Raw genomic sequence first — 72,089 nt, forward strand, 5'->3', positions numbered from 1 at the left:
TAAGAAATTATTATGGAAGTCCGGCAGCAAGGGCTTCCATTAAACCAAAACCACAAAATCCGTACCACCAATATGAGTCATTCGGAAAAAAGATTAATTTGTTTAGATGAGTCCAGTGGCCACCCTACCGGACCGATAACGCTTTCTTTACCACAAGGCCCGATACCCAAGGATTCACGGGAAGGGTTGGCGATAGCGAAGCGTAGAGAAATGGACGCAGGATTCGATAATGCTGTCGTACCCAAGACTTTCCTTGATCCAAATTATCACATTTATCCAAACCACCTTACGGCCACGCACACATTTTAAGTGGTATTCTAGAGTTTACAAGTACGTCTTCAGCATTCCATTGCCAATCAATGTACAGATCCATGCTTATATACATCCACCTTTTCCGCCTCATTAGAGTTTTTGCAAATCATCTCATCTCCTCCCCCACCATGGCTACCACTTCCTAGTTTGTTTTCCTCTCAGCTCATTCTACCTTACCATCCTTCTCCACGCCCATGCATGAAAAACCTCCATTATTTACTTTATCTCCTAAACATAACTTTCTGACTCATGTATGTATGTTCACATGCATATGTGTACACACACTCCCCCATGTATACATACACACACATACACATAAACATACACATGTATATGCCCACAAATATACGTCCTTGTACCCCTTACCCTTAATTCAAACGACTTTTCTTCACTAAAATTGACGCATTACGAATTTCGATTTTATATTCCGTACTCAGGACTCTCGGGAAGACTGCTTCTGAGATCTTACAATATATTTTACGCATACGGCAGAATAATATCTATTGGGTACTTAATAAAAGTGTTACTAGACGGAGCAAATAGTTTAATTCCTTCTACACCAATTCAATTACAGATAAAGCAGATAGAATATAACCTTCTTGTGTATCAAGCCAAATAATATTTGAAAAACTAAAATATTACTTAGAGTTAGTCATAATTTGTCTCCGATAATAAAAGTAATCTCCTTCTGTTTGGAGTTATTTTTCCGAGAAATCAACATTGCTGTTATATAAGTTAACTTGGGAAATCTAAATCAAGTTTTGCTGAATCCTTTATGTAATAATTACACCTGTAAGGGATGGAGCACTGAAAAATCGTTTGTTCACACTAGCAAAAGTATTTCTTTACGCGATATTAAAGTGAACATTTTGCCAAATTAGAATGTTTAGCATCAGGAGCTGGGAATCTACCCTGATAAACTACTTCGTGACTTTCACTTTAATACCATACACGAGTAAGTAGTTTCTATCACATTTTGGGTTGCAAATAGTAAAATAAACTCAGATAAAGAGGGCATGCGTGATACGGGATGGAGAGAAAGGGAACGGTTAAGGGAATGTGGACAGTAGAGGGTAAGATGGGGAAGAAGAGGTAGGGAGCTGAGGGAAGAGCCCTGAGGGAGGTCGCGCAGGGTATTAATTCGAGGAGGGAGGGACGGAGGAGGTGGAGAGAGGGAGGAGGAGGAGTGTAGGAGAACAAGGGGAGGGAGTATAAGCACAGAGACGGCCGAGTCCCGGGATATACCGCATTGAAGCCGGGGAAGGCGGAGGGGTTTAGGGGGAGAGAAGGAGAGAGCGATGGAGGGAGGGAGATTGAGACGGAGGGCGGAGAAGGGCACACCATGGGGAAAGGGGAGAGTTGCGGGGGAGGGGGAAAGGATGTGTGGAGAGGGAAAAGGCGACAGAAGCTATGGGTATTGGAACGGAGGGGAAAGTGAGCCGCGAGGAGTGAAAGCAGAAGGAAATGAAGAAAGAATGGAAAAGAAGGAGGAAAGAAGATGACGAAATGCAGGGAGGAGGGATGGGGAAATTAAAAGTTGCCAAAGGAAAGAGGGAAATCAAACGTCTGGGAAAAGGAGAGAAGCGGCACAGAGTACCGCCACCAATGAAAATGATCACAATGGGAGATTGCAAAACGGAGAGACGAAAGTTGAGTCGGTTAGCAACTCCATGAGAACGTGATTAAATTTGCTGTGGGGAAATTTGAAGAAAGCGTACAGAAGGGAGCATAAAGTTTCCTGTAATTTGAAGCATTAATCAACAGGCACGTCACAAGACCATGTGGGACTAAAACTTGCACAGAGTGGGAAAAAAAGGAGAAATATTTTGGAAGCACTTACTTAAGGAGCCACCGCTGGAATGACTCGAAGAACTTTACGCCAAAAATAAAATCGCAAGTAATCGCAGCAATATCCGTAAAAGGACCTGATGAGATAGGTGATAAAATGTAAGAATGTATGCCTTGTAATGCTGTAACTGAACTTATATTTCACTTTTGAACCTATACATATCCAGCCAACACCTTGTTACATCTACGGTGAAAGGAAAAAATGTAAGGATGGGGTAAGACCAGATATCTATCCATTTAAGAAAATTTGATAAGAGGATTTAAAAATTCCCAAAACCAAGAGCTTCTATGGTGGTCTCCCATCTCCATCTCATTTTTTCATATTTTTTTAATCTAAATCTTTGAGCCATTATATTAGCATCGACATCGAATTTTCTTAACGGATTCCAAGGACATTAGCACAGAAACATAAATTAATCTACTGATTGCAATTATATTACTATAGAAGTAAATATATGGCAAATTTTTTCTATCATATAATCAGCCATTGTTGGTGATAGTTCTTGCCACAGAAGTGTAAAAATGACCTCTGTAGCCCTCTCGGGTTCCAGGGAAAACTGCAGCAAAAATAATAAATTCTAACTCTATACCCACTCACTGAAAATGAGAATAATCATATCACATCCTAAATTTCCCTATTGCATTTTAATATGAAAATTAGTCACAGCAGGCTGAGGCCAATCTTTCGTGCAATAATTTAACTTCTTCAATAATTAAACTCCCCTGGGATTGACAATATCCTTTCCGTACCTCGGAGGTGGATTGGTCTACCGAATAAGCTCGAGCATTACGCCGACGTAGTGCATTTCGGGAAATTGGACGGCCTCGTTGTTCCCCGGTAGAAGAGACACTCCGCAATCAAGCGAACCGGAGTGACTTAACATGTCTTGACCCAGCCGCCTTCTCTCGAGTTCACTTGGCTCTGTTTTCGAGAACCATTTCAAGGAACCATCCGACGCTCAAGTGACTCCCACGGCGAACTTAATAAAGGGTTTCACCCAGCGCTGGGTGGGGAGTAAGGGCATAATGATAAACTGAAACCTTCTTAAGTAAAGACCGTAAAGAAATGCGGTCATTAAATCGCAATAAATGCATCGTTGCACAATTACAGTTATCGAAATAAGATATATGAAAAGAACGAAAGATGAAGGAGTTTTTTCGAAAAATTTAACACTTTCAGCTTAAATTAATGTCATATCTCTTAGAAAGTAATAAATTCTATCTAATCACAACGCTACGCACAACGAGATAAAATATTTGTTCACGAAATTTAAAAAAAATTCTTCGTCAAGTAAAAATCTATGAATGAAGGCCTTTCAACTTGCCGAATGCCGCTGAGTAACAGCCAAGCAAAATTTTACGTGTTCCTTAAACACGAAGCTTATATTTTCACTTATAAAATATAAAATAACCTTCCAATTAAAGTATTACATCATGTATGTATAGTTTTTTTTTCTTCCTTGTATTTCAATTCAGTGACAGAGACGGTAAGGGCAACGGAGCAATATAAGAATGCAAACTTTCATCCAAAATGTATAAAAATGCACAAAACATTGGCTCCCGGAAATCATATGCATCGATATCCAGTGACTTGTATTGCATTAAGTAATTAAGCGTTAAGAGTAAAGGACATGATGCCATAAGATCCCTAATTTCAGATTGCTTCCGCCTGGCAAATAATTAATTGAACTATATGGACAGATCTACAGTTTAAGAAAATTTGGAATATATCATTCATGAATTCAACTGACAATGAATCAAATTGAAATTTTTAAGTACTATTTTGTACAGTGAATAAGTTTCATATCGGTACCAAGCTTAAAGAGTTATGAAATAGTTACCCAAATAAATCGAACAGAGTCGAAGAATTGCAAAGCATTTTAAAATAATTTCGCAGCACAAATTAATATAGAAGCAGCAACTCGTTGCCACAATGGGAGGGATACGCGGGACTCTCGCGTTCGCCAGCCAGGACCAAGTATTTAATTTGGTCCACATGGTTTCTTGGGAATATTCTTAATTTGAAAATCTCCGCAGGGTAAAATATAAGTGACTGGAGAAAGTAAAACAATACGGCAGAGAACTTTTATTCTGAGATTTTGTCAAGTTACATTAATTAAAATTTAGCTGCAAGAATAATTTTAATTTTTCAAAAATGTATCGACAAATGAAACTCAACTTTTTCAGACACAGTTAAAATACCTGGCTAATGCTTGCTCTAACCACAAAATATCGAAAATCTTCCTTTGTAATTCGAGTCATGAAGTATTTCAGGTTGCAATACGGATAATTAAAGGCCTATTCACTTAATGACAACCAAACCCCTTAAAATGAGTATGAACACCGGACAGGTTCGCACTGAAGATTAAGTTCTATAGTTGCATGGCATTCTTTCCGTGAATGAGGGAAGCAGAGTTTTCTTTTACATATGTCATAATGTGTGGGGCGCCACTAGGGGGTCTAAAAGGGGATGTTAAAACAGGAGCATAAAATATTTCATCATGGAAAATTCATAATTTATTTTATGATATATTCACAAAGGAAAATGACATGAAAACAAGTTCTCTACAGCTTAATTAATTTGGGCGGGCTTTGCCCTGATCTAATTAAATTCACGAATTATAGCTAGAGAAAAACAAGCTTTTAAATTACCACTCGGAATTTGTCTGTTTCTCTCATTTCATTTGGACTGTCTAATTAATTAAATATATGGGTTACGGTAGTCCAGGGGTAGAGCGTTGGAATACTGACTGGAGGGCCCGGGTTCGATTCCCGGGCAAGCCTCTCTTGGCACCTGCAGCTCAACCCAAACTGTGTGGTTTTTCGGGTTCCAGATCTTCCTGGGAAATCATAACCAGCACAGGGAAAGGCACTAGCCCCCCTACCGTGATATGTGAATTTCACATGCCGCATAGGGCTTAGCACTCGGTGAACTCTACCATCACCTACCAAACCGAGCTTGGGGTCGGTCACTGTGTTTACGGTTTGTATATACGAGGGTCATCCGGAAAGTAGTACCCGTTCGTGCCGCATGAAGTGCTGACGACGCGAGTAGCCGCTGGACGAGGTCAGATAGCTTCAGTGGCTTGTCTGCCTTCTCTGAGCCAAGTTGCGTGACGCTAGCATTGCCTGTGTTGTTTCTGTGATTGTTTACAATGTTTAAAAAAATTGAGAACGCCGCCAGTTGTGAAGTGAGGGCAGTGATTAAATTCCTCAATGCAAGAAACGTTCGCCCATGTGATATTCATCGCCAATTAAAGGAGGTGTATGGAGACAATGTAATGGACGAGTCGTCTGTTCGGCGGTGGTGTCGCAACTTCAACATGGGGAGGGGGAACACACACGACGATGAGCGTTCGGAGAGACCGTCTGTCATTACAGACCAACTGGTGAGCTCAGTTGACGAATTCGTGAGGAACGATCGGCGCGTCACAATTGATGACATCTGTGAGCATTTTCCCAATGTTTCTCGAACAATTGTTCATGAAATTGTTAAACACCATCTGCATTATGCAAAAATTTGTGCAAGATGGGTCCCTCGCGTATCTCAATGAGCTGGCGGCGAAGGACTATGCAGCAGGAATACAGAAACTTGTCACACGTTATGACAAATGCCTTAATTTGCTTGGAGATTATGTTGAGAAGTAGTTTAAAGTATCCTCTTTCAAATAAAATTTTTTATGTTTGTTAATATTTACTTTTGTGTCTTTATTTCACGAACGGGTACTACTTTCCGGATGACCCTCGTGTGTGTGTGTGTGTGTATATATATATATATATATATATATATATATATATATATATATATATATATATATATATATATATATATATATATATATATATATATACACACACACACACACATACATGGGTGGCCTGAAAGGTTTCCGAACTAACAAAGATACAAGACATTTTTTTCTGAAATTTTCGAGGTCGGAAACTTTTCAGAAACTTTATATTTATAAACAAACACACAGACATTCAGGTACACATATTGCCCTCGTACTCCGTAAGTGTCAAACGTAAACTACGCGTTTTTTGCTATTTCCCACGGCATTCGTCTGGCCCATTTCCTATGGAATTTTGAAGAGTATCGCAATCTACCACAAAAATAATAATTCCCAGATAAAGAGAATTATAGACTATTACTTGACATCAATGCATCACAAAATAATAAAATCCAAGAACCTTTAAATAACCAACGGTTCACTTGAATATAGAAGGATGTAGTGGGACGGAGGATTCTTCGTCGAAATCCGTCACTCACTCCCTCCAAGGGGAGGGCAAACCGGGCGGAAAATCACGCATCACAAGGGGAACGGTACGAAAAATGGGAATGGCAGGAGAGTAGGGCGAGGGCAGATGATAGCTGGACGGAAGGTAGGGAAGAAAAAAAAAGAAAAAGTACGGGAAGGGGATGAATAAAAATGAGAACGCATGAGGAATGCGAGGGCCGGGAAAGGTTGCGAGGGAAAAAGAGTGAGAGAGAGAATGGGAGATAAGAAATAAAGACCACGGTTGGTAGGCAACGGGCGAGAAAATTATTGCCTACGCTGATTAACTGAAATGCATTCCAGAAAATACGCCAAGTGGCCCGCCACTCAAGCGGAGGACAGGTTAGTTCCCGGAATGCGTAAATAGCCGGGAGTTGGAATGGGAGGGAGAGGGTGGGAAGGGTCGAGTCTCGCCATGAGGCTTATTTGTGTGCGTGTGGAACGGACGGAGGGATTCTTGCGTGAGCTCCGCCTTCGGTTCCGGGAGAGGAAGGGACAGCCAGGGAGGGGGGAACAGGAGGGAGTAAGTAACTATCCGTAAACCGGAGCCGGTGCGGTCCGCCCCGCGAGTGTTGTAAATATACACAGAGATGGAGGGAGACCCCGGGGTGCGCGATGAGTGTTGTCTCATTCCCACGAGGGCCGCCCGCCATTCCACATCCCTTCTCGTTAGTCGCAGCGGGTATGAGATTCCCAGTCGTCATCATTCCCGCAGGCACATAAGACGCACACGGTCGGCCTCGGAGAGGATTACATCTTTGGGATCGTCGTCGTCGGTGGGATAATCATATCCCCGCGAGGCGCCCGGGACTCGCTTGAAAATCGAATCGTGGAAGATTTCCCGCTTGTGTGCGACAGCGTTCCCGACCATTAGATATTTTTTGATTCGAGGAAGTGTTACGGATTTTTCGCGGCACCAAATTCATTTCTAAAGGCTTTGTTCAAGGTATTCAACAGTCTTCTTAATTTTTCCAAGCAGCAAGTAGTCTTCCTTATTAGAACGAAGTCTGTACATCGCTCGCATTACAAATGTGATTCAAGTAAAATTTAAGTACTTAAAGCAAGGAAAAGAAGTTTCCGTTCGGAGCTAAACTTAAAATTTGAATTAACTCACGCCAAAATGAAAACATTAACTTTGCGCTTCCAAAAGTTTAACTATGGCAACCGTTCAACAAGTTCCGCTACCCGGCAGATAAGCCACATAGTATGCAATATTCCTTTAATTAAAGCGTTATAATTACACAACTCACTCAATTCCCATCAGCACGCCTGACTCATATAAACCTATTCTTTGTCATGCTGAAGAAATAAAAACATTAAGTAAAATTTAAGACATTTAAAGAGGATTTAATGAGCTGAACAAAGCCCAAAACGACAAAATGGTCACTTGGCAGGGTGTCAATTTTGACCAGTATACAAACAGTTCAAATACCCTAAAAAATTTTGAATATTAATAATAATATTAATAATGATGTGGGATCAGGCTCATGTTTTTTCGGTTCCCACGTCCACAAAAACCTATCGCATACACGCTGGCTGATATCACTATAAAAACGAACAAAACGTGTTCAGGGAACCTCGAAACATATTCCGTTGAAAACCCGAAATTAAATTTTTTCGTGAAATTAATGTTTTCCTTCGGTATGAAAATAAATGCCACGTAAATATTCAAGCAGTCCTGGCCACAATTTCCGATAACTAGTTGAGTGTAGATATATTATATGGAGTATATTTCTCTAAGTTTTTTTGGCAATCGTCTACCGGTTGATGTTGTTTTCATTCAATCAAAAAGTACGAACTATATTAATATTAAGCGCCGGCTAACACCAAATGCATTAAAGGTATACATCCTAACATCTGCTTTAGAAAACATTCTTTTAAGAGTAACAGTTATTGCTTTTTTATTTTACATATAGAAAGAATAAAGTTACATTAAAATAGAAAATTGACAACAGTTGACACCAGACAATGTTCTACAGCTAGCGACTTTACGTGTCCTATATGAATGATTTCTGAGGCTCTATCTCTAAGCTTTTCTACATCTACAAATATACTCCACGAACCACAAAAAATGTGTTTGGCAGAAGGTGAAAGCAGCAGGTGGGACGGCTGACGGATAAGGTAGAGGAAGGGTACAGGGAAAATATATTCAATAAAAAATTCGAAAAAAAGTGCAAATTTGGATTCATGCTAGTAGAAAACTTAATTCTAAACAAATGTCATTTTCGCCCAATTAAGTAGTTCTACTTCTTGTATATTATTAACATAAAGGAAGGAATAAAAATGGATCGGCACTAAGTAATGCTTTCACTCATGTCTCATGATTGTCACTCAAGCGACAGACCACCATGCTAAGGTTGTATAGAGCTGAAAAGTAAGCCTTCTCGCATATTACGAGGGTCATCCGGAAAGTAGTACCCGTTCGTGAAATAAAGACACAAAAGTAAATATTAACAAACATAAAAAATTTTATTTGAAAGAGGATACTTTAAACTACTTCTCAACATAATCTCCAAGCAAATTAAGGCATTTGTCATAACGTGTGACAAGTTTCTGTATTCCTGCTGCATAGTCCTTCGCCGCCAGCTCATTGAGATACGCGAGGGACCCATCTTGCACAAATTTTTGCATAATGCAGATGGTGTTTAACAATTTCATGAACAATTGTTCGAGAAACATTGGGAAAATGCTCACAGATGTCATCAATTGTGACGCGCCGATCGTTCCTCACGAATTCGTCAACTGAGCTCACCAGTTGGTCTGTAATGACAGACGGTCTCTCCGAACGCTCATCGTCGTGTGTGTTCCCCCTCCCCATGTTGAAGTTGCGACACCACCGCCGAACAGACGACTCGTCCATTACATTGTCTCCATACACCTCCTTTAATTGGCGATGAATATCACATGGGCGAACGTTTCTTGCATTGAGGAATTTAATCACTGCCCTCACTTCACAACTGGCGGCGTTCTCAATTTTTTTAAACATTGTAAACAATCACAGAAACAACACAGGCAATGCTAGCGTCACGCAACTTGGCTCAGAGAAGGCAGACAAGCCACTGAAGCTATCTGACCTCGTCCAGCGGCTACTCGCGTCGTCAGCACTTCATGCGGCACGAACGGGTACTACTTTCCGGATGACCCTCGTACAAAAATTGATAGTGAGCACGTCTTTTAAAGAGGGCACGACCGATTGAAGCATGTAAAGCTTTTTGCAATAATGTTAATTCTGATTCGATTTTTTTACTTGCGTTTTCTTTAGTCAAATATGTATACCTGTATGGATGAGATACCTCTAAGTTCAAAGGCCTCCTATTGTTTTCTAGCACCTACTTACACAGTACTAAAAAAAGTTGATATTCTCAATGCAATATCCCTGCTGACTTAGAATTTTGTACAACGTCGACGCCATCAATCCATTGCCACCGAGAACAGTTCTGCAGGGATCCATTTTCACCAATGCAAAATCTCTAAGGGATGGTTGCCGAGGTTTCTCGTGCTAGTAGTCACACAAGGTTCCCCCTTCTTTAAACTTTTGCACCCATGAACGCATATTATTCACCTCCATTACACCATCAACTCATTCCACATGATTTTCAATTGGCGCTAAATCATACAGGTGGAGAAATCAGATAATACGATACGATATTCTTGTACACTAAAAGACAACTTTTTTAAGAACTGGAAAGGAATTTCTACCTCAAGAGACAGCTGCAAAAACCATGCGCTCTAAAATCTGCAGCCATATATGCCTTGAATTCATATGGATTATCCACGAATCTGCAGCTCCAAAAATTGAGTTTCAGTCCCGAGAAAGGAATTTGGTTATCTCAGAACTTGAACGTATCTCATATTATCGCGTTCATACTGTATTTTGAAATCCGTATGACTATCAGACCACTCATTTAAAAAAACGTGGTTTAGTAAAATAAAGCAGACACCGTTTTCCTAGAACATGAATTCAGTTTAATAGTTACAGTATTTTACTTCAGCATACTTTCTCGCTAATATGAATGGGCTGCAACTACTAAAATTGCCAATAATTCATTGGTATTGATTGGTTAAGTTCAATACCTTACTTAAGATCGTTTTAGCAGTTGCGGAAGCTAACCATTAGATTTCACAAATGTCGTAATCCTTGACCTGTTTCAACTAAATCTATAAGGTACCTCAAAACCACCACCAGGGTGACTGGCAGGGGGTGATTTCAAGCATGCGGCAACACTTGTATATGCATGGTGTGCATGTTGGTGTACGTATGCCTATACATTAGCTTTAAACAAGTGCTAAATATAAACTAGTTTAAATCGGTGGCGAATCTATAAGAGGAACTAGGTTGGGAATACCCACTATGCGACGGTTAAATTACAGGGTTAAGTTCTTGGGTACATTGAAAGAAGGTGTCTTTTACGTTGTTGTAGAATATGTATCCAAAGTATGTATTTACTCATATGTATCCATATATCCAATAACTACGGCATGAGAGTTCACGAAAATGAGGTTCGAGAGCTCATGTCTAAAACCGACAGGTTTTAGACATTTGTCTTTTTCATTCCAAGTAGTCTAGTATGTAGCCAGTATCTCTTCTAACCTTTATTTTCCTTCTGGCGACCGGCAGCTTATTAATATATGTCACACTTAGATGCCGTAGTGCATGTGCCCGTAGTTAACATCACCTCCACTATTTTATATGCTATGCATATTTATTGGTAACTAAAAATATGGAAAAACTGAATTTTTGATATCGCAAACCTAGCCATGGTTTGCAGGATAACATTTAGATTTAGATTGAGGCAATTCGGTTAAATGGCTTACGGTCTCTAAGCGTATATTTTACAGTTCTCACAATTTAATAAATATAATTAATTAAAGTATAAAAATAACATAATTTCAAATGTAATTTGAAAGATGATATATAAAACAATTTCTAAAAAGATAAGGCTCAAAGAAGAAATTTTTGTTTAGAATCAAATAAATTAGGAGATATTTACGTTAAAAGCTAATTAGCATATTTTGCAGGCTAAATTAAAATATTTAGCTTAAGTTCTAATTCTCAGCAATTAACGGCATTGAGAGCGCCGATTTGCAGGAAGAGAAGAGAAAATTACGGTTTTTCTATCGCCCCAACTTAGTTCAGCGATGTAGTATCTGGGGGTCTCCGCTACACCTCTGACTCAAAACTTTCAGTCAGACGGATGTTTGCAATGAAAGGAAGTTCTCTGCTCGCTGATTACGCTAAGCGGGTCTTGTAAGTTCTAGTCGCGCAGTGACATTGGGCAGAGAGTTAGTTAGGCTGCTAAGGGTGCGGTTTTTAGCCGTAAACGACAATAATATGAAGTTTTACATTTTTCATGAGTAAAGGCCATTGCAGGATCTTAACTTTGCCTTGAAAATAATACACTATATATTATACCATTATGTCAGAAGATCTAATTATTTTTTGTCCATGTTTAAAGTAAACTTTACGATACTTTTCCATATTCACGTTAATGAGTTGCTTTACGCGCCGTGGGTGTAATTTTGCATAGATGTGTTGGTTTTGCACATGATTTTGTTCTCTTTTACGGGTGGTAACCTATAAAATGTACATATTTATTTATTTCCCTATAACCCACAAGCCCTTGCGTTGGCTGGTGGGGTTATTATGTAGATGTAGATAGATGTACGAATACACACACACTTATATGTATGTATGAGTATACTACCTTGATCAAAAAGTTCCCGGAATAACCACCGTGTGGCGCTCCCATCGTTCCGATTTGAGTTCTGTTTTTTTTGTTAAATTGGTACATCTGTTGTTGATATTCCCTTTAAATCTTAGTGTCATCAACAGAACTCAAATCGGAACGATGGGAGCGCCACACGGTGGTTATTCCGGGAACTTTTTGATCAAGGTAGTATATCATTGATAAAATTATTTCAATTATTTCTGATAAATGTTTACCTAAAATGTGCTATGGTTTGGTGTAATTGTTTAAAATGGTGAGCTAGATATACATTTCATATTTTTTATTAAACCATATAATATTACACATCAATAAGAATCTTTAAAAGTCACAGACGAAAGAAGTCTGAGCAAAACAGATATAACCTCTTCACCGAAATCTTTTTGATCAAGGTAGTATAAACATATCAGTACATATTTATTTATTTCTTAATAACCATACATATCTATATCCACACACGTATCGCCGTCACACTCACAATTATTCGTCTGAGGATGGCTGGCTTGACCGTCGAATAGCAAACCATGTTCCTGAGTGTCCTTTCTTGATTTTTCTAAATTTAATCAGTTTTAAACTAGTTTCATATATATATTTTTGTAGTTTCTGAACAGAGTTTGTCTTCGAATGATGACTATATATGTACATATAGCAAAACAATCCCAACGAATGTTATTTTGCCGCGCTAAATACATTTATATTTAACCAATGCAATTCTTTCTATTTCTTTGGGCGTGAAATTGGCGACTCTGCTTTAAATGAAGCCCTAAATACCACAGTGAATTACAGTGAGGAAATTTAAAATTAGGCGCGAAAAAATTAACGGCTCAGAACTTTCACTTAAACTCCATCCAGTGGAAACTATCGTTAATTTGTTTCCAAAATACTATCCAATACATACGGAGGAACAGCAGCAAGAAGTATCATGAAAGCCACCTAATTAAAGAGTCTCGCCACCGGCCTAATCCTCCTCTTTGACACAGCAGGTTTGGGTCGTCCAGCTACAAAAGCCAGGAAAAAAGAGGACACCCGTGAGAAGAGAATTGTTTTTATACCCTCATAGCCTCGAGAACAAAATTTTTCATCCTGATAAGTATATAATTTGCTGTTTTTCTTAGGGGCCGATTGAAAATCAAATTGAACTGAACACATTAAAATCCTATCTCAAGGGATCCTCAATCGATGAAGATTTTATTTTTTATATTCCATGCATATAAAGACCCCGTGATTAGCATAGCTGACGTACACAAATAACCAATGTACCCTGCTCACTTTCTATCTACAGGACATCGTAATGTTTTGAATACATTACTTTGACGTGCATTTACTCAAATCGTATTTTTTTTAAATTAACATACACAAAAATACCAATAAAGCTTTTTATCTTATTTACTTTTTAGACATTTTTATATATTTTAATACCCTGAAAGCCACCGCTAGGGTGTGTAGCAGGGGGGTAGATACACAACAGACTAATTTGAACCGCATATTTTGACCCTACTGCGACCAGACAATGTTATTCTGATCCCTTATCGTTCGTGGAAAAAATGGCATCTTAAATCTATCTGTTGTATACTTAATCTCTCCAATTTTAATGAAATGATCTCTCTTACCGCAGTGAGATGGGGGAAATAATACATTTTCAAAATCGATGGTAAAGAGATATCCTTCCAATTTATACGAGATATTTAATTTGTAATTTAACCTTCGCTTTTGTTAGTGATTCCCAGCTTAGCTCCTCCAATATTATGGATACGCTACTAATTTTACCATAACAACATTCAAAGCTCCTCTACGCTGCACGCGATCAAATTTGGCAATTCATCCAACTTCGTGACGATCCCGTATTATAGCAGTATATTTGCAATGCGGCCTAACCAGTGAAGGATAACATTTCTCTTCGTCCTTTTCATCACGTTTACCCAACGCGTATCAGTAAGGGTAATGAAATAAGTTCATCTCTCAAGAGTGAAATTCCGGCGACATAACGTGAATGCGGAGCAATTCGAATTGAATAACAATAAATTAAATCCTGCCTCGGCATTACGAAAAACGTTTTCGCCGACCATTGACTTTTTCACTTGACCTAACCTTTTTGTCTCAGTGGCCAATGAAAGAAAACGACGTCGATTACGATCCACAATGCTCAGGAAAACGGTCGGCTGGGAGTTCATTTCTGTTACAATCGTTCCTGGGGACGTGCCATCGTAGCCAGCTCTAAAACCGAACTTATTATTCACAATTAAGTTACTCTAATGAAATTTCCTTCACTACTTGTAATGTTCCGGACCTGGAGATCATGTAGCAAATAGTATAGTGAACCATAATGGCAAAACATTCGTTTACTAGTGGAAAAGTGTAATCATGTGATCATTCATACATTCCAATTCCACCACATGACGCCTAGTACTACGTAATTCAAACACATCAAAACTCTCATCTCTAATACCAAAGCGTAACGTCCATCCATGCCTTAGAATTCGAACTGGCGACCTCCAGGCGATCCCGCCATTCCCGAATCATGATTTGGTCAATACTATTCAGGATTTTTTTAATAGAAATACATTGAGGAAGTGGATACGAATATCAACTGCCCAAGCCAATCTTCATGAGCTATGCAGATCATAAAAGAGCAAGTTTTGAAGAAGAAACTTTTCTAGAATAATATATTTTGGCGAATAATCGAGCCAATATTCCCCACAGCATCCACTATTTCGGTCCGGATATTTGTACCCTTAAATAATTTAATATAATAATATACCATAACGTAAGCAAAGCACACTTCTATAAAACCTTACTTTTAGTTATGGAGTTAGTGACCATAATAATAAAGAACTGAATTATGGAGAGCATAATTCTGCTAAAATACCACTTCGCTTTGGTTTATGGACGAATGTATACAAACAAAAGAAAACAGAGGTCGTCTGGGCATTACGCGCGTGGTGACCTCGTCTTCCTCGGAGCAGAAAGAGATGAAGATTAAGGATGAACGTAAAATGGAGAGAGGGAAAAATAATAAATTCGGGGAGAACTAAGGAAAGAGTTGGGCCCGAAGTGGGTAGGGAAGGGAGTGGGGAGGAAGAAGTAGGGAGATTGTTTTTGGTTGTCCCTCGGCAACCATGGCAATACACAAAGCTGGAGAGGACCAGGAAAGACAGAAAAGAGAAAAAGTCCGTAGGAAGAGATAGGAGGGCGAGGGGGGACAACACTGAAAGAAAAAGGCGCAGTGAAGGACGATTTCGGGAACAAAGGGGAAGTTGGATGTTGGAGAGGGAAAAGCGGGGCAGAAGAGGAAATAAAAACACTAAAGACGGGAAAGGGAAGCTCTGAGGAAATAAAGGGGGCAAGGGTACAGATGGATAAATATCTTTTCAGGATCAGATAGACCCTACAACTCAACTCTCCGATCCAACCCGTTTGGGCATGCCGTCAATGCAAAATAAACAAAAATAAATGCATAAATAACTTATTGATGCAACGATTCAAATTGTTCTATTTTCATTGATATTCAGATATATTTCCTTCACATTTTCTCCTGTGAAGAAGAATTGAACAACGCGTAGAAATAATTTATTGGATAAAAAAGTACAATTTAGAATCAGAATGCGAATTTTAAATTAAATTATTTTATATATTTAGCAATGATTCATCTTCGCTATTTCAATGCGAAATCGGTAATAATTCATGTATGACTGTTTAACTATGATATTTTCGGAGTAGAGGAAAAAATCGCGGTAAAAAGACGGAATCGAAATTAAATAGCAATATCGTATCCACCTAACCTGCGGATGTAGATTTTGAACGACCTCGGTAAGAAAAACGCAACACAACTCCTGAAAAACCTACCCACGGAAATAATAGATTCATCCTTTACAACGCACTATTTTCCATAGAACGATTCATGTTTCAAACCCCCTCAAGCAGTCCATAATGCCGTGCTTCGTCATACTCTTCGTCCCTTTTCCCCGCCGCAACAAAAAACTCCTTTCTTCCTCAACATCTCAAACTTTCCGTCAAAGAAACTCTTCAATTTTTTCAAATTTCATCCATCTAAACTTCTACCTGCCCCAAATCCATCTAAAGACTTCATCATCTTTAACCACTCTCAAAATCCTTCAATATATGTCTATCCAAGTTGCTGTCCCGTGCCCCAACCATGAAAATTGTTCCATTTTTAATGGTGAAGAAGTCTTATCATTTCCGTTCCATCAAGTATGCCTACGTATGCAATACCTTCCAATATTTAAACCTCATCCTTCGAAAATCATGCATCTAATTTAAATACTAATATTATCTATTCACCCAAAACACTGCTTCAAAGCTCAACATATTGTTACATTTTTCTACTTCTAATGTATTTCATTACTGTTTTTTTTGTTAGCATTAATATTGTATCCATTCAATATCCCTCAAACCGTTTCCATAGAGTGATAAACAAGGAAAAAGATCCTTCATTGACTAGCAAACAACATTAACATTCGTTAAATTAAATCTTTATTCAATCCCAGCGCCACACGATTTCCTCGCCGCATTAATTGAAAAGCACGGTCGGTAACGTTTAATTACGTATTACACCCTTGCCTATCTTTATCCACGCTTATATTCCAACTGAAACCACAATTGGACCCATCCGAGTCGCTCACGAGGTTTGATTTAGACATCCATCCCACCAATCTAGCAAGTTATTCTCTGATACTTCAAAACCTCAGTCGAATTCCTTCTTAAAATTCATGCGGCAAGTGATGCACCCTTCCTACGGTGTTTCCCTCAATATTGCTATTCCCATCACAGCTTTAGCTTATCTCTCATTCCAAAACTCTCAACTACCGTCACTTAAGTACTGGTCCTTTCCCAGTTCTGCAAACTTTTACCAACGATTCGCAGTAGAACGATAGTTACCATGGGTGAAATTAAATGTATGGCCTTTTGGCTCTTACACTCCAATGGCTCTCTCTTTTTACGGACGCGGATTAAAAAACTTCACGAAGTTTATCTTAACTACTTCCTCACGAATTCAAATATAAGCTCAAAGACTTACCTTGCGTAATCCATTGGGTAAATTTAGTTTTTATTATATTTTTTCTTCTCACATTGATTACATATTTCATAATGAGTAAATACGACTACAATGGGGAAAAACTATTTTTGGAATATTATTATAAATAATTATCACAAGTATGGGTACGTATTTTTATCCAGATCTCCGAAACAATTTATTAAAGTAACCGATACGTGCATCAACTGCTTACGGCCAGTCTCTCTCTCTCTTTACGGATTACGGCAGAACAAGTTTCGAAAAAGAAACTTACCTTACACTTGAAATCCTCTCGAAAACATTCTTTACCTTCCATTAGAACCAATACTGTTCACAGGGTAACAGATAACTGGGAGTTAATTTGAAAAAATTAATTCCTGACTTTACCCGTACAAAATACCACGACGAAAATTCTTTTTACTTGGCTTACGCCTTGAGGTAGACCACCAATTCAAACAATGCATTATATCTTACCAGTTAATCGTTAGTATGAAACATTTAGACCTAAGTGCAGACCAATGAGGTGGTTAGAGATGATAGGGTTTCGGGAGAGAATAAATTGGCGTTATGAAGACCAGGATGTACTCTCCTCAACGGTCCTACCCTACCAATTAAGCTCTTTAATGCATCAAATTGTATGCATTAAACTTGACATTTTTTTTCAGACACACTCATATAAAACTCCTATAGCTCAAAAACACGAACAACAGTTGAAATGATCACTAATTTTTAACAACCGTAGTCATAAAAATATACAGAATTAAATTAATTAATCAAACACAATGAAATATATTAAGTAAATAATAAAATAAAATTGCAATAAAAAGAGTTAAATATAGCTTAAAGTATAATAATTTTTTTCGCATTTATTGATTCAAATACACATTCTGTCGCATTTATTCCAGTTAATCAACAGGACCAAGAATTTGCACACACATAAGCATGTATTGACTGCAATGTAAGATTTCTGAAAGGCTAATGGTATCAGTATCTAAAATTTAATGCCATAAAATAAAATCAATATTTTTAGCAGTTAATTCATTAAATTTACGCTTAAAGTACGATGAGGCACTATTTTCGCACGGAAGTAAAATAGTTTGCGTCAGGCACGCACACGTCATATATTAGTATACATTTTTGAGAGTGATGGTATTGGGAAGGATGTATAAATTGACTTGTACAGGAGGGAGGAACCGTGGTGGGTGAGTGGATCAAATGACTAGGGAGAGGGGGAAGGAGTGTGGATGGTGTTGATGACTTACGGAAGGGAATTGGAGGGCAGGAGGGAGGGGTCGGAGAGTTCAGGAATGGAGACGAAGACATGAACGTGTGGGTTGGGAAGAAAAATTCATTATCCTGCGTGAAACGACAAGGTTTAAAGAAACATCGAAGTCATCCAAGACACTCTGACTATGCAAAGATCCCTACCATCCCTGAGACTAATGACTATAGACGGCGGTTCTCGTTGATATACGTGCGGCTGTACTTGGGAAAAGTTTCGGTGCCCCAAATGCACCCAATCCCCCAGTTTATATGCTACTGATACGGATTAACTAATTTTTTAGTGGTAGCACTGCGGATGCATACACAAAACAACTCATACGCGGTAGGGTAGGCTTACCTAGGGAGAGTTATAGGAGAAAGAGAGACAAGTGTTTAGTGTTTGTATATTCAAGTAGCAAAAGTACCAGGTACTTACCCCAAAAAATTGGCGAAACGTCTGTGGTCATATATGATGTCACTTCATACTAAGAACCTTAATTTATTCGATTTTCACTAGCTCTGAAATACTTTGCAATATCTGGACAAACTTCGGGTAGCTGACGGAGTGGGAATTTATCGATGATCCCTTCGACCCTCTTCTGGCTTTTGCGTGTCGGAGACAACAACATCTGATGCACGGTAAATAACGATACTGCCCATCGACTGCACAAATTAATGAATATCTTAGAGTAAAGATTCATGGGAACCCGAGATGCTGATCAGAAAGATAGCTATCAGTTTAAAAGTTGTCTGCAGTTCACCGAAAATTATTACACTGAATTGCTAAATAACTTAGCAATTATGAAGACAACGAAACATAAATAAATTAAAGTAAACCATTCATCAGAACGATATGCATTGTGAACTCGCACTCTCTAGATTTACGTTCCTGACATTTTCCCGATTCTTCTGGCAAGTGTTTGGAATGCGATTAAATGCTATTTGTAAATCATTTCTCATTACTTCGAGTTCCATTGATATTACTGAAGTTAGTGCAACTATGGTTTTAGTCTTTGCCAAAACTTCATCTACACCTACATAATATCCCGCAATCCGCCGCAAGGGCGTGTGGCGGGGAGTATAAGAGAATAAAATCACATGCAAAACCAACATATTCAAGCAAACCTACACCCACAGAGCGGTGTAAATTCGTGCGAAAACCTTCTCAACCCACGCAAATTTAAATACATACACCGTCAACCGAGACATTCACACACAAGTTTAGTAAAATTCTAACCATTAATGTGAAAATTAGAATTGAAAATCAAGAAAGGGAAACTCTAGTATCACCTGGAGATGCAACTTATAACCTCTGCCCCCTAAGACAGGAAGGGAATGTGACACAATTTAGCTTGCTCGAACCAAATACGGACTGGTCTCATAAACAAACGTAATTTCGAGTTAACAGGAAACACTGAATTGTGCATAAAATCCCCAATTCGTTTTTAATTCATCCCTTTTCCAAAAAACATATATTTCTAGTTTCAAGATGTAATCAAGTAATTTCAGCATCACATTACATTGGCAATTCAGACTACGAAAGTAATTTAGGATAATTTACTGCCAAACAGACCAATATAAGGAATCTATTTTCCAACGCATCATTCTTGAAAACAATACATGTAAGAGGAAAGTACGATAATTTGGACTTTCCAAAAATGAAAATCCACTGGATTGAAATTATTATAATTTTCCTAATAGACTGGTGACCTACCATCCAATGTCACACGTCACTGTCCTTATAGAATGAGATATAGATGTAGATTAACGGAAGGAACTGAATAATTCGTGACTATTTCCTAGAATTTTCCGACAAAGTAGTCACCATGATGTGATTTCTTGCTCCCATCTTTTTGTGCATTCTTTTCTATAACACGTCTACCAAAAGATGGGATTTTACTTGTATGCCCCAGCTAATGCGTCTGGACGCTGCAACTGGACATGACATCATTTGTGCATCTTCAATAGGGTAGATTAAAAAGTCAAGTCAGATGCAGAGCAGGATGGAGTGTTACAGGATGGTTCATTTCTGCGCCCAAACATGAATTGTTTTGGGAGAAAGGAACTGTGTGTGCCCTCTGGAGACGTCGATACGCTGGCCTGTACAGCCCCTACGCGGTACCCTGGCCGATGACGTCACGCGAAACTGAAAATAAGCGGAGGAGAGGGTGTAGATTTGTAGGGCACGTGGAAGCTAGAAGTAATGCGTAGGTATTCAAATTGCTTCGGAAGAGCGCGAATTTAGTTGGCGCTACACTTTTCCCCTTCATTCAATACTCTTTCCTCTACCAACTGCTATTCGCGCGTGCCAATCCTTCGAGAAAATATCACCTCTCTTATTATCCGAGATGGACTAGTCTCGCGTATGCAGTGGGCCAGCGTCGGCAAGCTTATCCTAAACGGACCAAACACTCGGCCACGAGTCCGTCGTAGCAACCCTTCTTTCCAGAGTAATGGGGACGAGAATCGCACCATTGATTCCCCACCTTGACGTTCTCCCTTATAACATTGCCTACCCACATTCTCTTAATGTCACTTTTATTCCCTCTTCCTACATCCTCCCACAGTTTCTTTCCATCCTTCCCCAATTTCTGAAACTCCTTCGTTTTTCTTCCTCTCTGTCCACATTTTCTTTCTCCATTCAATCAACATAAAAAAACTCACATATCCGCTCATGTTCTTTCGATGAAAATACTGTTTCCTCAAAAATCAAGTGGGAACCATACAACTTGTCTCGATTATTCTACCCAAGATTTTCTTTGGAAAACTATGAACTCTCAATTCTCTTAGTCCGTAACTCTTCGTTTCTCTACCCAAGATAACCACGATTTTAGTTATCATGAGATTATTATGATTTGATGGTCTACCGATTAAAGTAGATTTTAGATGGGCACAAGCTTAAAAGCCCTACATTTTGCAGCCTTTACCAAAAGGCAATCACACCCCACACTATCATAAACCCTCCTTCAAATCCGTATATTTTCTACCCGACATTCACTTCATGCAATATTTATGTCCTTTTCCTCCCAGCTAACTTGCTTGCTTGGCGTTCTACTCTCAATCACAGACTTCAACATTCCCTCGTGTATCAAAATCTCTTCGTCAACTTTTCCTGCCTCCTTATGATTTCTCCCAACAATTCTCTCCCTTTTCACACCATGCCTAATACTTCTTCATTTGTTTTCCTTGCCTTCATTGCATTCATTTAAAAATACTGAGCATGAATGCAAAAGCTTTTTCCCAGTATGAAAAATAGGAACGACGTCGTAGGGATATGAGGAATGAGGAGTGGGAACTGGCGATTGATGGAAGTCGGCGCCCTCCGTTGAGCCATGGGCACACTTAGGGAGGGAGGAATAATGCACAGTAAAAAAACATACGGATGTATTTTGCTACAGTTATGCATGAGAATGACGACTGGGTGGGCGACCATGAGGTGAAGGCGTTGCGGTGGTGAGGAGGGCAACCCATGGGGCAATGACGCGTGCGTTTCTGCTATAAAGCATTTTCCACCAGACAATTTAAACTCGGGATGAGACGGGAAATATCAAACGAGTTGTCATACTTATTTTGACCAAGGGACTTGAATGATATACGAATGACATGCGGTAAAAAAGATGAAGTATCTGGAAATATTCCAAAATTTATTTCCCTTTTTAAATCCCACATTTCTGCCGCGGAAAACAAGATGAGCTAGTCATATTTCTAATGTGTCAGACATACAATTGGTGGCGAAACTTACAGGACAATGCCCCTCTAAATATTAAAATATTTTGCAAATATACTTTTAGTCCTTCCATATAATAATAAATGAAATATATATTCACTTCACTCGACGGATTTCAAGTACAAATGACCGTTCATTTAAACAAAATAGCGATAACTACCAAAGAAACGCATTATATGTACGCACCAACGAATATATATTAAAGGGAACAAAATATATTGGACATAGTTTGTACTCCAAGTGGCTCATTAGGAGACAAATGATACCCAACTGTACATTAACGAATATTATAGAAGTTCCAAATATCAAGCGGTAATGTAAAATCATTGACCTTAATGTAAAAATGTAAACCCGATGTACGAAGCAACAAATAGCCTTGACAAAATGTAAAATGAAAGTACACTCGAAAGTAAAAGTTTTTAAATTTAAATATAGCGATAAATATCTGATAGATGAATGGATGTTCGATGAAGGAGTTACGATGAAAGACGTAAATGATCCAGCTCGCCAAATACAGAACGTCAAATATCGCTTGCCGGGAGACTAGTAAATACACCGAGTGGGGGAGGGAAGTACAGTTGCCGTAAGCTAAGAAAGAAAGAGTGAAACCAAAGTTAAAAGATTCGAAAAAAATACGGGTTTTATACTGAAAATGAGCAGAATGACTGCATAGTGAAAGTATAAGGTGAAATAATTGCAGAAGCAATAGTAATCAGGAAGAAAGCAGGCTAGATGAAGTGATTACATGACGTAAAAATTCCGGCAGAAAGACTGTAGGCCATATGAGGAGTGCATAAAGAGAAAAAAGTGTCGAAATAAGCAAAAATAGCGGTGTTAATCAGGTACTAGACAATGAAAAAACCAGAGAATGCAGTGTATAAACTCTACGTAGAGGTAGGAGGAACTGTGAGATAAGGGTGGTGAATAGAAAGGGAGGTGTGAGTAAAGGAAGGGGAGAGAGATGGGTAAAAGGAGGGACAGAGGGCAAACGAGGGGAGTGGAAGAGAAGTGATCTACAAGGAAAAACGCGCGGGGATTAATATCTGTCACACCATGGGGTGTTTTGACTATCAGAAATAATGAATCTTATGACTATAAACGTCGAATACATGAATTGGGAATGAAGTCCTTGAGGAGTGCTCATGGTCAAAATAAGAGACATAGAAAGAGGAACTAGTAAGTCATGTATGAACGTAGTTTATATAAACCAGTAATAGACAAGCACGACAGAAATTTGCTAGGCTTGTCTGTCCTTATTTAGAGAATTAGTGAGATCAAATGGGCAGGTAGATATGTACGACGATAGTAAATACGTAATTTAACAGTTAAATACGGAAGGCACGAGAGGTTTCTACAGTAAATGACACGAGCATATTGAAGCGTATCTTTTTAGAGTAAGAAATGAGTTGCATAAATACATGAGTAGCCGTAAGTAACTGATGAGTTATGAATATATAGCATCTGAGTTAGTTTTGTGTGAGTCGTCAATCATAAGTTCATTTTGTACGAATAATGTTTTGTTAACCATGCTACTATTATACTAAATTCCAAAAAGTTGCATTAAATTTTTATTTGGTTTCTTTCATCCAAATATATTCCATTATTTCACTCCCTCTCTCTATATTGTGAGTTTGTGTGTGTTTGTTTATATATATATATATATATATATATATATATATATATATATATATATATATATCGATTTTACGGAAACACTCAGTCTTACTTGAAGAAGGCCTCGGAGAAGGCCGAAAGCTCTTAACATTTTACCGTGTGTCTTGTTAAGTGTTACTATTTTAATTGTGTCCTTTTGTGCCGTCCCATTATATATATATATATATATATATATATATATATATATATATATATATATATATATATATATATATATATATATATATACACATATTGTGTATATATATACATACATACATATATATTTTTTAATTACCTTCAAACTATTTTCTATTTAACTGTGAAACTAATAATTTTTAGCCTAAAATCTGTAATTTGGGTAAATATTTTATTTCACTTATTATCACTGACATCATCGATTCCAAAAATGGAAAATATAGAGAAAATCTACTGATGATACATTTTCATCTGTATGACTTCTTCGGTTACTCTCTTATGTTTTCATTTGTAGATTTATACCATTGATGACACTGACGACCGCCATCTACTCACATTACGTCTTATGTTGAACGTTATAACATGTTTTCCTGACGACGCAATGAGAGCTACGAGGTATAAGCCACCGGGATTGCGAGTACGTTCTTGTCACTCTCCCCTCTTCGGTCCCCTCATGCAAAGACATCTTCCTGGCAGCGTCGCCATTTCCACGGAGGGCCGTAGTATTGTCGGCCAGACGTTAGGGAGTATGGACGCAAAAGAGACATAAAGAAAGAAAAGAAAACAGAAAGGGATATAAATGAAGAGGCGAGGACACGAGAAAAAGATAAGGGAATGCAAATGAGAGCACTTCTTCTAAGATCTACTTACGAAGACGCGTATCTGTGCGAGTAAAAGTTTTGCTCGCAAGACTCTCCACCATCCAGCTCTTATTGAATAAAAAAAAGACAACAGTTTTTCTTCCGCACAACGCAAAAGATTCTTTAACACTCCCTCACGTGCTGCAAAATCGAAAAATTCCATGGAATTAAAAGAGACGCCTCAAAGTCTTAACATTTTCCATTTTAAATGCAGCTCCCGGAAATGTCTTCTCTAACTTTGGCTCTTTTCACTTTTACTTTCAGTTATAATTTAGAGAAGATCTTCATTTGAGTTTTTCAAAAAGTTCTTTCGGGGTGCGGAAAAATTAGCATACACCTTACGAATTTTCATAATATTCCAGACTTCCTAGGAGTTTCAAGCATAAGAAATTCTATTTGTGAACACTAGAGCGACTGCTTAAAAATTAACGGATTCCTATGCAGCTTCCAAGTCCGCCACCGGTAGAAACATCCCCACCCGATGACAGACTCAAAGCCGAGGAGAAATCCAACCACGGATAGTTAATTTTTTTAAGTTTGAAGTGTTTCATTTATTCGCCATAACACACAATTATAAAATAATTCTTTAAAACATGTCTTCTCGAGGACGACTTCTCCTCAAGACACTGAATTTGTTAGCAGTTGAAAGAATGTTTATTCAAGAATAACCTGTTTAAATTTTCCACACAGAAAATGCATCTAAATTGCATGGAAAATATCTATTTTATATATATATATATCTTGCATGGATATCTAATTACGGGCCATTTATTTTCCAACATTTCACACCTTTAATTCTGCACGTGCGATGATTATTCTCAGAGTCACCGCTCATGCAAAACCCACTCGTCCGTCCCAACTTCGCCCGGAGCGTACGTTTTAATAAACATCAATCCCCATTCGCAAGGACCAATAAGAGAGGACATCCAATCCCGGATCTCGAGACCTTAGTAACAATAACTTTCTCTTTTCATTCCACCAGAAATAAAAGTTGGGGACGGGGGTAAGGGAGCGACCGTTACACTTTTCATACCGACGCTCAAGTGACGTCCAATATTTCGAGATCCACGCAATGTTTCCACACACGCACACACTTTATAGAGCGCAAACAAAAGCGCGATCGTTCCCAAACAAGGTTAAGCATTCTCCCCAAACCGACACGCCGCCTGCCCAGCCCGTCCACACCCACCCTTCGGGGCATCGCGCCCACTACGTCCCACTCCTTTTCGCCCTGCCACCAACCCATCTACACCCACTTCCCCAACACAATCCCGAGGAGAAAAAAAGTAGAGCTGTTAAATGGAAAAGGATTTCCCTTGCAGCCATCAAACTTTTTTCGGGCCATTTCCAATCAGAAGACAAAACGATTTCGCCAGCGAGTCTGCTCGGAGCGGAATGGTGAGTGAGAAGGGTTGGACGGAGCGGAGCGCGGGGCCCTAAAGAAAAAGGGGAATAAGGCCGAAGGCGATGCGCTGACGTGTGTGCATGTGTGTGGCTGTTTGCAAGTACGTGGGACGATGGGCGGGTGTCAATAGCAATTTCGCGGCGTGCAGACAGTCGCATGAGAAACAAAAGATTTGTACGCGGTAGATCCTCGCCGGACAGGAAACGCTGGTAGTAAGGCGGGGGGAATAAGAGCGAGCAACCGCATGAAGGCGTCATGGCGTTCGTATCATTTGCGTTTTTATTTCTAGTTTGGCATTCCCCCTGAGCTTTTTAGGTCATTAGGGAGAAACAGCGAGCACAAATGGAGACCGAGGTATGGAGACGTGACAAAGGAAGAATACGTTGCGATCGATTGATGACCAAACACAATTACGATCTCAAAATAGAATGCATGCAACCTATGGTATATTAATAATTATTTTTTTCGGGAAAACTAGGTCAAAATATTTACGTATAGCTCTTTCACAAACAGCATGCACGAGTCTGAATGTTAAATACTACCAATCAACAGCCCAGCTACGCCTAATAAACACTGTCAATCATAAAATATCACCATAAAATATATTTCCTCTTCTTTCAAAAGGATTAATTGACACTCAAATAGATTATACATTAATTCTTACTTTATTAATGCCAAAATTCACCAATAATTCACGAGACATTGGCTGGTTAAAAAACCGTGTATAGCACACTCTAATATATAATTTTGCTAGAACATTTATCTTTCATAAACATGCAATTAAGAAACTGCTTATTCAAAAAATAATATTTAATGACAACAGACCAATTCAAATAACAATTACTTTCATAGGACGAATAACTTTATACAAAACAGAATATTTTAAATGAATAGCTGTCGTATATATATTTATCACGTTAACGCATTTCAACCATTTCTAATCCCTAATGCAAATAAATTATTTTTTTATCGATGCATCAAGTCATAAATTCTTGAAATAGTGATTCAAAATGAAATACCTAGTTGTTTGAAGAATAGAACTCATTCTCTCAATAGTAACTGTAGTTTGGATTTTAGTAAATATTCGATGGCCGACATTGTAACTACTATTCGTTAGCATTTGAGATGGAAGCAAATACTCCAAGCTTCTCTCTGTTTCTAATAAACAATTATTCCAGTCTATTGATATAAAAAATCAATGTTTCATTCAATGAAGGTGACTCATAAATGGTATTAAGTATATTCGAATGAAAGGAAAAGATTGTCAAGAGCACACCCGAACATTTCACGAGGGAAACACTAGTATTTTCCTCTTCGCGTGTAAAATAAGACTCGAGCGAACTGTATAACGACATTAGATAACTATGCTATCGCCTTGTGTACTCAAAGCACTGCTAAACTGAATTAATCACTCAGGAAAACTAGCATTTAATAAATATTAAACTTTTCCAGAAAGAAAAATATACCCGAGGAGGAGTTGCCGCGAGGATAAATAAAGAAGAAAAAGGATAAATGTTTTGCCTCAGAAGAATCGCCATCAACGAGACTAATTATTCGAATGGCCGGTGGATTCATTTTATCAAAGCATTTCTTTTTTAACGCGAAATCAAACAAAATAAAAAAGCGCCGTTTAGTGCGCATCGCGTTTAATCCTGCAAAAGAGTAGACCCACAAAGTTCACACTCGGGACTGTCACAATGACATAAAACAAAGAAGAAACGTGCATTCTGCCAGGACCGTCTGAACCACGCGGGGGATGCCGCGGCAAAGGGTCTCGCCGGAGAACTAGCGGGAGGGGAACGTGGGGAATGTGGTGGAGAGAAATAGACGGGAAGTCGACCCTGTGTAGTCGGAAATGAAAGAGGGGGGACGCGGAGGCAAAGAAAATAACCGCAACAAAAGCTAGCCCGCGGAGAGTGGGGTACGAGGAAAGAGCGGAGGGAGGGCAAGGACAAACGGGAAGAAGAGATTACAAGAAAGAAGAGATTAGAAGGAAAATGTACGGCAATCGTTACGACACGAAAAGAAACGATGCGCGCTAAATTAAGATCACCCATGCGAACAAGGGAGGAAAATAACTTACGCAAAAACAACAAAAAATGAGTCAATGGAGAAGAAAAATTAAATAAAAGACCGAAAGGCACTAAGAAACCATACCTGAAAGCCTACAGGAACACGGGAAGTAGGGAATAGAAATAGGGTACATGGTTTACCAAAATAATAAACTTGACTTTGGATAGAATTCTAAATAACTTGGAAAATGTTAACGCCATATTCGGGGGAGTGAGGAAATGCTGAAGAGAGTGACTATTCCGGCAGAACGATTTAGAAACATTATGGGACAAGCAGTTTAAAAAATTATAATGCGTGCAGAAATGATACATTCATTAATTTTTCCTTCCCAATTTTTTCCATAAATTTGTTGTTATTATCGCATATCTAAATTTATTTTATTATAAGCAGTTAATTCAGCAAAGATGTTTCGAGCAGTCCAAGTAAAACAACTGGACAACCTCCAGAAAATACAGATACACACGTATTTAATTATTTAATCATAGCTGTGAATTTTATGAATAAGGAATTAGTTTCAATCGCAAATAAGTCTTGTCTGGTATATCCTGTTTTAGCTAGGAGTAGCAAACTTTACCGCGTGTGGGCTCGGTTACGCCTTCATGAGGGTGCCCGCACCCCATCAAACCCAAAGCATTTCTTTATTTTTGCTTTTGGAGAGGAATAAATGGAGCGCGGGATAGGTTAACGCACTGCTTCATACTTTGTTAGCTTTTACGTGAAGCTTTATTTTCGCCACGTTCACGAGTAATTCAAGCAATAAAATCTGCCATGATTAAATTAATCCCACAGCTTTTCAAGTGGAATCAATAAAGTATTGATAAAAAGACGAAGGTACCTTCATTGAAACCGTATCTAGTAGCTCTCCGACGGGTTTTCGATGTTTCAAAACGACCAAAATACCACATAAACCACCTGCTCATTAATAGCAATGAATTAAATTTACGACAGCTTAATGAAGATCGTCATTTACTCGCATTCAAATCCAAAAGTGGCTCTAGGGCACCTACGGGAGGGTGGGGATGGAGGGACCAGAGGAGAAACCTTCGCCAAATTTGCGCAAATGGCAATATCCCAACATTTGAGCAACTCGGAACAATAGTTTTCATACTAGGACAATTTTTCACCGTCGTTTGGACGCATTGGACCCTTTGGCATCCGAACAGTTCAATTTTCCCTTTCTAAGAATAAAATACAACTGGGTGGCAGACCTCTAGCTTAGGCGTATGATATCCCTTAAAATATAAATTTGCATCGATATGGGTCCAAATAAATTCTATTTTTCGAATAAACATGCCTCTAACCCGAAAATTTTTAACACGGAAGAAAGAATATACATATATCTGAGGAACGGATCAAATATCCCGCGTGAGGAGGTCACCAACTTCTCCTCGTCTTTCTATGCAGCAATTTCAGGCACCCCCAATTTCTTAAGTCCCCTTTTTCTTCTGGCAAACGTAGTTACCCCAAAAAGTTAAACCGTCTACTACTTCTGCATATTGTTTCCCTGTAGACGTACATATTTTTCAAAACGTCAAATTCATGAGTCCATGGCCGCCGAGAACGCTTCCGGAGGGATCCTTTTTTGCCCACTGACAAATTGCTGATGCAAGAGCCTCCCTATGGCCTTTTGAACTGTTCCACCTACGAACGCATATTTTCCACATGCATAAAACCATCACTGTCCGTCTCACTCAACTAAAGATGAATTTTACTGGCTGTTGAGCCAGTGAGTAAACGGATAATTAAACTCTGTTCTTGTACACCATGACGCCATTTTAAGCACTGACAAATCATTTTACATTACCGAAATCTATACGACTCCTGGGCACTGTATTTCGAATCCATTAATATCTTGTATTTATAAACAGTGAACGCGTTTTTAAAAATTAATTGCATCATTCATAGACTCACCGTCTCGAGAAAAAATTAAGGGACGTCAAAGAATTCTTCTTTGGTTAGGGTTAGGTCCTCTACCTCCACCCAAGTTTCGGGCAATGTCTCTTCTTCACACATACTATCTTCCTCCTCATAAAGAATAAGTACTAGACAGGAGGGGAGAGAGAGAAGCTAAAGGGTAAGCCACACCGACCAGAAGACGATGAGTCGTTCATGGAAACTTCGGCGGAGATGGAGGACCTAACCCGGTGGAAAACCCACGAAGAGTTCACTCATGCCATACGCCGCGAAAAATTTCTTAAGATACAAGTACCTTAGAAATTGGGAACACAACATTTCCATGTCAAGGCGAATGATTTTTACGCTCTGAAATCGTTGCATTGAAATGCATATTAGTGGACGACTCCGTTAAAAATTACTGTTGCGGCATCTCCCGCAGTTCCTTGGAACTTTCCATACTTCTTCCCCTTTTATTCGGACTGACTTTCAAACACATCTAAAAGTATTTTAAAATCATTTAAGAGATAAGTCGAAATTTCCTAGTGCGACTCGAAATGTTTAACACCGGTTTCATTGAATTACGAGCTATGCAATTAATATACCATTTTAAGCGACGTTAAAAACAGAGGGCCGCACTGAATGGAATTTGATGGAGACTTTTCCTTTTGAACGCCACAGCCTGAAACGGACTTTCCCTTGTTCATCTCCGAGCAATCAAAGCAAATAGACCGAGCACGTGAAAGGAAATGTGATAGAGCCGACTTTGAGAGAGAGTGGAGCAAAAAAAATGAAGATGAGGAGAAGGAAGGAGTCGAGGGTCTCGCCTGTGTACGTAAAGGAAAAGAGAGCCGTCTCTGGAAGGGAAGGACGGCGGGGGGATTGGGACGGAGAGGGAAGGGGATGCCGGATGGCACGGGGAGAAGTGTGCGAATGAAGCGGGAGTGAGAGAGAGACGGCTGCGGCGGCGGCAGAAATTGGAGGACGGAGGTCCCTGCAGGATGCTACCACTCCTGTAGCGGGCACATGCCTCTTTAAAGAAAACGGGAGGAGGAGAACAAGAGGGAGAGAGGGAGGGAGAGAGAGAGAGAGATGAGGAATCCTTGGAACAATGCTTTCCCATTTCCCCCGAATAAAGAGGGCGGAGGGAGGGGGATGTGGGGGCGACGGGGGGAAAGAAACGGGAGGAAGGAGAGTGGTCAGGGGGTGGCCCTGAGAGTCCGAGAGTCCGAAATCCTAGGGAGGAGGAGGAGAAATGCTCTTCTGATGGGAGCGAAGGGGATGGGGTGGTTGGGCAAGCGGGCGTCCCGCTTGGAATGATGAGAAAATGGAGGAAGCGGTGACTGTGGGAAATGGAGAGAGGGAGAGATTGAGAAAAGAAGAGATGGAGATGGAAGTGAAGGTGTAGCGGAAAAGGGAAGAGAGAGAGAGAGAGGATGGGAAGACAAGAGGACAGGAATTCGAAGCAGGGAAACGTTTAAACTACGTGTCTCCAAATAAAGGTGGAGTTGAGCCCTCGCTCGGGGCATTGTTTAAAAGTCGAAGGGAAAGGATTTCGTTAAGTGAATAATACATGTGGCACTTTGGGAGGGAGGATAAGTATACATTTATAGGACAATTACCGAGAGTAAATTAACGGGGTGATCTCTAAAGCTTCACTTTGGTGCGCATCTACGCAGTCCTCGGGAAGGATTATTTTAATATTCAAATCGGAGAACCGAAATGAATGCGACTAGGCTAATGAAATCCGTTGAGCACAGGAGGTGGATAAATGAAGAATTTTCCTCGAATGACCCGCGTCTCTGCTCGAAGGTTTATTTAGGCTAAATCCCTGTCTTGGGTCTCCACATCATAATGCACGAGTTTCAATGCTGCGAATGATCAAATTAGTTTCTAATGCGGAGGAAAAAAGCGCATGGCGAGATTCCTATTTGCTTATCACAACGCTCAAATACCACCATCTCCATTCGGATCATAATTAGACTAAAAGCTTGGACTTAACAGTACATAGAAACTCAAGAGTGATCATAAGATTATATCAAAGTTTTTACTCTGTAAGATATACATAAATTTGTCTTGGATCTTCTAAATTTGGGTCTGGATTTTCATAAATTTTAATAAATAAATAAATAAATATATATATATATATATATATATATATATATATAATATATATATCACTAGTCTCCACTTTCTCATGCATGCTACATTACACTGCCTACAGCACAAATGACATATATTTCCTTCAAATACAGCGATACTTGCTTCTTGAATGTGAAGTTCTTCAAATATGTCAAAATATAATACAGGCCTTGCAATTTGCAGGAATGGTCATGCTCAAGAATTGCGAAGCCGTTTCATTCACAGCATTTAGACAATCATATAAAACTCCCAAGTCTTGTGTAATTCTGAGCATTGCCCTTCTTTCTTTCGATTACCAATTTGACAAAACTAGACGGATACACACGAACAAAAAAAGGAGCTTACTTTTTTCAGGGTATTAATGCCTTACGTTATTCATTCGGAACTTTTTTTTATGATTTCAGTAGCCGAGATAACCTTAAGGAAAGCGTTTTCTATGCGCATAATAACGTTTATTAGGGCATAAACATATTTGTGTGAAACAAACATAATGAGAAACCCCCACAATGCATTCTTTATAAATCCTTTATGAGAAATGCCCTAAAGAAGACTGCGGAGAACAACAAAGGAAGATTAATCTTTATGGAAAGATTCCAAACCATGGGGTGAGAATAGGAGGGCATAAGACACAAAGAGAAAAACAAAGGGATGAAATTCTCCCCAGCAGGGATACTCAGGATGGAAATAGGTCTGGAAACGGGAGCGTAGCCTCGGTTTTTGTTTTTCCTATTTAGGGGTCCGAATCTCAAACAATGGGTAGGACAAAGCAAAGATTCGAAATAGGTTCTCTTGGAGCCCAAGAACGGATATTCATATCAGGTTGAATACGCGATACTGGAGTTAAAATACTCCTCTATTTCAATGCAGTCGATTATTTTTATAAAAAATGATTCACGCCACAGCCACATCTCAAGAGTTAAAATAAAATGCAAGACTAGAATTGTATGCTACACCGGGATAAATAATATTTCGTCTTTAAGACCCACAATCGTATTGTTTCTCCGTTTTTTAGATGCTCACACATACTTAATCTTTGAATGAAATATAGCTGCATATTCAAATGATTTCATTAAAAAAAACAGAAAAAGTGATTACTTGCTAACCAAGGCTTAATTCTTGCTTTTGTCTCCACAACGTCTACCAAGTTAAATTGTTCTTAGCCGTGTCCATGTACTTCAATTTTGGACTGATAAATTAAAAATGTTATTTTAATGTCACAAGGTACAATGCTCCGCCCAGGTGGCAGTGGAACCGCCAACTTTCAGTCAGAAAGTAGTGATTTAACTAACAGACTAATGAACCGTATAGTTTCAGGCTTAACTTAGAGGAAACTTTTTATATCAGAGATAAATGATATATAACAAGTAATAATTTACACAATAGTATACTTTAGTGAAAATCACAATTGTTAATTATGATTTCTCTTAAACAGGCTAATATTGGCGTACTTCACAAACCGATTGCCTGTTCAACGTCAGTCTAACACCACGGGTTCGATTACCGATATTAGATATTACCGTGATAACTTTGTGGTGTTTCTTAAGCTAAATTAATGTCTTTAACAGCTAAATGCCATGTATAATGACGCGCAATTATACTTTAGCACAACACTTAATAAAGGGCCATCACGCATGTGTGCGGAATGGATTGCTATGGCAGATTCGTTAAGGGGAATTTGGCGATTTTAACATAAAACTTGCCAAAAAACATTAACTCGGTCTCAGAATTGCCCAAGCACTATTTGAATTTTGTCGAGAATGTTAAGACTCAAGATTTAAATGAAATTTTCATGCAGCTAGCAGCTCTCATTATAATGACGTCTTCTAAGAATCGATTGAAAAGATTCTGTTCACAGCAATTTTTAATGAAACTGGTGAACTTCCATGATTTTTTTAAAAATACAAATTAAATTTTGCCGAGAAGGTTTCGTAACTATGCAGACTTGGTAAGATGAAGCCCAAATAAAGCAGATTTTTCATATCATTTTATCGGATTATTTCGCCAATATTGGTTCCATGAAGCAAGAGTCTTTGAATAAATAATAAAAAACCTGATCCTCAAACATTATAAGAGTATTTCGAACTCCATTCATTTTCGCTTCATGTGGTTAAGAATGGATGAATAATTCCATCATTATTTTAGGGCGGTTATATTTAAAAGAAATCGGCGGATAGAGTTGGTATTCCCCCATTTTTTAATCACACATAAGATGTGTGGCAAGAACACTCACAGCATTACCCTCCATTTCACAGGCTACAGCCATGGTCTAACAAATCTCATTAATCAAGAAAATAACGTGATTTTAATTGCGTGATTGTGTTCCTTAAGACTACTAAACAGGTTAAAGTGATGTTTATATTAAAATTGTACAAAAGATGATAAATGTTTAGCAAATTATGGGAAGGAAGAATTTTGAGGAACATTAAAAAATATTACTGCGTGATTTTATTTTTCTTAATTTATTCTTCGAGTGAATTCACTTTCCGATAGGGCTCCATAATGAATAACGAGTTACAATTTAAACCGTAGGGTCTGGGTTAGATTCCTGATGATTAAAAGTACTTAGCATGCAATGGTGGCGTAACTTGGTGGAACTCCTTCATGATTCGTAGGAAAGGAAACACACTGCCATTCAATAAAATGCAACTTTGCTCCAACCGCTTTCGATACAGCGTATCATCATTCGGCCAATGCCTTAGGGCTAATGCCAGATGATGATACCCTGTGAAATCGGTCGCAGTTAAGTTATATTATCTGGAATTGCAGAGTGTTTTATTTAGTACGCATAAAGAACTCAGCTTCATCCAAACGGAGTGATGTATCGGGAAAAAATCTTCCAGAGAAACCAAAGATGGCACAGGGGAAGAAATACCTCCTTGTTTTCTGATGCAAGGATTTCCCATGCCGTAGGCTAAGCATCAAGTCTTGCCTAAAAGACCAACCTTCTGGAGTGTTTGTCATCTGTCGCAACAGCATAATGTCCTGATAACTATAAAACATAAACTCTAGGATTTTTAGCCTTTATAAAACGTTATCTTACTTCTTATACTCATCATGATTGGACGCTTTCAACTTCACTTTCTCCGATAACCTCTCTGTAACTGCTTTTCCCTTGGATCCTAAGCTTTCACTTAGACTAAATATGGATACTGTTTGTATACTATACGTGATATCAGCCTCTGTTACGCACACTAGTGGCTTCCAAAATATCGGGTAGATGTACTCGCATAATAAATATTTCATAACAGCTTGCTTATAGCTTGATGGGTTTTTTGAACATTATGCAGTTCCTTATTAAGGATTACACCAATGTTCCTGGATACTTACTTATCAAACTGATGCAAAAGAAATCCTTATTTCAATATTTACCAACAACTAGTGAAATAATTCCTTTCACTCCATAAGGAAAATCTCTAAGCTTATATTTCAAGTGAACGCGAAAAACCACATTTACACAAGAAAGGATAAAAACCACATGAAAGGGAAAGATACTTACTCCTTCAGAATACAAGCCCTCAAGATAACGGATCAGAAAGGGCGAGAGAGTTGTAAAGGAACGGAGTATTCGATCACTAAGGCTCCCGGAATGGTGTTGGTTCTCTTCCCAATCCAAGTTGAGGTCAAGGAAGGCAACAGGATAGTGAAGGTGTAAATGGCCCCAGGTTAAGGCAGTTCTTAGGCCAGAGAGGAATGAATTGTAGGGACAAAGAAGGTTTCACGGCCAGGATTAAACGATTATCGATTGTGGGTTTTGGGTTTTCCCGCTGAACCCGGTGAGCACCACATCCTAACAGCATGCAAGAGTGCTGGCGGAAAAGGTTTCGAACGAAACGGGCTCCTTTTAAGCTCTGCTCTCTTCCACATCCTGGGCCACGCCAAAAGTTGGCAACGATTTATTTCAGCACCGGCCACGGCTAAAACCTATTACAAGGTAGGTTAGCCAACATAACTTGCCAATTGAGCTAATCCCTCGCAGTTGACACGATAAATTATCATTACGGCAACTCTTTCCCGTAGCCTTCGGAACAATGATCGGATTTAATAGAGAAATGGCCCGGTTCATAGCCTTAATGGTTGATTGGACGGGGCTCGATTCCACCTATATAGAAGGGTTTGTTGAAGGGTTAAGAGTTCACTGATATCGAAAGGGGATACACGGAACAAGGATTCCAAAAGCCCTCGGGCAGGACTCTTGGATTGCTCGGAAGAAAACGGGAGAAAAAATCAGAGTCATCCATCCACGAGCAGACTCCAGCGTCCCATCTGATTCCATGTGATTACATGTGTGTCTGAATTGAATCACTCAGAATTTTCCCCACACGGGAACTCAAATAACATTCCGCCATGCTTAACATTGCCCACGAAGCCGAACCACGAGCACTTAATCTAGAGCGCACACATGCCGGAGGTCACGCAGCAGTAAATCTTAAATAGGGGATGTTGAATCCAAACTATTGACAGGTGATTGGGGTCAGATTCACTCAGATTATCATTGTAAGCACATCCAATTCATTTGGCCTCAGGAACTCCAGAACAAAAAATACAAGGGAATTCTTCCAAAAATGCGACAAGAAGGACTTTCACATTTAATGCATTGAGAGCACAATTTTACATGGTAATAAAATTAAAAAGTATTTTATGCATGGGAAACCACCTTTTGTATTTGTTACAGGCCTAAGAACGGAATTAAAATTAACAATAGGAACATGTGAAAGAGTAGGACAACATTTGTCTCTATCTCTCAGGGAAAGATTGGCGGGTAGTTATATGAGTATTTTTAAGGATAATGATATTTTCCAAAATGCATTCACTTTCAACTATCTTCGCAATTCAGCATCCCTGCTTTTCTCAACTAATTATCAATCTCTTATCACATCCGGACGACCAAAGGTGTTTCACGGTTAACTAGTAGATGTTTAAAAGCTTCAACATTTCACCGCATGTTTTCATAAAAAGACATAGATTGGACAGATAAGGACTACAAGGAGGCTGAACAAATGTTGACAGTTTTTTAATGACTGGTTCAACTTGAGCGACATTTCTCAACTTTCATTCAGAAATATTATATATCATTGATAAAATTATTTCAATTATTTCTGATAAATGTTTACCTAAAATGTGCTATGGTTTGGTGTAATTGTTTAAAATGGTGAGCTAGATATACATTTCATATTTTTTATTAAACCATATAATATTACACATCAATAAGAATCTTTGTACGTAACTTATCGCTTCACGATTGTCATACGGAGTCTGAGTATTTAATGTAAGGCCATGTTTTGCACCCAATATTTAAGAGGCTAATTAAGAAAACCATTTAACTGGAACAAGAACAAAATTCCGGCTAGGTTGTGAACATTTAGGTTTTAGTTTTGCGCGAACGATCAATATATGGTACCATGATGCCTGGATAAAGTCACAGACGAAAGAAGTCTGAGCAAAACAAATATAACCTCTTCACCGAAATCTTTTCAACCGACCATTATTCATTTCATCAGATTTGCTCGGTTGGAAGAATTTTTCACAATTATAAAGCAAAAGTGAACACGCAAAACAAGAATTAAATATAGTATTTGAGCTTCATGTAAGGATTTAGTTAGCTTCAATTCGTATAAACAAAGAATTTCCAATTTTTAAATAGGCATGACGAACAAGTAAACATAGTTTGAACCCCAGAATTAAATTAACAGCATTTTGTTGTTACTTGTGCAGCATGAAAACATTATTGCGATAGATTCCAATAACAACACAACAAAAAACAGATTAACACTCCTACCAACATATTCGGCCGAGTCCTCGAAAACGATATTTTCTTCACGCGATCGTAGAAAATAAAAACGCAATCGAATGATTAAATTACACGGCCACCCCATTTGGACCAAAATGGTATCCTGTTTAATTCCGTTCAATCTAATATTACAATCTACAAATAGTCAACTTATCCCATTATAAAACAAAAGATCTGATTTCTCATTCATTTATTCATATTTGACAAACGCATTTCTATGAAGTGACAAACACATTTTTTGAATCTAAGCGATGACATTGCACATGTTTCCAGCGACAAAAATAAAACAAAAAACTGATGTTTACCAATGAAAACTGCCTGTCTGACTTGATATTTACTTTCAACGAAAAAATACAAGAAAGTCACACATTTTAAATAAAATATAAATAAATTTTAAAGGTAACAGGGAATTTAGTCTGATAATACAAACCCCCGATGAAAATGACATCTGCAAACATGGATAATAGCTCTTGTTTGAGTACATTTTAGAGAGATTATTTCGTTTTAAAATATTAATATTCGCTGTAAAATCATTAATCTCTGCCAAAAATATGTCGGCCGACTTCTTCTGCATCATGGCGCAACACAAGCGTTTCGTTCACACTGGGCACGACACGCCGATGCGTGCTGAAGGGAAGTCCTTTAAAGTTGAACCACCTCGCATATTGCACGACGCTAGTAATTCGCTTCAGCTCACGAGCCGTGAAGACGTTATCTCCTCTGCAAAGCCGTCGCCCATAAAGTCGGAGCCAACAACTTTAGGCGTGTGACACCGCCTGAATATCGACTTGCCGAGGATCATCCCCTTCTCTATAAAAATCGATATCTGCAGAATCCGTTTAATATATCGCCGGAAGGATGCGGTAGATGAATGGGTTTGGGATGTTAAAAGACGCGTGAACTACAGCACGGGGGAGGATTATGACTCAACCTCCGGTAGGAGGGGATCAAGAGAAAGAAAGGAACCGGAAGTGATGCCACTCGTATTCACTCTCGCCGTCAGAGCAGTGCTTCCCATAACTCACCACTCCATTCCCTTATAAACTATACCTGAGAGGTGCTTTAAAGGATGAAGGGCGGTAAATTGTGTTCCTCGATCAATTCTGCGGCAGATCATGGCCGAAAATTTGTCTTTAAAGGAGGGGCATGGCTTTAAAACCCCGACCTCCAATACTAGAGCTAATTAATATTTAACACACACTGATCTAGTGTAAGACTATCCAATGGTTGCAGTATATATCTGTAAATAAAAGAATAACGTCGGGCAGTAATATGAGTTGAAAAAATTGTAAATGCGGTAGTATTGGGTTTTCTGATTCTTTTAAGGATAAAAAATCAATTAAAATACTTAATTTATTTAGAAATATTATTTCATACTCACCAACACAGTTTATCAATTACGTAAGCTAACTGGCGGTTAACCATAAAAATATGTAAATTGTGAGTTCGTTTATCTCCATAGGCTGACGAGGAATGCCATCCTGAGTGAATATGCTTCAATTTGGCGGTAACAAGTATCGCAACCCAGTTCAAGCCGCTCAACTAGACGAGAATGTTTGTGGATGATACGCGTTTGACCACCTACGAAAACCCCAAATTTTGTACGCATTACGCTGCTCGTTTAAGTCTTTCATTGCATATGTTAAATGATGGGCACACCCTTTGGCACCGGGATTAAAGGCTCACCTCTAATTATAAAACTGTTTTGAATTCTTTGACGTTTAAATAAAATAATGAAATGTGAGTGCATGGCTTATCGGTCTGTTGCAAAATAATGAGTTCAATTCAATTTCTGCTACGACAACCACATTGTGATACACTTGGAGCACGCATAGCGCATTGATGTCAAATTATATATCCCTGGGTATTTGTAAAATTTGAACTTCACCCCCAAGACCTGAATGCACATTAATGCTCCATATTTTCGCAAGAATAGGTAGTGGCTAAAGAATCTAAGTGAGCCGTGATAGACGTCAGCAGGAACCTGATTGAATCAGTTTCACGGTAAAAGGATTCAGTTTGGTAACATTTAATGTTGAGCGTTTGAAGGGAAATAGAGAAAAATTTAGGAATTTACTAAGGAATTAATACTAACGGCCAATACCTCCTTCTCTTTTTTGCTGGCTCCGGTGACAGCGGGGGTAACGTCCTTTTATGCCAAACCAAGGGTCGCGGATTCGATTCCCGTCTGGGTTTTCCTCTACCTAAGGCTTTGGTGTGAATAATTGTGTCCCGTATTATCAATGTTAATACTCCGATGTAAAGGCCAAAAAGTATTGTTTTCGGACTCTCTCTGAATAAATAAATATAATTTACAGTTTTAAAGTTGTCGACCTAAAACCCCAAACCACTAAGCCTCGAGGCGACACGAGATGCAGCCGAATTTTTCAGAAACTTATATTTTTTCACTAAAAGATAATTAAATACTATGTAAACACTAGATATTTCTCAGAAGTCACAGAACATTCAACTGATCTTCACACATATTGTTACATCTATTCTATATGGGAAATATACTATGGCAGTTTCTTAAGAATTACATTCTCGTAAAGTCTAGCAAATTTCAGAGTGCAGAAATCATTCGCCTTCAAGGCGAATTATTTTTACACTCTGAAATTGTTGCATTGAAATGCATAATCGTGGATAACTCCGTTAAAAGTTACTGTTGCGGCATCTTCCGAAGTTTCTTGGAGTAAGTCTAAGAGAGTTTAAAATTGGTAAACGCAAAGTCAATGGATTAAAAATCAATGACGTCGAAATTGGGTTCAGAGAAAAAAGGCGAACGCAAAGAAATGAAACATAAAGGATAATAATCGGATGAACCATCAGTGAAGGGGTTAGCTCGTATTGTACAATGGAGAATTTTTTACATAAAATTTCCGGAATACGAAAAATACCTTGAAAATGTATCAAGCATTGAAACAGAATTTTCTGAATTTATTTATCGGCACAAAAGCATCTTAGTCAAACCCTTACTTGTGGTAAAGCCATTCAAGATTAAGTTTAAGAAATCTTAAAAACAATCATGGGACAAGTTCGGAGAACATACGCAAAGCCTGGCGGTACCCTGCGTCGGGGTATAAATACATCTCAAGCGGTTGTAAAAGGTCTTTTCTCGCAACGGGAACAGTCCATTAAGTCAACAGAAAAGTTATAATTGTTGACCTGACGAAATTCTTGCTACAGCTTGGGAGAAAAGTAACTCAAATTTTACTTGCGCTAGACCAATAAATTCTCTTTATTACGGTCCCCCCGGGCACTGAAGTAAATTGACCCAGCCTCTCTTTCGAATGCTCTTCGCACGAAAATGAAGTGGGAGCATCTCCCACTCGCCACCCCTAATTTAATATGTGCAGTGGGCATGGGAGGAAATATTAACACAACCTTTACCCGGAAATTGAATTTCGAACTGCCATTAAGGTTCCTTTTTCACTAATTTTAATTTCTGAATACCATTCATTCCTTTACTGTTTTAGGTGTGTTGCCTTTGCATACCCTCTGAATTTCAATCCTGCCAATGAAGAGAGTAGCTTAACTCCAAGCTTCAAAGACGATATCGATAGGAAATCTCGAAAACTTTACGCTAAACGCTAAATTTACGTAGCTGCACTCTTTAACCATCATCTATTTAATGTATCTGAAGTTAGAATTAGTGGACAAGGACAAAAACACAGAAACAAAAAAAAAAGAAAAGAAACTCACTAGATTTCGAATTTTCCTTGGTCCACACCACGTTTCTCAAGGAAGAGAAGGGCAGAACTGAGGAATAGACAGGGCTGGAAACGTTAGATGGATAGGTAAGGTGGGGAAAGGCTGGGGAAGGTAAGAGTTGGGAGCGGAAAATTTTGGAGGGGAAGAATTAGTATACAAGTATATAAACTATATATACCAGAAAAAATAATATTAAATTCATGACTCCAAATGCGAGGAATTTAATGGCGTATTGCGTCTTAGATAAACATCTTTGACCTTCTTGTGGTGAAAGCTATTGTGTGTACATGTAAATTACGTATATAATTATGTACAAAGTGGATATTCACATCCGTAAAAAGCAAGCCGTGGGGGCCGCCTTTCAGGCCGCCACTCGGCTAGCTTTTTATTAGCACATACAGCATTCCCGCAGAGATGGGCTCCTAAGGGTGGCAGTCTATTTATGGAACGAATTTCAGGTATTGGTATTGTCAGATAAGAAGTTGGTACTGTATTGTCCTTCGTAGATATTTAGTGGATTTTTCTGGCTCTGTGTATTAGATTATTATCGTTTGGTTATTAAAGTGGTTTTCCGTTTTTGGGCATTGATGATTGACTATAATATGTATTCTTCCTCCCTTGAACATGCATATACATGTGTGTGAGTATAAACATTTGCATAGATTTATACATGTATATACAGTATATAAATGTACATATATATATATACACAGTAAATATATGCATGTGACGACGACGAATTGCCTTGCCGTTTTTTAGGCGGCTTTTTTTTATCAGAGGTCGCCTAGTTGGGCTTATGCTCTGTGTCTCGGTATATATTTCCTTTTTCTTTCTGGAGCACCACCAGCATCGTTGTTTTTGCCCTTTTTTATATTTATTTAATTATTTTCCGTATTATTATTGGAGTGTGACATTATTAGGTCTCTTATGTTTATCATAGGGGCCTATTTTATTTATTTTTGTGTATGTCATGGCCCTATTTGGGTTTTCTTTTAACTTGTCATAGTATGTTTTACACCTTGTTAGTAGGAGATCTGAGAGTTTTTCTATGCCTGTTTTTCGGTATACATTCTCATTTTCCTCCCAGGGGGGGAGCCCAAAAGCCAGCCTCAGGGTCTTCCGTTCTGTGCTACATAATTTGTCCATTAGGGATCTACTGAGTAGTCCCATCCACGCAGGGGCTGCGTAGGTCATTATTGGTCTTATTATTGCCGAGTATATTAGAATTTTTATTTCCTTAGGGGTGGCGTTTTGTCGGATAATCGGTGCCAATTGCGACCTTATTGCGGCCGCTTTATCTCTTATCTGTTTGATATGTATTTTAAAGGTCAGTCTGTCATCTAAGTCCACTCCTAAATATTTGATGCTTTGACTCCATTCAATCGGTTGTTGTCCAATCCTGATACATTCACAGGATGCTTCACGTGATCCTGGGTGGACGAAAAGTATTGCTTTCGTTTTTTGGGTATTTATCTGCAATTTCCATTTTTTATACCACGATGTTATCTCGTCCAATGCATCTTGTGCTCTTTCTTTTATTGAGGTCATGTTTTTCCCTTTTACCAGGATTGCGGCATCGTCAGCGTAGAGGGCAGTTATACTTCGCCAGTCATTTTTGTGCTTTGGGAAGTCGGCTGTATAAATGTTGAATAGCAGAGGGCCTAATATGGATCCTTGTGGGACACCAGCTTTGGCAGTTTTGTTGTCGCTTTTTTCTTCGCCCCATTTGACTTTAAAAGTTCTTCCGTCTAGGTAAGACTTTGTCCAATTTATCATCCATTTGGGGAATTTCCAAAACTCCATCTTTTGAATTAGGCCCCCATGCCAGACCTTGTCGAAGGCCTTAGATAGGTCAAGGAAAATACCGATGGCTTTTTCTTTTTTGTTGTAAGCGTCACTTATGAAGTCTGTGACTCTGTGAATCTGTTGTTCGGTTGAATATCCCTGGCGGAATCCGAACTGTTCTTGTGGTATGACTTCCTTTAGCTCCGCGTATCTCTTGATGTGCGGTGCTACAACCCTTTCAAGGAGCTTACCCAGGCTCGAGAGGAGGGATATTGGTCTCAAGTTTTCCTCTTTTAGCGTTTTCCCCCCCTTTTTAGGGATACATTTGATCAAGGCCTTCTTCCAATCTTTCGGGTAGTATCCGAGTGCGATTGACGCGTTAAAGATCCTTACCAGATACTGACCGGCCGCTTCCGGAAGTCTTTTTATTATTTCGTTAGAGATGTTGTCCTCTCCCGGGGATTTCCCGTTTGGGAGCTTGGCTATTTCTTCAACAACATCATCCAGTGTGATAATTAGTTGCCCCTCCGGTGACCCGGCGTCGTTTTTGTTCAATGGTTTTATTTCGGCTTTTTCGGCCCCCGGGTCGTTGGTCGTAAAAATGTTTTCATAAAATTTTGCCATATGTTTGGCCTTTTCTTGGGACGTCGTCAGGGTCTCTGTTTTTGTTTTTATACTTGGGTCACTGGTAGGGGATTTCCGTAGTTTCTTTGCTAACTTCCATACGGAGTGATTGTTTTTATTTAGTTCTGCTAGTTGCTGATTGAATTTAGCAGTCCTAGCTTCCTCAATTGAAGTCCTTATTTTTTTGTTAAGATCTTTAACCCTATTTTTAAGTTCTCGGGTGCCTAGGCGATAGTATGATCTTCTAAGAGCATTTCTTTCTTTAATGAGGGTTTTTACCTCATCGCTTAGCTTGAGGTAATCATACGGTCGTTTCTTTGCCATCGGTATCCCTTTTTTCATGCCTTCCACAATGGCATTTGTTATTTCTGCTACCATCTCGTCTATCGTCTCAGTCGTGTCTGGGCTGCGGCTCTTTTCTAAGCCGTCTACGACAGATTCCCTGAAGAGTGGCCAGTTTGCTAACCCGAGAGAGGGTCGTTTAGTCCTTTCCGGGTTTATTATCGGTTTAGTCCCGATGCTTAACAATACCGGGTAGTGGTCGCTTGTTAAGTTTTTATAGGTAATGGCTTTCGCTGGGCTCCTTACATTTTTTAATATTGCGAGATCGATGACATTTTGGCCATGTACCCTCGTCGCATAATCATGTGTATATATATATATATATATATATATATATATATATATATATATATATATATATATATATATATATATACTGCGTCGCATAAAGACTGGTTGGGAGCGGAAGATGCGGTTCGCGGGTTGGGAATAATTGGGGTTAAGCCAATACAACATCTTACCCGTGTAATCCATGGAGGTCACTGTTACATTGGATCTTGGAACTTGGAAAAGTGAAATACGAAATAAAGAGAGTCGTTCCGAAGACGCTAGTACCTCTGGAAAGCAGAGAAAGAAAAATGGATATGAACATGAGAAGAAAACATACAGTTGGTTGGATCCCAAAATAAATATTCTCCGAACCTTTGGGGATCATCACAGTAATAAAACAAAACCAAGATTTGAACATAATGCAAAGGAAAGTTGCCTCTGAGGATTCGAAGGTAATACAGCGGGTAATACACATCGCAAAAGTAGTTATTATTCGCAGAGCAATATTCCTATTCACATTTTCCCGGAGAAAGTAAGATAACAATGGAAAATATTAGAGTAATAATCAATCCATGGTACATTTTAAAAAAATCAATTTTTCCTCCAAAAATGCACGTTTACAGCTCGAATAGCGACACTTAAACAAATAAGTGAATGGACATAGTCCAATATTTAATTCAAAATGAAGATTTTTACGATCGAAGAATTTTGTTTGAGCCCTCAAAAAGTCATCAAAAACAAAGTGGAAAAATACTATTTAATCATTATTTAGAATCAATTTTCGACAAATTCCTCAAGTTATTTGGGACTCTTACAATTCTCTCGAAACTTTCTGTAAGTTATAAATACATTTTGCTTAGTCCTCATTTGAATATATTTATAAAAAAAGGCTGTTTTAGAAAAATGCTGTTTTGATAGTATCGAAGGGTAAACCACAAAGAAAAAGACAAAAGTACCTTCGGATGTAATGAGAGTTTGTGGTGCAATGTTTACCATTACCTTTCATTAGGGCCAACCCACTCTGCAGCGCCAAGCAAAAGTGTTGGAGGAAGTGAAGCAACAAGGATGTATTAATAAGGCTCTCTGGGTTGGTCAGCGGAAAACTGTTACAGAAAAACGTACGGTATTTGAATGAAAGGAATAAAGGATAGAAAGTGGTGTCCCTTTGTTTGTTTGATCAATCAGCGCATCTACTAATAAAGTAAATTAAATGGCATACCGATTTTAATCCCCGTCTTATTTTAAATGTTGGTCAAAATACAAGTAGGTATATTTTTAGTCCATGTGTCCCATGGAAATTAAAATTTCTTCTGGTAAATACTATTAGTTTTTGCGATATGACACAAGGGCAAACAAACAGAAATCGTTTGATCAGAGACTCTACTACAGGCATTTGCACAATTATCCTCAAACCGCCGCAAGGGTGTGAGAAGGGAGGTGGTAGGGCACCTGGCACAAATGCATAATTATGCACATGAAGATACATTGAACATATATTTACCCAACCGCGCCAATATTAGCCCTATGAACACATACAGCCCATATACATAAACGTTCGTACACATACAAACAAAATGCCTACATAAATCACGCAATAAATGAATGTTTGTCTCTATGTGCATAAATCCGGGTACTTGAAGTCAATTTTGTTGATTGCGTATCGTGCGGGGAATGAACGAGTACTTGAATCGGTTGGCGACGGTGCTTATCTCTACATGTATACAATTTGCCGCCATAATACTTCCCTTGGTGTCGACGGTATTCCGTTATGCGGCTATTTACTTTTAACTACCAAAAATAAATATCGCGAATAATATAATAACTACCAAAAAATAAAATAATAACTACCAAAAATAAATATCTAACCTTTATGTCGAGAGAAGAGCACTATAAAAAATAATATATGCACATTACAACTCACCATTTCAACCAGGGGTACTCGTGACTCTTAAACAAACAGTTGAATTGGATGTAAATGGATGAACGTACCTGAAATATAGAAAGAAATTTAGTATTAGCCATGGCTCTACGCTTGAAGAACTCACGAAAGACAAAAATGAGATGAATGCAATGATTTTAGGATGAGATCATGAGAGATTAATTTTATTATTTTATAACTATAATATTTAAACTTCTTCCAAAATTGAGAAATTCCTGAATATTATAAATAAACATGGACAACCTATGCAAATGCTTGAAGCCTAATGATACAATCATAAAGCAATAAAATCAAATTTAAAGCATCCTCCAGCAGAATAGTATTCCATTTTATTCAACATTCGACCAAACTTAATAATTAGCAAATGATTTTATAACTCTGAGTGACATTCATATTAGCAGAGGCACATTCTACAGAAGATACGTAGTGCGAATAAAAAGAAGTATGAAAAATGACATACCATTGCCTACAGTACTTTGATATTCATATCAAAATAGTGGTTCCATGAGAGACTTCGGATTAGTGCTCACTACTATACATCGTTATGCTCGTCTATAACTACAAAATACCCCACAAGGGGTGTAGCTGGGGTCATACAACAATATATTTATCAATGAAAATTCACTTAAACATATTTCACAGTTTGTATTCATTTTTCTTGAAAACTCGCAGATATTACTGGAGTGATAGCCATACAGTAATATACAGCGGATGGGAAGATAGCCAGCTAGGGACTGTAATAGTGCTGCCAAAAGGTACGAAGAAGCGCATTGGACATACATAGAGCAGGTGAAGGATGGTGTATTATTGGTAGAAGTTGAACCAATGGACTGAATTATTGTTTAGATCTACATTCCACCAAGCAGGGAGGAAGAAGTAGATGACTATACGATCAGTTAGAAGACACACCTACCGGTGTTCCTTGAATTAATCATTTGATATTAGAAATACGGAACGAAACGCTACGGTAGGCGAATGGAAAAATTATATTGAGGTAGGGGGCTACAGATTAGGAACATGGAATGACAGCGTGGGGAAAGCAAAATAGTTCTGCAGGAAACAAAGTTAAATCATGATGAACACTTGGGTGGCATCCCACAACAGGCGTACTTATATATGGGAAAAACCCAAGAATACAGAAAAATATCGGTTAGACTATATTATGGCTATGGACTGATTTAGGAACAGCGTGATTAAGCTGTCCAATTTCCCAGGAGCGGATGTGAATTCAGATCATAATTTAGTACTAATGACGATGTGTGTGCCAAATACAGGATGATAAAAACAGGGATAACATATGAGGAAATGTGTTGTAGAAGCATTTACCGGGGCAAAAAGAAAGAAGTATCAGTAGGCTATAGAGAAAATTTTGACGGCATGGACAAGAGTGCAATTGAGCAATAATTAGAATATATCAAAAAAGAGATATCAAAAGATGCAAACGAAACTGTAAGAAAAGGAAACCGAAAAAAAGGAAATCATGGCTTTGCCCGAGATGATTAAACAGACGAGAGAAGAAAATGGAATTAGGTAAGCATGGATTTACGCAGAAGAAAGAACTAAGAATTGGATAGTAAATTGAAACGAGTAACGAGGAAGTAAGTGGAAATCCCCGTAAAACAATCAATGGTAAGTCAGGAAAATTATCACTTGAATTAGCAAATAATCATAATAACTGGAGATAATATACCCAGGAACTATTTAATGAAGACGCTAGACTTCCGAGATAAGACATAGAAAGAAAATATGACGTCGATGAGGACAACTTAGGTCCAGCAATACTTAATTGCGAGAGAGGACATTAAGGGAATTGAAAGGAGATAACGCCGTGGGGGTAGATAATATTCGCAGAAAAACACAGAAAAGGCTTAAGGAAAAAGCGAAATGAATAGTTTTTGAGGGCTAAATCGTAGCATTAATGAGGGAGGACTTCGGCAGGAAGATTTAGTTAGTGTTAGTTCCATTCCAAACGCGAAAGGCAGCCATATGTATTTCAATCCTAGTATTGCTTTAATGCAACCCCTATTATATTTTAATGCAAGGCTGCATTTTCTTTGGAGAATAATGTGGAGGTTTACCATTGCCTTCCACATCTCAGTCCAGCGGCCGATACCGTGAACTTCAGGACCGGCATCAGCTGTCATAGCCCCACAGTTATGTAAGTTATAGAACAATACTTTTGATATGGCACGAGCAAAAAGTAAAATTAACGAGGAAGTGCTAGGTACGGTGGGTGAGGAGAAAGCATTATTTGCTGGATTCCAAAGGAGGCAGGGAAGATGGATGCAGAGCATTTTAATTTGCAATAGGATGTTGAAGCCTGTGATAGTGGGGAGAACGATAGGCAAGTTAGGAAGTGATAGGAATAGGCTAGGCATATTGAACGGAATGAATAGAGGGAGAAAGTATACGGAATGGAAGGGTGTATTGCAATGTCAGAAGTCAGGCAGTGTCTTATTAGGTGAGACAAAAAATGCATCGTTGTACCGTTGATTAGTTTGTGCGCATCGAACACCTACCGTAAACTGGAATTACTTGAAATAATATAAATAATACGAAAAAAGGTCCAAATCTACTATTTACCGTCGATCAAAAGTGGGCCTTTATTTATTTCAATACTAAAAACTCATTTATGTCTAATACATTGCAGGACATATGTCTATTAATTTGAATAGTAGTGCTTTTTCAAACGCCGTAGAGATTAAACCTGATTGAATATATTCAAAATAGGGCGATGGACATTATTTGGAGTGATTTACCACTTCAAATTATTTAGGGAAATATTTTTGGGATCGCTATTAACCACCAAACTGTACAGAGATTTGATGTTACTAAGTAATCGCGTCGAAAAAACTTCGTTGGTTTGAGTGAAGTGCCCCTTTAACTCTTTGCCTACCTGATTCCACCGATAAACATTTGAGGCAAGGCTGCAGCTCTACCCTTGGATCGACTAAACGAGTCATGTATCTTGGGCATTGGGGTAAGTAAGAGGAGCGACTAAAAGACTGAGCGACATCGTTTCCTGCGTCGTTAAAGGCGACTTCGGGGGATTTCCGAGAGGCACTGCTAGAAAGAGAAAGTTCTAATTGCACTCGAGGAACGAAGAGGAATGAACGGATCTCCAAATCCTTAAAAATCAAGGCGGTTGGATCGATTTTCATGCCTCAACGATTTCCTTGAAATTTAGTAATATGCACACATCTGATTATCAATAAATATCACAATAGAAGCATTCATTATATGGATATTATTGTTTTGTGAAAATCGACGTCCATTACTTTTCATTTCCTTAAATTATATATTCTTTATTATAGTATTACATTTTATAATGTTATTGTATTACATACAATCCCACGATGCATTATTTCCGTATAAAACTAATTAGAATTGTTAATGATTTGCGAAATTTCGTGCACACCGATCGAAGTCAAAGCAAATGTTGAGGACGATAATATAAAATGTTCTTCAGTAATCCAGTGACGTCGATGAGAATAGCTAAGACCCAGGAATAAGAAGGAAATATAAACAAGGGATTAAGAATTAATACCATACTTCCAGAACTATTAATTTTTCAGAAAAATCTGGAAAGATTTTAGAGTCTCATTCATTAGGGTAGATATTGACCAGAAAGCTTCGTTGGATCGATTTCAATTCCCATCTCAAAAAAGAGAAAAGCAGCAGTATGTGTGTAGTTCAGTAGGACTAAGGAACCACATATGATAGAATGGAGAAGAGAGCAAATGATGATTTAAGGAAGTATTAAAAGACATTAAAAGCGAGGAGGACGCGTGATGCAACATTAGTTAAGGGAACACTACAAATAGGAAATAAATCCGAACTTGGGGGTTTGGAATAGAATGGCCTGGGTTAGAAATGACACAAAAATATGATTTCTATTATCACACATGCTTTCAAACATATTAGCTGAAGAAATGGCAGGGGAGAAGGATGCGAAGGGCCGGAAGAAAGTATGACGGCAGGTGGCGCATTGAAAAATTTGAATCCGGCGATGTTCAAGCTTCAGTTATCCAGTCAGTTCACTGATTGCGATACCTGCTGATGACATTACAGAATAATTCAGTTCGTGAAAATAAGGTTAATCATGATAAACAAATTTAAAAATTCAAAAATTAATTAAGAGACTATAAAAATATACAAGCGCAGTATTGGAGAATTAATAGGAGCAGATAGAATGCTTAGATAATTTATCTGGGAGTCAGTTTCACATGGAAATTAGTATGGTTCAGAGATAGATAAAGAACAGCCAATTTCGGGCTTTTTAAGGAAGAACCTTAATGTATTAGAATAATCACGTCAATCATAAATTGTTATAAAAATGTGCAGAAAAGATCAGCAAAACCTTTCATATGGTTCGTAGCGGTGTTCAGTTCTGAAACTTGGTCATTTATGAGAGAAGATAAGAGTAAATCTAAGATTATGGAATTAAGAATACTATGTATTTTTCCACTGACCTTTATTTTGGTAATACCAGTTTCAACCAGGTACCTGATGATGGCGCCTAAGCGTTGAAACTAGTAGTAACAAAATAAAGGGCAGTGAAAAAATACATTGCGTCCTTCAATCCATGAGCATTAACTTCCACAGAGTTGAGCCAGGAACCATCGAATACAGTAGATCACGGCTCGCGCCGGGCGATTTTGTGAGACAACGGAGGGAATAGTAAAAAGGAGGGTTAACGAAAACAAAGGAAGAAATGTTAGACCTGTTATAGGAAAACATAAGGATGTTCGGTGAAATTCGAAGGCAAGAAAGTGGATAGAGGAGAGACCGACAGGAAATTGGATGCGGCACTCGGTGATATATAGAGAGAAGAATGTTGGGTAAGAGAATAAAACGGAAGAAAGACGACGGTTTAATGCATTGACAATGTCTAGGGAATTTAGTACATAACCAAGCATTGCTTTTAGTGATATTATTGCATCCATATCAGAATAAATGCACGAAAGTAACGCTATGTGCGTAGTTTTTCCTGCTTTATAAAAAAACCTATTTATGATAGCTAGTCTGCTACCAATAATAGTGATTTTCAATCTCTATTATGTGAAAGTGCTGGGATAAAATGAAGTTCTCGCATCTTCCAAAATGGAAACAAATAAAAGAAAAACATGAACATTCGATGACTCACAATTATCGTCCTGGCCTGTTCCACCGATATCAATTTAGTCACCAGGTTTGGCTCACGAAGATAGTCAGCATGGGATGAATGCGAAAGATATAGTTAACGTTACTGCAATTGCCTTTGAATTGCCCTTCAAGCGGGACGCCCTCGGACAAAATGAACGCTTGGAATACGGCGAGAACATCCAATTATGCCAACGCGAATAGTAACCGCCCACATTTTCACGTGGTAGGTGATTTATTTTCTTGGCGAAAACAAAGTCATTTCAAACGAATACGTTGACGTGCAGCCACATACGACTTAATTTTCCGGGGTATTTGATTATGTCTTGATGGAACGTTTGGTTCCATTATCCTCTTAATTACTTCTCTACCCATCGCAGATGCGGATTGGAACTTGGGGTCTTTTTTTTGGTGAATGCAGAATACTAGATGAGATCCAAAGGGCTACAGCTCGATGGAGGTTAATTTGGTTCCTTGATGAGAAAAAAATATTTTACCGCTTGCCTTTTTTTTTACCGAGATAAAAATGGAAACTGCGGCAAGATCGCGAAAGAAGCGAGTTAATCTCTTTGGGCTCTAGTGCAACTCGCATCCCGCTCATGATTTTATTGGATGCTAAAACGTAACTTTGTGCGGTTCATTATCGCAGTGGCCGATTAGTTAACTAGATCGGTCAGCAGCATTAGTAATTAATGCATCACTACTTTTTTCCTTTGATTGCATGAAATCATTCGGTAAATCGTTTCACTTCATAAAATGTGAATAAATGAAGTGCAGAACTTTTGGTATTTGAACCATGTCAAGGCCAATTTTCATTGCATAATTCACTATGGCCGTTTAATCTCGAGTTAAATCAGTTTGAATTAATTTGGCGTTTTTTTATCTTTCATATTTCAATTCATTAGACGCCTTCTAAACATTAATTATAACAAATTACGGCAACTTTTAGTACAATGAATCGTTCATGTAGATTAACGGGATGATATTTATTTAGATGTTTATATTTGAGCTGACCCTGAAGAAGTACACCCTTTTACATAGTTGAGAATATTTTTTTAACCAGCTGGAGATCATCATATTATAACTTAAGTGATATGAAAATACAATTTTTGTGCTGAAAAAAAGAAACAAAAACTAGAGAGGAACTATTTATGTTCCTGATAAGCTAACCAGCTGTTGCCTTGATAGCAGGGGCAGCATACAAAAATCTATCAATAAGTTATATAATTGCATATTTTGTCAAAAAATTATTTTTCAACTATTAATCCTTCCCATCTAACAGCAACATTTTAATTTTCTTTACAGAAATCTTAAGTATTTAGTCAGTTAATTATTAATAAACTACCTCCAATTTTCTTTTGCCCTGAGGTTCGAACTTTTTTACTTTAAACATCGTGCAATCTCTTAATTATAATTAATATGTTTGCGTTTTATATTTTACATTTATAACAGAATTGTTTCCTTTTATGATTAAATATTTTAGAAAATTAAAAACAGGAAAATTATTATATGAGTTTCTTTCAAGTTTTGATGTTATCCAACGTACGTATTTCTCGGGCCTGGGAAAACAATTAAAGATGCTTATAGAGTATAGCTGCAGCTTTATATTTTCATTGCTTAAATGGCGTAGTGTAGTGAACAAGAACAGCGTGAGGATCCGTTTTTGCCACTAATGTGGCTTAACGCCCATCAAAATGTTTGAGAGATAAGTTGATGGTGTCATGAATGGTTTGGTGGATGCGATAGTTCAAGGAAAGCCGAAAATCGTGTAGCAACGAACCCAAGAAACCTCGAACAAGGTCCATTCATTTATCCCTGTGAGCAAAAGGAACCCCAAAAGAAGCATTCCCGGCGGCCACAGGGTCATATCATCGACGTTGTGTAATATGTGTTCCTCTGCAAGGACAGCATTTTAAGAATACACAGAAGTTTGACTTTCTTGAGTAATAGTTTGTCAGAAATGAATTAGGAGATCTTATACCTTAAACACGCCTCGAATAAGGGTCTTAAAACCTTATTTATGCATGGAACAACCATTTCCACAGCATTATCTAAAAACTGCAACAATAAATATGCGTAGTGGTACACCCATGGCGAATTCTATTTCACTAATTTAAGAATTCTTCCTTACAACAAATTAAGTCTAGGGAACCCAAGAAGAAAGTGCGGAGAGAGCGAACCAGGGATAATAAACCTCAGCCACCGAGCCGCCGCAGCGACGGAGTTCCCATTAAAATTTTCGAAATGCCTTCGACGAAGGGTATTTTTTCCCCTGCCTTCCTCGGCGTCCAATTACGAAAATATAAAGCATGTACCCAAAAAGATCTCGGCGTAATGCGTAGCAGAACTGAGGCCGTCGCTTCCCCGGGCTGAATCTTCCGAATGGCACATCCGGAACCATCTCCAGAAACTAAACAGCTCCCCAGGTCAGAGAAGAAGGGAAAGAGAGGCGGATATCACATTCATTCAGATTAAAAAGGAGAGTTCCCCTCCTCGACTTCATTTGGAAATCCTTAACGTCCTCTCCCCTCATATCTTGGTTAACGCTTGGCCTTCTTCCGGGGGCAATTACACTCATTTTCGCAATCTCCTAAACCAATTCCGTACAGAAGATTGGACCAGAGGAGTGATGGAGTTGGGGGAAAAATTGGGATTTTCTATTGGGGAAACGGAACGGTATTGAAGAAGGGTCGGTGATTGTAACTGAGACCGGGTGAAGGACAGGGAAAAGCCTTCCATAAGAGTGGAAAAAGATTTTAAGTTGAAAATAGACTAACGGTGAAGTGGTTATTCCTCAATCCCGTGTGGCCTCTTCTAGCCCTGCACCACATATATATTTCATTTAATGGGATCCTGCGCTCGTAAAAGGATTTTCGCAAGCGTCCAAATAATTCTGAATCAAAGGTGATATTAAGAAAGAAGTTCATTAAACATATGAACCAGCGAAACTCTGAAATCCAATCAAGTGGTGACTCAAGATAGAGATTCGATAATAGCGAAATTAGGAATTTTGATTTAAGGATGAATTTTCCCTTTTGTTCAGGAGGGAAAACCGGAATGATGCTTAAATGAGCAAATCCAAAATATTATCTCTGAAATGGAAGTTTTAGCATCAGTTTCATTGTAATAGTGTACAAAACTGCTTTAATCAAATAGAACAGCTAACTTATGATCAAAGTAACTACGTCGCACATTTCCATTGGTGGCTCGATTTTTTGTCTGAACACAAGAAACAATAGAAGTTGAGATGGAGAAGTAATTTTACTTCAGCAATTCTGGACTATTAAAATTAATTCTGCTATGTTTAAGCACTTTTTTTGCCAGATATGAGCATTTAATTGATCTACTTTCAATTGTGTTAAAAGAAATTGTAAACTACTAGTGCAGCCCTTTTTTTATTGCAAAAGCAAATATTTTTGCTATTATACTTACTATTTTTTACTTTGTTTCACATCTACATCCCGCAAGCCGCCGCAAGGATGTATGGCGGGGGTTGTTAGGACACCGCCCGTTTAAGGAATCTTTTTGAACAATGTGCCCATTTTCATAAATTATCAATGTAATTCTAAATATTACGCACACCAATTTCTAGAAATACATGGATAAATTACACCATTTCTTCATTATTACAATCGCGCGTAAAAACATTTGACGACAAAATCCTTTCAAGCATGGCCCGGCCAACTACTCGCCACGTCACCTAATACTGAAAATGTTAACTTCATCCAAGCCATCTTCCCCTAGAATTCATAAGCTAAATAAATAATAAAATAACTTTATTTAATTATAAAAATGATAAACTGACGACTTTCCCCATGCTAAAGTTCTCTTCTGAACAACCCGTAAACCTACACCACGTTTTAAAATCAACGAAACCTTACCGCGCTCACGCCCTTCTTTCTACCGTTCCTCAACATTCAAGGGCCCACTTTGTAAATGTTTCTCTATCCTTTACGTCAAAACTTCTTCTCCCACACCACCTCTATCTCAAAAAAATGTCAGTAATCGTCTTTCCTGAAACTTCTGTTTGGCCTTTTACGAGGTGGAATGTACCACCATCCTCTCCAACCGCATCAATTCAGCCATCGTTATCCAACAATATTCCCTGGCTTCTCCAATTATCGCAATCCTTTACGCAACGCCATCCACCGCCAAACTTTCATTATTTGCTTTTGTCTCACAATAATCGAAGCCCTCACGGAAAATTCAATTGAAGTGAGAGCCTTGACTCCTTAAGGCATTTGAATATTCGGAATAGTGGCTACTTATATTCTGTTTCAACTCTACCATTCCCATTCCCGTATCTTATATACTCTTTCCACTTCCCTTAACACTGCCTTTTCAAATCCTTCTCCCACCTTCCGCCTCCAAAATTGAATTCTTCTATCTTTGGAAGAAGACGGCACGGGATTCGAAACGTTTAAGTACAGGGTGCGGGCCCCTAATTTCCTTTTTTATAAAGAAAAATCCCTTTAAAGAAGGAAGTTATGTCGCCGCACCCTGTATATATATATATATATATATATATATATATATATATATATATATATATATATATATATGTGTGTGTGTGTGTGTGTGTGTGTGTATATATATATATATATATATATACACACACACAAATATACATATATATACCTGTATCTATACATATACACATATTCACACAAGCATGCCTCGGTGAAATGTTTTCTACGCATTTTACTGCATGCAGGTATTTTTTTCCTAGAGAGAACCATTACATGTGCATATTTTGTATTGATTTTCATCATTAACCTTTCAAAAAATATCAGTTTTATGTAAATCAACATGATACGAAAACAAACTAAAATATCAAATCAATATCTAAACTTAATTTTTTTGGATAAAATAGTTGAGGTGCCTTAAGTGGACACGAGTGTGAAAGATGGAAAAAAAATACGACTGATGGGCATGCACACATGAAAAGAGGAATGCATTTGGGAAGTGAATGAAGAATTGGCCCTTTTACTGAACTAAGAGGAACGCACATTTGCATTGCAAATCCTCCCTCTAATCATCTTTCAACCGCAGGTATTCTCAACTCATCAGCTACGAAGCTTTTTGGCTTCACCCTACGCTCTCCCATTAATTAGTTAATAGTTTTTATAGAGCACCGGTGAAGTTAAGGAGGGTTCTAATTCGCCTGGAGAGCCTTGAGGGAGTTATTAGTGTAAACCTTACTTAAAACAAGTTGACGAGACACCTTTCCAGAAGCCATTACTCCAAGAAACAGTCGTTATTGGGTTACCCAGTTCAAATCATTTTCCGCATCCCATTCTAGTCAACTTGGTAATCAAAGCTCGTATCCAAGAAAATGAGAATTCGAAATTAGAGTGAATCATTTGAATAGCGCCCAGACTAAAATGTGCATCGAAAAAGTGGTTATCTCTTAATATGTGCCAAACAGGAAATTACTAGACAAATAACCATTCAGTCAGCTCATTACTAGGCTTATTTTCTCAGGTTAAATGAAATTTGGCGAGAAAACCTTCGAAATAAAAAAATCCATTTTCTAATTACATGAATACAAAAAACATAATTTTCTTCCTATAATCTATATTCAATAAGCTTACTTCAATTTGCAGAAAAGCAACACAAAGCGGGCATAATACAGGGTGCGGCAACATTACTCCCTTTTTCCAAAGCAAACTTGCATTGGAGAAAGGAAGTTATGTTGCCACCCCCTGTATTTGATTTCATATCATGGTGCTTCAAGAACGAACAGACATAAGTCCAACGAACAGTCCTAATGATTTTATCGCTTAAGTCATTTTGAAGAATTGTTAAAACTACCTAGAATTTTGTTCGTTATCACTAAATAATGATTGATACAAGCACAATATGCAACTACAGTAATCAGATATTACTTGACTAAATAGATTTTATACATCCAAAGAAGATGAATCAGCATAAATCGCCCAAACCACAATGCCAAACCCAGTTAGAAGACCCTTCCTAAAACGTTCAACAAAGTAAGGAAGTTTGCGATCCAAGAAAAGCACCCGCAAGGAGAGTATGAAACACTTGGAAGTTGGCAAGTTACATTTCCACTTAACTCACTTGGATGGTGACCTAACGCCCACCGCCACGCCCCCTAGGGTCGAGTGGCGAAGTGTCGGGTAGATAAAGGTGTAGAGCTAATGTGCTTGCAAACTTTCCGTCCTGATTGAGTAGAATACTACCTGGTTATTAGTGACTGCGTTATGTGAGCCCATCCTTTTCATTGAGTTTCATATTTGCCTTCTCATTTTATTGAGTGGAGTAGTTAATAACTGTATTATACTCATAATGTGCATAAATAATGCAGCACGAATGGCTCCCGGTCACCTCCCTTTCGGTGGACTGTGGGGTGCACCATGTGGGAGTGGAAGTAGTGGAGTGTAAGTAGGATTTTTGGGGACCTAGCACCCCCTGCCACACATCCTTACGACAGCTAGTATCTTAATGTATAGATAGATAGTAGAAATGCCATAACTCAAATAATAACCTATGTGCGGAAGATAACGATATATTTCACACCCAAAAATGAAACTGATGAGCACAAGAGAAATCCAAGAAAAATGGTTTTTTTGAGAAAAAAAACAGGGATTGAATCTTTTTTCCCCCCACAGTTCATATCAATGTGTGACTGTCAAATTTATAAAGATTTTCCGCAAACTAGTACTTAAGCCACAGATTAACCCCCACGCTCAGCATATAATTCTTATCAAAACTCATATCTGAGCACTGTACGGCACACCAAATAGATCTGAAGAGCAAATTTATTCCAATGAATTCACCGAAGGAACAAGAAAGGACTCCAAAGCTGATAACACCAGAGAGGAAAATAAAGTGCTTTCACGCTGTGCTCGAGCGAATTTTTCATTACACTTTTATTCATTCACTATGGGCCTCAACGAGTTATACCGCTAACTTTTAATTCCTATCGCTTTCCCTTGTTTGCCATGGTTCAAGCTTATATGAGTGCGTCGAACGGCTCTTTCGTTCCGCAGCGAGCGCACCAGAGAAGAGCAGGGATGAGGGAGGAAGAGATGATATAAAAAAAATGCGGCCAGAGGGTTTTTATCGATTTTGAGCGCCTTTTGGATGAGTGGAACGTCATACGAGAGCGCCCTTTGGAATTCATTCGATCTCCACACCCCTCGCTTCCCGCCCCACCACGCACTCTTCCCTCCCTCCGAAAAGTGGGAAGTGTTTATTCACCTTTTTCGAACTCGAAGGGCTGCTGGAGGTTGCCGTAATGTGTCGCCACCACCACCCTAACGGCTCAAAGAGAAGGAAGTTTTCAGCCATTCAGAATCGGGTGGAGGTTGCGAGAGAGATAGGGAGAGGATAAAAAGAGGCGGAGATAGAAAAAGAGAGATAGAAAAAAAAATGAAAGAGACCGTTGAGGCCATCAGGGATGGCTCGACTAGCGTCCGGCGTTGCAATAGGACTCAAACCCTTCTCTAGCCGATATCCCTGGGAAAGCTGGGAGGGAAACGGGCTTGACGGGAAATAAAAGAAAAAGAAGTCGCGCTGGTATACTCAGAACTCGGTAAGGGGAGATCGAGAGAGAGAGTCGACAGATTCTCGGTTTTCATCACTCCAACCCCCACACCCGAGCACTCGACTGTCTCACGACTGAGGAGCGACAACTCTATCGAAGGCAACAGTGCTAATCTAAGCCGGAGAAAAACTCCCTGCCGAGCCATTTGGCACATCCAAGGCAGGCCTCCTCATTCTCGGCTTGCGAAGAACTTTTTGGAACACCGTCACCCCTGCTGGCTCAGCAAATTAAAACCCTCTGCTACCCACTCTCTCTCTCCCCTCTCATGTCCCACGGACTCAACCCTGCACCACCCCCACCTTTCCCCAACTCCTAAAGCAGCACTTACCCCTTCTAAAGCGTATTTTTTTCCGTTCCGCCGTCCGTGATGCCTCAATTTCCACCTCTCTACCCCATAAAACATCCTATTTCCCGCCCACTTTACCTAGACCTGGTTTCTTTGGTATGAATGTATATGGTAACTTAGTACGGTGCTCTTCATCTCGAGTGCTACGCATCTCCGTGAGGTAGTTTTCAACGACGACTTAACGGGTCAATTCTTAGTACGAGCCATAAAGATCAGTAAAGAAAAGATTGCGAAGTTGACATGGTGTCGGAATTTCTGGGATATTTTGATCCTTCCCCAGGAAATGGTACAGCCATGCTTCGTTTTCTGAAACGATGCCGTAAACTGAATTGTATTTTCTCCCATGGAAACGTTCTATCATCAAAAGAACAAAGAAACTTAGCATTGTTTTTCAATCAAATTTATTTAATGACCATACTTGTAATTCATAGTTTTACGAGACAAATTATTTGTCAAAATCATCAGCTGACTCGGGAACTGCAAGTCAAGATAATATATCGTACAATAAATTAAAAACTTACCAAGCCTCAATATTTCATTCAAATTAAACTTGGAATAACAAGCAGGGAATATATACGAAACAATACCTGATTTTTACCAAAAATGATGCACACCCATGCATTCCCTACCTCATCTACCACTGGGACAGGTCACCAGGCTTTTTAGGTTAACAGATGTAGGAAATTTGTAATTTAACAAAGAATTTTATTGATAATTTGGCATTAGCTTTGAATAATTTGAAGCTTCCCTGTCCATTTCTTTCCATGTCTGTGAATGTTAACTATGTTTACAGGTATAGATTTATTAAGTGGATTTTTTTAAAGGACTAATTCCAAAAGCTCTCGAGGTCTCGAACACCTAAAAAAGGTGTGATAAAATTATTCTTGTCATTAATATGCACGTACCATTTGTTAGGAATATGTTAATTTTACTCATACGCAGAGCTACTTATTACGATTGCTTCCATAGCTTAATGTATTCTCCGAAATTGGAAGTTCTACAACTTATGGTAGCACAATTTTGATGGAGCATACGTCACACATGCGCCTTGCTCAACATAGGATTGTCACGTAAAACCGATTTCACATTACATTACAACATGAGAAAAGGAAAAAAATTGATTTTTAACTTTAATTATATTTTATTCCAAAAATCAAATAGGCATTTATATTATTAAAATTATATTTTTGCTCTACTTAAGATTTCATTATATACTAGTTCCTATTGTTTTTTCTCGATTTTTAAGTAAATCACTAGAAGTCTCTGTTTGAAAGAATATTTTACTATCTCTCTCTAGGTGTAGTTAAAAACACTCTTGAAAGGAAAAGTATAGCCATTCAGAATGGGAGACATCTTCTTGGAAGAAGGTACACTGCTATGAACCACATAGAACAAATAAAGAGTCGAAAATCTGGACCATTTACGAAGCTTATTTATATTGTTTCCACATTTCAATTAACCGCTACCCTCTGCGCTCAACAGTACGAATGTTTCATTTGAAAAATAAAATTGTGGAGCATTTATTGACAAGATAAATGTTGTCCCATGATACAAATTGTGTCCTATAAGGTAAAATTGTTGAGCATTTATTGACATGATAAATGTTGTCCTATGGTTCAAATTGTGTTAATGCTGTAGTGGGAACATTTCGATCCTCATGGAAAAAGTTGTGAAGCGATACAGCAAAAATTTTATAATAATAACAATAATTTTGGACTAAAATTATATATAAATCACTTTTTAAATGCTACTGCGAGTGAGTGAATGAAACTCGGAAGGTTCGCCTAGAATTTTATCATCATCGGTCGAAGTAGGAAGGAAGGTTAATTTCATGGATATTTTTAAGATTAATAATATCTAAATAGATTTAGTTCGTCAAAACGTTTTTTTTAATCTTTGGATAATTACTTGAAAAAAAAATTTACAAAATCCAGAAATAATAGACTAAGTTACGGTAAAAGAAATTGAAAAAAATCTTTCATTAAATAGCGAACAAAAATATATCTGTAACGAAAACATTATGCCCAAACAAAACTTAAGTCAATCGCAAACTAATACATTACATTCAAAATTGGTAACAAAGAGAATGTTCGTACCAGACCTCAAATTTATTTCCATATTACTTATCAACGGCAGTGAAGGAGAATATATTGAGAAAAGGAAGAAGGAATCCTCCCTTACTTATATAACGATGTTATTGCGATAATCTAACTTAGTTCAACGGTACACACTATTTTTTCCGATCATACTCTCACCAGAGAGAAATGAAGAACCCTACGACCCTCTTCTTCGCTACATTTGGCGCTCTTAGCGGTCAGCGTACAAGCTCACATCCTTGTAAATATAGCATGTTACCCATCCATAGGATGCTTTTGAAATGCATGATCAACACTTGGAGCAGATTTTTCTCCCACTTCAGCAAACTTCACCGTCTAAGGCTCGGTTTCGTAGCACCATCGCCATGCAGTGGGACCCTGGCTGCTACCCTCAATGCTAGTATCACTCCACGAGTGCTAGGATCAAGTACTCCGAAGCTCCAGTTCGCTCTCAACTCTAGGGCAAAAATATGGCTTATTTTATGTTTTACTCATTTATTGGAAATGTTTTCCAAGGTCTTTTTCCTGCACTGCACTCGAGAAGATGATTGCATCCCTTCTTCGTGTTCTCGCCATAGGAAGGACCCCACCTACGTCTCTTCCTCTGCTAAATCACGCCGGCAATCCATCAATCTAGTCTCAATACCATTACTGCCGTAATCCATCACTCTATCTACCCCTTCCCCCTACGAAGCCCTTTAAATAAGTGCTTTCCGCATCCGGGGCTCCTATGGACACAGGGTTCTTATTGTAAAACCTCCGGAATCGCAAGGAATAATAGGGAATTTCGCTGATTCCCCCATAAAATCGATTTGATCGACCGCATAAGTCAGATAACAGAATCGATATATAAATTAAACCGAAAATAACTAGTGGTAATGATCAATTAGATACATAAATCTGACAGGAGACCCACTTGACACCATAATTGAAATTATGCTCTTTGTGACGAAATTATTTGCCTAACGATGATTGCTAGTGCTCAGTGCGTTCAGCAGATTCAATTCAAACACATCATATGGGTCAAAGAAATTGCAATCAGTATGTTTGTTATGGTCATGACGACGGATGGTACGCTATGGATGGACGTAGAAGTCGAATGGAACTATCAATCAATAAAACTGAGGGAAAAGTTACAAAGAAAGGTCAAAAGGCTTCCGGTTAGACTGAATATGGTGACGGCAGGCAATTTGTTCTTATGTGATCCTCAAACATTCAGCTTCATAAAGACAACATTTCCCTCCAAATACTTATTTTGTATCGGCCACGCCTCCGCGTGCACCACCACTTTACAATGTCCGACTGTGCACAGTTAAAATGAACACCAATGACATTTCTTTCAATAAAGTGTTTCCTCACTTCAAGGCTGGCTAGTGTTTCTGGCTCCCAAGCAGTTCTTCTCTTGCTTTCTGGAAGAAATCATTATGCATAGATTCGTTTATTCGCGATCCGATCTGCTGGAAACGACACGACATGGGCGTTCTTACATCAAAGGGAAAACTAAATGTTTTCAAGTCTCTCAATTAGTCCTTTTCGATTCGGCGCCTCCTTCCCTCTTCCCGTCGTCCTCTTCCTTCTTCCTCTCCATTTACCCCTAATCTTCTTCCACTCCTTTATAAACTCTCCCTTCTTCGCATCAATCTCCCTCTGTCCCTTACAATCTCCCCTGCGACTCCGCCCACACCCGACCAAGCAGTCTCGCCTGCCTCTCTCCTCCTTCCTCGCCAGTCCCCAAAAAGTCCAACCACCGTCCTCCGAGTCCCCTATTCCATCGCCTCTATGATACACCCCATACCCTTCTGCCACGATGGTCTCTTCCTCTCTAAGACCATCCATCTCAACCCCTTTGAGGGCGGCACGTGATTAAAAGAACGGCAAGGAGATGGGGGGATGCAAGAGGATGAGTGGCTGGTGGAGGAGGGAAATAAAGAAAGTGGCTACGAAACGGCCGCCCCACACCATCAGTAGAAAATCCTAAACAGTGCGAACGCGGGCTTAAAAGGCCATTGGCCCTCTTACCCGGGACGCTGCGATGGTGTGCGGGGCGGGAGGGTGGGGGAGGGGGAACGGCGGCGGTGGAAGGTGGGCTACGCCGTTGCGTTGGCTGCGGTGGCGGTGGATTGTTATCCTCTCGGCGGGTGAGATATGCAGGGAACGCCGTGGGCAAGGAGGAGCAGGGCATGGTAAAGGGATGGAAGAAAAGAACAAGAGCCGGGGAAGTAAAGGGGAGAGGGACGAGAAGCGAAAGTAAAAACGCCACCATCAGAATACCAATTACAGCAGCGGAAGGCTCGTCCCCTCTCCCTACCCGCCTCCTCCATCTCACTTATTCTCTCCCGCACCCCTCTAACCCTCTCCACAGCCTTCCTTCCGCACCCCCACGCCGCCCACTCGGGCGTCACCGCACCACTACGCTTCCACACTCACGGTCCCTCCCCGACCAACCCTTCCCCATGCCGAAATATACGCCCTCAACCCAATCGCACGACAGAATCCCGAATCGGATTCAATGATTGTGATTCAGGTAAGGATCCTCCGCGAAAATTTGGATTAAATGAGCAGGTTCCAGATGAAGTGTTTAAGGGGGCCGAGGGGATAGGATGAGTGCGGCGGTGCGGGGTGTTAAATAGGGAGGAGACGAGACGGAAACGAGGAGCGGGTGGGGTGGGCAAAAAATGATGGGTAGCCGGAGAGGTTTCAGGTAGGAGGAAGGAAGGGGTAAAATTAACGAAAGGGAGAGACGGTGACGAGGGGGAAGGACGGATGGGAGCCGAGAGTGCGATTGGAAGAGGAAGGGACGGACTGTGAGAGAGACAAACGGCTTTATTTGGGCGTAGCGGGAGCCATGGTGCCCAAACCTCCTCTGCCTATTTTAATAAGGACAAAAAAAGACCGTGTGCAGTAAAGCAGCTACGTCGTTCACAGTTTTTGACAGGCCGACATTATAAAGACCTTCAGCTGGTTCCTTCTAATTTAATGATTTATCGCCACTAATGCAATCAATTGAGACCACTGTGCAGAGGCTCGTATATCTCGGATGAACCAAGGAAACTCTTGCAAGTCTTTTTGGGCAACCGATATATAATTCCGATAGTAATAATATCCAACTGATAATAATAAATAATTATTGCACTCTCATTTTTCTTAGAGAATTACCTTCTTGAGCTCTTTAAAGTATATGCCCCCTTTCATGCTCGTCTGAAATGCTTACTTTTTAACCCGCTTCTATGCATTAAATTCCATTCCAAAACAGCCATCATCACTTCCTAACATAATATTTCCCATGCAATCATTTAATCTATCTTCTTCGAATCTATCGATATTACTTATGTCTTCACCATGGATAACACTCGGCTCGACTCAAAAACCATCTAATACACCCATTCTTTCATGCTATAAAATGGAAATAAATGTATTTTTAATCCTCACAACCGTTTGAATATCTCTCGGAATGTGATGACCTCGAGGAAATTAGTAACAAATAGTGTAATCATCAAATATTTTATGTTGACTTATGGTTATCCTGCCATAAAGAAAAAATCTCTTTTTACTGGAGGAAGGATACATTTACGTCAAAGAAAAATGGTACCGTTAACGTTTAAGATATGATTACGGCCAAATAGCAAAAACATCGATTTCATTACAACCGAATCCATCAAAGGGTGCCCAGAGTGCCTTGACCGGGAATCGAACCGGGGTCCCTCCGGTCAGAAGTCCAACGCTCTACCCCCTGGACTACCGCGACCGAATTATATTTTATGTTTGTATACAAAAAACATAATCACACCAATCCAACCGAGAATCGGCTTGGTAATTGTCGGTAATGTTCATTCAATATTGAATCCAACGGCGTATAAAATTCAGACAACAGGGAAGGGGGGTTTGATCCTTTTCCTGTGCCACCTATGGTTTTCCATGAAGTTCTGTCACCCGAAAAATCACACAATTCGTCAGGGCTCAGCCTCGGACCCTCCGGTCTTTAGCCAAACGCTCTACCCTTGGTCTACCACGTTGTCATATATAAGGAGCATCTTATACCCTGATGAAGGTGGCGAGGGCTTCCGAACTATTGAAGTGAGTTGGTTTTGTTTTGGTTAGTTTTTTTATTTTTTTACTTTAGTTAAATGCGTGTGAATCAAGAATTATATATGTATGCGTGCAAGTGTGGGTACATAGATTCTGAGTTGGATAAATCCGTTATTTACAACGTAAAACGACATATTCGGGATTCAAAAGGTATCAACAACATATGGAACCAATTACGCATCTGTCATATACGTAGCTACCTAGGAATTACTTCTAAAGAAGAATAACCCAAAGTAAGGTTAACTTAATCTTTCTTCAATACCACATATGGCCACACTGCCTTGAATCTCTCGCAATAATAACCAGTAGGCACCTTCACAACAGTCATTTTAGGGAGATTTTGCAGAGGCACGTTAAAAACGTGGTTCGGAAGAAATATTGTGGGCGACGAAAGGAGAGAGAAATAAGCTCAAATTAAAGGGAGCAAAAATGGGGAGGAAGGCTAAGTAGGGCGAGTAATTAGCCGGAAGAAGAATTGACGGTGGCTCCCGGGGTGAGTGTGGCGAGTTCGGCAAGGTTATTATGGATTACTGTAGAAGGCCGTGATACACAGACCGCTATTATTCATCAATGCCATTAAGCGATTGAGTACTGCATTCCTGCAGGACCCGGTGTGTAGGTACTGCCCGCGAGCAAATCGGTGCCGCGGGGTTCTCGTTTGTATTCCCCTTTGATCGTGGATGGAGGAATGGCAAAGTTAATTACTTCGAGATCACATTCCTCGTCACGGTCTTCGTCGGAAGCAGGGGGATGAGGTCATTACTGCTACTCGACAAATTCACTCTATTTAATCGCACGCAAAGCAAAATGCAGCAGGCGGCCTATTTACGATAACGCCATCGCACGTACTTATCCTGATATCAAACAAACAGATTTCTAATCGATATCAAATTACCGATGATACAATTCCATGAGTTTAAACAAGACGAAGACTAAAAACCATAGTGTGTGGAAGAGAGAAGCCGAATACAGTAGTCACACTGAAAGGATAAAAATTAGAGCAAGTGGATTCCTTCACCTATCTCGGAAGTACCATCACATGGGACGGAATGAGTACTACAGACATCAGGCGAAGAATAGCTCAAGCTAAGAGAGCATTCACTATCAAAAGACAACTGTTGTGTTCAAAAGAGATAAAACTACAGACGAGGAAACAATACGTGAAAACATTCGTACAGATCGTCGTGGCACTCAATGGATCAAAAGCATGGACCATCGGAAAAGTAGACCAGAAAAAACTAGAAGCCTTAGAAACCTGGCGCTTGAGGAGGATGCTTAAGATCAAATGGACGGATAAAATAAGAAATGAAGAAGTATACAGAAGAGTAGATGAAGAATGGATACTATGGAACATCATAGAGAAAAGAAGAACCAGATGGATTGGCCACACCCTGAGGTACAATGGATTCGTGACGAATATAATAGGAGGAAAAATAGAGGGAAAAGTCCCAAGAGGAAAACCAAGGGATAAACACATGGGTAAAACAAAGAACATTATAAGTGCATTGCAAAAAATACCAGGTAGTAAGTCAATTAGCATCAAATGGGATAGGATGGAGGGCCGCAGTCAACAAATCTTAAGATTGAACGACCAATGATGGTGATGATAATTTTATATTATGAGACGTCGTTTCATCCACTTCGTTGGAGGACTCTTTTCAATAAAACTTCGAGGATAAACACACGCTTGACGGTTGGTTTCCATGATTGCCATACGCCTAATAAATTCATTCATTTTATCAAAACAAAGCACAGGATTGAAGAAAAAAGAATAATATCACTAACATACAGGACAAATGTAAGTTAGAAGTTATAAATGAACTTTCCTGACTAAAGTCAATATGCACCTTTTTTACTTGGTATTTTCAAAAATAATCTGGATACTTTAGCAAAACTTTTGGTCACTACGCGATAAGTATTCATTTATTTAAGCTAATTCAATCTAGTAATCAAGGCATTCCATGAATTAACATCAAATATATTAATTTGTCGAATAATTATAATGATTTTATACGGTAAGAGTTAATCTGTCCTCGGAAAAATTCGCTTTGTTCACAGTAAAAATCCTTGAAGATAGGGAAATATTTTTCCCTTCCGCAACCTACCAAATTTCATTTTTGTGTAAGATTACTAATTTTGCAGAAAAATCTAAAAACTAGTTAAAATAATTCAAATAAAACATTCTTAAATAAACAAGAGGGTTCATATATCGCTAGAGCTACAAAGAATGTGATTATGGTGAAGCATGAACCTTCCAATCACATCATGGTTGCAGTCTGAGAAAGAGAACTAGACAACGTTAACTTAATGTATGTAATTGATAATCATATATGGGTGGCTAATACGAGTATCGTATAAACAGTGCGAGGCTGGTTCAATAAGTAGCCGTGTTTGACAACAAATGGCGTTCCTGAGGGAAGTTTATGTTATCATCGTATGCTGCCATCTATCAAACGACGGTGAAACAAATTGCAGACTGATTTAAAGGTTATTTTGGATTTGGCAGCCATTCGAGTAAGACGTGTTCCGTGATGTTCGCTAAGATGGAAAAAGAGCAGTATAGTTCGGTAATTCACTTTTTTTTTTGGATGGGGAGAAATGCGAGGAGATAAAAGCATAGTTGGATGCTGTTTATGGGGACACTTCACCATCTATGACCGCAGTTAGGTATTGGTTCAACGAATTTAAACGTGGGCGAATATCTGCTTTTGATGAGGGGCGACCAGGACGCCCGGCAGACGTGGTTACCGAGGAAATCATTCAAAAAGTCCACTCCATGATTCTCGCTGATCGACGAACGAAAGTGCGCGACGTAGCAGAGGTCGTGGGTGTGTCGCCCGGAACGGCTATTAATATTTTACATGATAAGTTGGCGATGAAAAAATTGTCATCCCGATGGGTGCCGCGATTGCTCACGGTGGACAACAAGCTGATCCGGCTGTCAACTTCGAAAACTGCATGAATTACGTCATGGATTGCTGCCGCACCCCCCGTATTCACCCGATCTGGCTCCCTGCGATTTTTTTCTTATTTACTAACATGAAGAAATGGCTCGCAAGAAAAAAATTTAGCCCAAACGAGGAAGTTATTGCCAAGACAGAGGCGTATTTTGGAGAGTTCAACTAATCATATTTTTTGGAGGGGTTAAAAAAATGGCCGGAACGTTGGGAAAAGTGTATCTTTCTAAAACAAGATTATGTTGAAAAATAAAAAAAAACGTTTTTGAAAAAATGGTTTCTTCATTTTTAACACGGATACTTATTGAACCGCCCTCGCATGTGTTAATAAGGAAGATTGACAGTAAATCTTTCATGAGGTTGTCCTAACGAGCAAAACACATCCTCTACATTTCCAGGTCGCATTCCATTTGAAGGCCATAAAGTAAGCAACGTACGCTAATCCAAATTCTTGAAGAGCCCCTTTTCTCATAATCAACAGTTCCATATGAGAGTTATTAATAAATTTTCCTCCTTTTTTTCTTACCATGGACACGTGTCATTTTTAAATCGCTTGCTTTTCTACTCACATCTGCGCCCACTTTCGTTCCAAGTCGGAAAAAAATTAATCAAAAAATATATTCATTTCAATGAGATATAAAATGCCTGTATTAGGTCAAGGTTAGGCCAAAATCAACAGATTATGCTAGATGTGATGCACAAGCGTTACGAAGTCTCAAGGGATAACGTCAGAATCAGATAGAAATCTGGCGTCATAAAGACGGTCGAATCAACAGGGTAGCAAACGAAGGCAGACACGAGTTGTGTACATCATTAGGGAGAGTGGAAAGGTGAAATTAGTTTGCGAGAAAAGAAGAGATGACAAATGAAGGGAGAAAATAATCATATCGAAGGCCATATCCTGAAAAGTGGAACTGGAGATCGAGGGCAAGATGGCACGTGGGAAAAGCAGATTTCCAAAAAAATAGGGAAATAAAAAACTGATTAAGTCGACTTGGCTACAAAATTGACATGTACGTAATAAAATACCAGCGATAACGCCTGAATGAAACTTATCGTATTGTTTCCACTCCTCCGAAAAAAAATGGCCACCAGAAAATATTTGTCGTGAGAATATGATATAATGCAAAAGCCAATTAGAACAATATAATGCGTATGTCCACGTGAAATTGGGACCAACTAGTAGATACATGTTCTCATTCTTTCCATGGAACACCAACTCACCATAAACTCGGGATGTTAAGTAATGTTATCATTAATCTGGAGTACATCATAAGCACCTAACGTAATTATAGTTCTTTTTCCTGTCAATTTACTATATATTTTGAAACTTTTAATGGGAAAACCAGCCGCAATCGTAACGCACTTAGCCTGAAGTAAAATCTCTTAATAAAATCGATATGATAAGTCTGTAAATGCGTCGAAGAAAATAAACATTACTCTTTACAACATTAGTTTCTCCGTGCAAGCAAACATTCTTTAATTATAGATATCTTTCTGCAATTGCATCAGAAAGTTAGGAGTTTAACTACAAGGACAAAAACCAAAATACAAATGGCACAGATTTTGTGCCATATTTTGTTGTTAAATACGTTAAGTTAATACAATTATACCTTGAGATGTGACGACTTTATGCAATACTACCTTATGCAGATACTTGGTGCAACCACCCAGAATAACCTTTTTAATTAAAGGAATTTGGGACCCAAAAAGATCTACATGATATGCCCTACATGATAGTGTGTATGTGTGCATAAAAAAAAAATATATATATATATATACACATATGTATGTGTATGTATATATATATGCATATGTACATTTTTATGTGTATATGTATATACATATATATATATATATATATATATATATATATATATATATATATATATATATATATATATATATATCATATATCATCCATATTAAACACAAAAGTGGTACAACACGTTTCAGTGCGTCCGTCTCCGCGGTCATTACAACCCGATTTAATTTAAATACATTTCTTTTCCGCTCTAGAAAAACGACAGGGCACGGCAGGTTATTTCGAGAAGCACGGTTACACCTTAGCTAGATATGAAGAGTTCGTCAATAGTTTCTGGCCATCGTCATGAATCAAGCTGATTTAAACGTAGTATTATAATTTTTGCACTAAGAAGTATTTGTAGAACACAATCGTTCAGCATGAAAAATAATGTCCCTTATTTTAACTTTCCCAATAGCTTTGGTTATTAGTATCTTGACTATGGAACTCCGCAATTTTTTATCAATAACTACTATTATTAACCGAAGATTTAAATATTAATTCGTTGAAATCATTTGAAATGAAACCAATGTTCAACCAATAGCGTTCAGGATCAGCAGTTTAATTTTGTATTTATTACTATCGTATTTCTTTCGTCTTATGACGAACTATAGTGAAAACAATAGTTCAAAGGTTTAAAAATTATTTAGCAATCATTGAAAATAAGAATATTTCAATAGTTCTAACGGTTACAAAAGAAAATATCATAAAACGAGCGTGATTTTCCGAAAGGGCAATATATTACGGTCACATTTTTCTCTGATACCTAGGTTAAGATGCAAAGCTTATGTCGTCAATCGTTACAATTTCATATCTAGATCGGGATACGCATTAAATACTCAACAGTAACCCAAGAAACCTTGTTTTTTCACTCATTATTTGGAAATCCACGCCGTCCCTCCTTTCTTGCAGTCAAATCATTTATTCCCAGCCCAACCTATATAATCTATCACGTTCATACCAAAATAAAATTTAAAAATTAACTTAAACCCAATAGATGTGTTTTTATTCCGCGAAAAACACTTGACAGCAAAAACTGATAGGCCCCAATTCCAAAAGCAATCCGCTACAACCCTTTCCCAATCCACATCCCTTTCATTTTACGCATTCACCTCCGACCTTACACCGATAATTAGCTTTTATTGTACTCACAAAAACGTCCATTATAATACTGTTACACTGTATTCGTAAATTCAGTTATATCATGGGCTTTTTGATTTTTTTAATTTATGAATCATTCCGGTCTAAACTGTATGCGTGAATATCTCTAGTCGATAAGCTTAATCCGGGGTGATCTATAACCTCATCTATAACAGCAAATCTTCGGGTTTATGGCTCTGATGGTCTTCTTTCGGAGGCCCGAAATTTTAAACCAAACCATTAACGGATTTGAACGCATAAATAATAAATACCTTTATCCATAAAACTACAGCAATATC

The sequence above is a fragment of the Hetaerina americana genome, unplaced genomic scaffold (assembly GCF_022747635.1).
Source record: "Hetaerina americana unplaced genomic scaffold, ioHetAmer1.1.p SCAF_9, whole genome shotgun sequence".
Classification (NCBI taxonomy): Eukaryota; Metazoa; Arthropoda; class Insecta; order Odonata; family Calopterygidae; genus Hetaerina; species Hetaerina americana.